The following is a 72,089-nucleotide window of genomic DNA, read 5'->3' as shown; positions in this document are numbered from 1 at the left end:
GGTTTATATCTTATCATCGAACAGGGAGAAAGTAGAGTCTTCAAGTATCTGCTATTAATAAAATTATTTGCAAAATACATCTCTAAAAAAGGATGTATATCCAGAATACATCAAGACCTTTCAAAACTCAATAACAAGAAAATAAAAAGCCCAATAAAAATTGGGCAAATGGTTTGAATAATTAAGTACATGAATGCATGCTCAGTATCACTAGGTATTAGAGAAATACAAATCAAAACCATAATGAGTTTCCACCATACATTTATTAGAATAGCTACATTTAAAAAGAAATTTTAAAGACAGTACCAAATGCTGGCAAGGATGTGGAGCATTAAAAGTTCTTACACATTGCTGGAAGGCATGCAAAATGGTATGGTCTCTTTGGAAAATTGGCAGTTTCTCACAAAGTTAAGCATACACTTACCATATGACCCACTAATCTCACTTTTAGATATTTAACTAAGAATAATGAAAACTTATGCTCACACAGAAGCTGTACACAAAAAAACACTGTATAACTGCCCAAAACTGAAACAATCCAATGTCCAATAATTCATGAATCGCTAAACAAACTTTGGTACATGCATACAATGGAATACCACTCACCAATACAAAAGAGACAAACTATTGATCACACAGCAACATGGATGAATTTCAACTGCATTATGTGAGTGAAAGAAGCCAGATTCAAATGTGACATTCCACATAATTTCATTTACAAGGCTATCTTGAATAGGAAAAATTGTAGGAACAAAAAAAAACTGATCCTGGTTCCAGAGGCTGGGGACAGCACACAGGGTTGACTACAAAGGAACAGTGGGAAGGGATAGTTGAGGTGATAGAATAGTTCTGTATCTTGATTATGAAGGTGGTTATGGAACTATATGCATTTGTCAAAGCACACATAACTGTATACCGCAAGGAGTTCATTTCACTATACGTAGAAAAAAAAATGAATAATATACAGCAAGCTTTAAAATTTGATCAAAATGATTTATAAAAGTCAAGACCAATAGGCAATTGTCACGTTGGAAACTTAAATGAGGACACATTTTATCCCATAGCCACATGATCTGGGAAGTGACTAAGGGTTAATTTCCTTTTTTTAATGCTCTACATAGAAGAATCTTTGTCCAAGTTATCAAAACCTCAAGGTGAGAAGTGGGTCTGATCTTCAGAAGAGCCTCCATGTTCTAGATGCAGTGGGATATCTCCAGTGGGCACTAGAGGTCCCTACCTCAATCTGCCTGAACTGGCCCAGTCTGATTTCCACTAACTGAAGACCAAATGCATTCAACTCCGGCATATGTTGAAGCTTATCAAGAGCTTCTAATCCCTTATTATGAGTAGCTTACAAATAAAAAATATGTCCTCTTCTGAAGTAAATAACGAAATAGGATTAGTCCCTGGTTCTTAAGACTTATTCTCAAAGTAGCATAAAAAAAAAGAAAAAGAAAAAGAAAGAAAAGAAAGAAAACTGTAAAGCCTGCAAAGACTCAAACAATTGGAAGAAATGAAAGAATTATGACATGATTTTTTAATGTATTCATTAAATAAGAACCAGAGAACAAAATAAACACCCAAATACATACTTCCTTCTAAGGTCCAAGTTTTCTCCAATACTCCTTTCAAAATCTCAAAGATTTTGAAATAACCCACCCTCCTATACACCTGCCTGCACTCAACCATCTTCACCTGTGAAAATCCTCCCCATTCTTCAAGATACAACTCAAAAGAAAGTTAGACATTCAACCTGAAATAACTTTGGAAATAGATTTCCTGGTATAGTTCTAGAAACTGGGCAACATCCAAAGTCAATAACTCATAGTCTTATGTGAAATCCTAAGAACATTATAAAATTAATAGAAGTCTACATCAGTGGTTCTCGCACTTTATCATTTGTTAAGCTCAGAGGGAGGACCTGTGAAATCACAGGCTTGCTGGATGGGTGTCAACCCCTCAGTTTCCGATTCAGTTGGTCTGAAATGGGGCCTGAGAATTTGCATTTCCAACAAGCTCCCAAGAGATGCTGAGGCTGCTGGCCTGGGAACATAATCTAAGAATCGCTGCCCTATGTATTGCAAGAGTCAAGTGAGATAATACATGTAAAGTTGTTTCCTAAGGTATAAATTGCTATATTAGTGTAAGGAATCTTGCTTTTATTATTATGCATACACTGAGTCCTTTAAAAAGGCTTCTTTGTTCCCCCCCCCAAGTATATTTTAGCAGTTTTTTTCTTTGAAAACCTATAATACTTTGTACTTCATTTCTTATGCTGCCAGTAGTCTAAGATTGAAGTCATTTTTATTCTGTTTTTATTATACCAACTAGACTTCATTGAGATCAGGATTGTTCAGGCCCCTGCAGTGCACAGCAGACTGTCTTATACACAATGGGGATTCAGGGTAATAACTTCTTAAACTGAGTTGAACATCCTTTATTATAAGAATATGCTTTGCTTTCTGGTGGTTGCAATGAAAATACAGCGGGAAGATATTACAAAGCACAACAATATATTTATTTGCCTGAAATGGATGTCTAAAATCACAATGAAACTGATACTCAATTATCTATTCAAACAAAATATGGACGTTGAAAAAACTGTGCACTGTACTTACGTAAGTGTTAGTTGCTAAGTATCGAGTTTATGGGCATGCATTTTAAAATTTGGATGTAAGTTTCATGATCAATAATGTAAATCTTCCATGTATGACCTTTATCCCATGAGTAAATCTGCAGAGTCGGCCACAGGTGTGAGAATGGTGACTTTGTTTCTCCTAAAAGAGCAAAATTCCTATACAAACACACACAAGGCTCCTGGCTGTGATAATGGCGGGCCAGTGCTACCCGCCTTAAAGAAACTGAACATACCCGCTCTAAGGGAAGAACAGAGCACTGATTTTAAGCTACGAGTGGCCTCTAAGCATTAAGATGGTAAATCAATCATTGTTCTTTGCATTTTAACAGTAAAGCTTCATTTGTTCAAGGCAAAGGAACTGAGCCATGATTATGGAAATGCAAGCATCCTTCACGGCATCAGATGTTAAGGGAAGGAAAGTCTTTTCCAACACCTTAAAATGATGTTCTTGTTGATGGTTACTTATTTTGCACCCACAGAAAGTCAAACTCTGTCTAAGGGAACTAGTAAAATTGAAAAATAAAATTCTGAAATGAACCTTTGCCCATTCATGTCTTATTTGTTTGCTACAGGAGTCCCCCTTTCAGGATGCCTGAAACCACAGATAGTACCAATCCCTATTTACACTGTTTTTTCCTATATGTACATATCTTTCACTTAAAGGAAGCACTTTACGACTTCTCTTTGACATATCCGAATTGCCATCATTGCTACTGTTGCACTTTGGGGCCATTATTAAGTAAAATAAGGGTGACTTGAACACAAGCATTTTACCAGGACAGTCGAAATCTGATCACCAAGAAGACTACTGAGTGCCTAACGGGCAGGGAGGGTCTACAGCACAGAGATTCCGGACAAAGGAATGATTCACATCCAGGGTGGGAGAGCCAAGAGATTTTATCACACAGCTCAGAATGGAGTGCAATTTAAAACGTATGAGTTGTTTATTTCTGGAATTTTCCACATATTATTTTTGGACTTCGGTTGACCAAGGATAACAGAAACCATGAAAAGTGAAACTGTAAGCAAGGGGGAACTACTGTATGTTCTTTAGATGCTGTAACACATACTCTGAAAGGGAAAGTCATAATCTATGCCTCATTTCTCTTGATAGAGTGCTGGGCCCTCATCAACTTATAGGCAAGTCAATTTGGGTTATCTATTGTAAAATAAACCATCCCAAAACAGTTTGAAACAACAATGTTATTTACTCTGGTTTTACAATTTGGGCTGGGCTCAGCAGGGCTGGCTTGATTCTGCTCCAGGTTGTGTAAACTGAGGCAACTCTACTTTCAGGATGGCTCACCCACGTAGCTGACAGGTGGCTTCAGCTCTTCTCTCTGTGGAGCTCTCAGCTTAGGCTAACCCATAACATGGCAGTGGGGCCCATGAGGAAGGAAGTAGAAGCCACCAGTCATGTTAAAATAAACATCACTTCCTCTGCATTCTATTGACTAAGGAATCACAGAACACGTCCAGATTAAAGGAAAGGAGAAATAACCCACTTCTCAATGGGGACAGTAACGAAGAATATGTAGACATCTTTAACCTGTTTCTGCAGGTTTTAGCTAAGACCAGACATTAAATTAGGGCAGAGAAAGCCAAAGTCTTCCTTTAATCTTAAAACAAAATAGTGCTTGACATTAGTGCTTCTCACTGTGTCATCCCCAGACCAGTGGCATCACCCAAAAACTTGTTAGAAATGCAAATTCTCAGGTCCCATCCCAGACGTACTGAATGCGAAAGTCTGCTTTACATTAAGGTTGAGGATATTTTTTTTTCCTAATACTGAATTTTGCTGAACCAATTGTATAAGATGAAAATGAACTGATTTGTAGTAAACAGCTATGTTTACTTAGAAGAGAAAATAACAAATAAAGCTGAAGATCTGGATTTACTTGAAGCAATACAAAATGTTTACATATAATTTCACAACCTAAAAATATTTATTTGGGTTTCTGCATAATAGATTTGTAGCTCTATAGTGCTTAATCTTTAGTAAATATGTTTTAGTATCACATGGTTTTTTTACTTATTATGCACTAAGTGTCTTATTAAATTCCAATTAAATCCATATGTTAGAACATTAATTTAAAGTGCTACCAGAAGGACTGATTACAAAATCAATTACTGGCATGAAGCCCTGGAGTTATTCAAAAAAAAGATGGCAGCCTCCACTTGTTGGTACCAAAAGAAAAGCAATTATAAAGTTGCAGTCACCAAGCTGTCAGCAAATAATCTTTCAGATTGTATCTATCATTGTATCTACTTAAAGAAAGGTAAGAAAAGGAGGCCATGAAGCTCATTACGATTTTGAGAAAAATCGTAATAATACACATAATAATAGCAATAATAATAATAATAATAATTTGCCATTAAAATTCATAGCAACATGGATTACATAGATTTCCCTATCTATGCGCACATACAGACATATTTACACACTACACAGAGCGTGACCGTGGGGAAGAGACAGAAAACTACAAAAAGCTAACACAGAGCCAAATAATACTGCATATCCCTGAGCCATTTAATGGAAGACTTAGCAGCCCTGAAACTGTAATACCACAGAGATCCTCCCAGCATCACAGCCCAGAGGGATTTTAATGGATATAAGGAGAATTTGGGTCCATAAGCAGACGAGGAAAATGTTCATTTATGTTTACTGTGCTCCTTTCAAGAGAAAGTATTCAATGCATTTTAGAAATATTTTATCCAAAATGGTTGTTTTTTGTTTTTTGTTTTATTAAGGCGGTTCTCAATAGATAAGTCATTAATCATCTGGAAACACTGTCTTCCTGGTAGCGTGAGGTATATTTGTTATAGTTTAGTATGATCTATTTAAATAAAACTCAGCTCTAAGTCTCTTTATAGATTCCCTTAGGGAAGCTGGCCTTTCCCCTCAGAGGGTATAATATTTAGTCCACCAAAGAGCAGAACCCAGACCTCCCAGCCAGGGCCTCCCTTCCACAAAGTATAGGAAGGAGCCCTCAAAACACGATCTTGCTCAAAACACTGGTCCAAGCTAAGGACAGATATCCAAATGAAATGAGACCTAAGAAGAGATACCCCATGAAACAGTGCCTCCAAATACTTAAAGAAAATAGAAGCCACGAGGCACTGAATTCCCTGATTTCTTTCCTCTCATTTCCCAACAAATTTTTCTGTATTCGTTCCATCTTGTTTTCCTCCCTCTTCTCTACGAGGAGGATAAGATTCTCTGTCCAAGATGGTTCTGGGCTCTGCATTCCTTCACCATGCAAGTCCTCTAAGACCTTATTGTTTATGGTATACTCATCACCGGTAATAAGACACCCCTACGGGGAAGCAGGAGTACTCTAAATTTCCAGTTCCTAAGGACAGCTCCCAGAGAGGAAGAAGAGGCAGTGCCACAGGTAAGTGGGATTTGTGGAATTCTAGGAGAGGCCAGGACAGCTGAAGAAACCTGGAGGTAACTGGGAAGATGAAAAAACATTATGGGACCTGGAAACACACTAGGCAACTTAGCACAGGCGCAGCAGCAAGTAGCCTGGAGTTCATAGGACTACAAGTCCAGTTTCTGCAGCTCAGTAGCAATGATCTTGAGGAAGTTACTCAACTTTCCTACAGCACTGCTTCTGCTGGAAGATGAAGCTAATAACACTTTTGTTGCCGATCGTGTGAAAATTGAATGGGATATGTCTGCACAGTGCCTTACAGAATGCCTGATGACTAGCTGGGCCCTTTGTGTCCCTGTATGTATGAAGGACCAAGAATACTGATGGAAGCTCCTCCAAGAGCAGCCCTTGGCCAGTACCAAGGTGGCTGCAAATATGTAAATCAGCCTGGCATCACCCACCTTCTTCCCTCTCATTTATCTTGGAGGTTTATGGGACACTGGTACAAATCACCTATCAATTCCACACTGGAAAAGGCAAGGGCTACACTCTTCAGTTGTTTTCTTTCTTTGTTTTAATTTCAGATTGTCTGCTTTCCATTGCACTTGAAAGGTGGAGCACCTTGAACGACAAACAACAAATTAAGAATTCTATGATGAGTGAGGGTGTATGTTTTCCATTCCGCCTCTTCCATTGGAGGCTACCCCCTTCAGGCCTCCAGCTTGCTCTCAAAGCCCACAGACATATGTTTTTTGTGTATAATATAGTGTAGGGAACAATAATGTCACATGATTCTTAACTAGCAGCTGCCTAACTGAGTGTCATTATAGTTATTTGGTGCATAAAACTAAGCACGTCTTTTCCAGGTGGGGAGACAGAGGTAAGAAAGCAGGTGGAAAAAAGCAGAATAAATAAAGCTTACGTTGACTTTCTGTTTGTAAACTGGGGTCACTATTTCGATCTCATTTACATACTTGCCTGTGTGAATGCTGAGATGCTCAAAGCAAGCCTTGGAGGCTCATTTGCATAATTGTTCTGAATTTCAGGCAGCAGGCCTGTGGAAGACACGGGGGTTTAGTCACAGTCCCTATGTTCAGGCTGAAATTCCCCTTTGGAATTCGTGTTTATGTGCCATATAAGTGTTTGCAACTAATAGTTTCTCCTTCAGTAGACGTTTCCATTTCACATGAAAAATTTACATTCTTCCTATGGCCTTATTACGTGAGAAAGACCAACTCACCTGACCTCAGCAGGCTATGGCAATGAATGGCATTGCCAAAGAGATATCCTGTAACCCAATGGGTCTTAGCCTTGGCTTTACATTAGAAACACTTAGGTGGGGAGCTTTTCAAAGTACTAATGCCAGGAACCCAGCCCCAGAGAAGCAAACTTAATTGGTTGGGGGCAGCCTAGGTATCAGGAGTATTAAAAGCTTCCCAAGTGGTTCTAATGCAAAACCAAAGTTGAGAAGTCTCCTCAGACCTCCATACATGGGGTGAAGTGGGGGTGGGGTTTGAAGATTAGAGTCATTCACCAAAAGAAACTGGGATGTTGGTAGCTGGTCCTTAGGGGGAAAAAAGTGTTTCAATGCTAAATACATTTTGGGAATCCTGGGTTAAATAACAGTGAATAATAGACCTTTGTTTGTGTGGGACAATTAAGGTTTTGGTATGTTAACGAATGTTGTCACTCTCTTTGAGGGGGGTGCATTCCACTGCTTCCAAAACTGATATAAGCACAGAACTTTCTGAGTATGGGCTATCTTGACAAAAATGACAATCTGAGGAACACACTTTGGAAAACACTAAATTGGTGGCAATACCAAGAGCGATGGTAGAGCCTAGGAGAGCCGGGAGGGTGTCCTGCGGCTGACTTCTCCTTGGCAGAGCCTTCTAGCCAAAGGTGTCTTCCACCCACAACACTCAGAAGGAGGAGAACACCCAAAGGGACACTGCACATCCCTGGCCAAGGGAAAAAAAGACTACATAACTCGTGGAATTACAGTAGATTCTGTCTCAGGCTGATATGGAAGCTTGAACAGGATAGAATTTCCATAAAATGGTGAGTTCTTGGTTTCCAGGAATAGGTATGACTCAGGAAGTATTTAGATGATAGCGTGGTTAAAAGCCCTGTACTTGGGGGTGGAGGGGGGGGCCCAGAAAGTGGAGTGTGACATTCAGAAAGCTACCTCAAGTCTCTGATTCAGCTTTCTTCTTATTAAAGCTAAAATACTGGGGCTAGAAATATGATACAATCTCTAATTTGCACAATTCGATAGTATGTGCTTTCCACTTCAACTTTGTCTTACTTCAGAATTGCAACAATAGTGCTTCATCATTTTCAAAACATTTCACACATATTATCTCATTGGATTCCCAGAGCAGAGCTGTCTTGTGGGTAGTGCAGGTTTGGGGAAACTGAAACCAAGAGAGATGAACCAATCTGCGTGGGATTACAGAAGTCAGTGACAATCCTGGCTGAAAGCAAAGGTCTTCATGCCATGTGTTCTTTCCACTGCCCTGTACCTGCTTTAGAATCGGAGACTCATAGAATTCCCTGGGGAGAACCTCCTGTCCCAGGGATGCATGTTCCCATGTGAAGAGAACCTCCCCCTCAAGAGTAGCACCCCTGCCTCAGTCTACACTAACTCACTGTCTCCAGCAGAGAGTGGGAAGGGTGTTTTAACTGATTGGAAAGTTTGGACGCAGAGGATGACGGTCCTAGGCTTAGTCCCTTCCGTGCTCCGCCGTGGGCATCTGCTGCGTCTACATGCAGCACACATTCTCTTTTGCTCTGGCTTGTGGAAAGAGTAGGCCCACAGTTTGGGGAGGAATGTTGGATTCATAGAAGGGTTCGCAGGTCGCTTAGCTCCAGGGTGGGTCATGTCATTCTGTAGCGCTTTTATCACAATAAAATCTGTTTTGATCTCCATCATTTATAATTCCAGAGTTTGGTTCTGTTACAAGTTCCAAACATGGATAGAAAAGTAGGGCATTTTTTTATTTGTTCTCCCAAGCTTTATACATTTTATAGCTGAACCAAACCTTAACTTATTTGGTCTAAGCTACTTCTTTTAAAGATGAAGCATCTGAGTAACAGGTCTTGTTACTTGCCAAAAATCACACAGAGCTGATTAATACGTAAGTCACTGGGTGCCCTGACTTCCCAGGCAGGGTACCTTTTGTCCACCTAAATGTAGTTTCAAGCCTACTCAAGAGGGAGACTGAGTTCATGCTTGGAATACCCATACAGGAAACCATAACAAAATGAGGAAACAAATTTGGAAGTAAATTGATGATTTCCAGTAAATGACCAAAGCAATCAATGTGGGGAATGGAAATCGTAATTTTTTGGATAACCCTAACGTTTAATATAGTTCTTATTTCGAGTTATACATGAAAGTGTCAGTTCAGTTTGACTGCAATAAGAACCCTAAAATTCCAGTGGCGTATTAAAACACGCATTTATTTCTTACTTGTATATATTGTTGGCAGCTATAGGCACTTGCTGTGGTTCCTGCTCCCATGTCTTCTCTTTCTGAGACTGAGGCTGAAGAAGCAGCCCCTATTTGGGGTATGCCAAGAAGGAAAAGATCAGGAGAACTAGTGGAATCTATGGTACCTCTTAGCACTTCTGTTTACACAGGCATATGGCACTCGGCCCACATTCCATTGGCCAAAGCATGTCACATGGCCAAGCAAGAAAGGGGAGTAAATAGCTCCCACAGGACAACTACCAGTCTTATGACCATGGATGGGCATATATCCTTTCATAGGGAAGGAGGGAGCAAATACTTGAGAATAATAATACAATCAACCATGGAGAATATTTTAAGGTACATGGTCTGAAAAAGTTTTAATCTGGCCCTGTCCTTGAAGCGAGACTCTGTCAGCTTTGCCACACCCTGAAGAGCCCTCCCCCTGGTGTTGGAAGAGAGTGAAGGCGGTTGAAGTGCAAAAGGAGGAGAGAGTAGAGTCACATGGATGAGGGTCACTTTATAAAATGTGCTTTGCTTAGGAGTTCACTAAAGCGGACGCCTCCACCTTGTGGGTTATTCATGCAGGGGAGGGGAATTGGGATGTGCAGTGGCACAGATAATCTAAACTAGGATAACCCAAAATTCATTTATGTTTCGCTACTTATTAATGCCTTTTGTAAGTTTTGCAGCCAGCAAATTTCCTTCCTCATTGCACTTCACTGAGATCAATATGAAGATTGGTTAATGTTCCCCAGGCACATAGCAGCTGATAGGATGAAGACAGTGCAAAGGACCACTGGGTAAAGAATAGCTAAATAAGATGAGGTGGGTCCACAATGTGAATAATTCACATATGGATAATTGAGTGACCTCTGACTTCTAAACCTCACCCGGGGACTGAGGGACAGCAAATCTCATGAGACCATTTACTTCCTCCTCCATTTATTGATTCTGCAGCAGTTTCATCTATGTCTCCCATGAAGCAGACTCAAGATTGGTCAGGAGAGTCCTCAGGCAAATTACAGCCTGCAGCAGGCAGCGGCCCCCCCTTCATGAATTCATTTTTCTTTTTTATTCACTCATGTATTAAAAAGTGATTGAGGACTGACTAGTTGCAAATGTGAAACTACTACAGGGGGAGCCAAAACTAATAAGGAAACACCCTCTGGCCTCCCCACCCCCAAATTATTGCTAGTGGTGATAAGGTTTCACAGTTTTAAAGCACTTTAAATGTTTTAAAGTGCTTCATAGCAGGTGGCCAGAACGGTAGTAGCAGAAGCCACTATGGCCAAGATGGTGTAAGAGGTCTCCTCCATGACCTCTGTCTGTCCTCAGGGAGGTTGGTCACACTTTTGAGCTTAGACTGTGTAGCACCCAGGCCTGGGGTGGTGCTGAGTCTGTGGGCTTACAACTTTGGGAGACAGGACTCAGCTGAAATAACTAATCTACCAGGAAGAAATGTAACAGAAAAAATAACAATTCTACTCTAAGACATTATTTTATATTACTTTACTTTCTAGAAAAAAGAGTTCTAGTGAGACCGGATTGCTGAGCTGTCAAAAGCTCAATTTCTTATAATAGACTCTGTGGGTACAAAACCTGGCTACTCTACTCAGTGGCTATGTGACCTAAGAAAAGTTATCTTACCTCTGTGTGCCTCTGTTTCCCCATCTAGATCTAGGGGTATTATAAGAATTAAAAACATTCTGTTTTTAAAAGCAACAATACTATTTACATTACCATCCCCAAAATAAAATACTTAGGTATAAATCTAACAAAATACATACAAGATCAAAACGAGGAAAACTACAAACTCTGATGAACAAAATCAAAGAATAACTAAATGAATGGCAAGATATTCCATGTTCATGGATAGGAAGATTTAATATTGTTAAGCTGTCACTTCTTTCCTACTTGATCTATATATTCAATGCAATCCCAATCAAAATCATAGTGAGTTATTTTGTGGATAATGACAAACTGATTCTAAAGTTTATATGCAGAGGCAATAGACCAAGAATAGCCAACACAGTAATTAAGAAGAAGAACAAAATTAGAGGACAGACTTTACAACTAATTATAAAGCTAGAGTGATTACGTTAGTGTTTACTACATTACTCTAGTGACAAATTGAGACAGAGTGGCATTGGTGAAAGAATGGACAAATAGATCAATGGAACAGAACAGAGAGCCCAGAAATAGACCCACAAAAATATAGTCAATTTATCTTTGACAAAAAAACAAAGGCAATACAGTGGAACAAAGAGAGTCTTTTTGACATATGGTGCTTGAGCAATTGGACATCCACCTGCCAAAAAACGAATCTAGACACATACCTTACACTCTTCCCAAAAGTTAACTCTAAACGGATCATAAATCTGAATGTAAAAAGCAAAACTATAAAACTCCTAGAAGATAAAATAGGAGAAAACCTTGGGTGTGGTGATGCCTTTTTGATACAACATCAAAGCACAGCTCATGAAAGAAATAATTGATAAGCTGGACTTCATTAAAATTAAAAGCTTCTGCTCTATGAAAGACAATTTCAAAAGAATGAGAACACAAGCATCAGACTGGAAGCAAATATTTGCAAAAAACACATCTGATAACGGACTGTTGTCCAAAAGATACAAAGAACTCTTAAAACTCAACATGAAGAAAACTAACAATCTAATTTTAAAACTGGGCAAAATACCTTAACAGATACCTCACCAAAGAAGATACAAAAATGGCAAATAAAATATGAAAAGGTGCTCCATATCATGTCATCAGGGAAATGCAAATTAAAACAACAATAAGATACCACCACACATCTATTAGAATGGCCCAAATCCAGGACATTGACAAGCCAAAAGCTGAGAAGGATGTGGAACAAACAGCAGGCACTCACATAAACTGCCCAAGGGAATGCAAAATGGTGAGCCACTTTGGAAAACAATTTGGTGGTTTCTTATAAAAGTAAACATACTCTTACCATACAATCTAGCAGTCATGCTCCTTCATATTTACCCAAAGGAGTGAAATTTTATGTCCACACAAAAACTTACACATGGATGTTGATAGCAGCTTATTCATAATTGCCAAAACATGGAAGCAACAAGATGTCCTTCAGCAGGTGAGTGGATGAATAAACTCTGGTCCAACCAGACAATGGAATATTATTCAGCACTAAAAAGAAATGAGCTGTTAAACCATGAAAAGACATGAAGGAACTTTAAATGCAGAATACTAAGTGAAAGAAGCCAATCTGAAAATGCTATATATTGTATGATTCCATCTATATGACATTCTGATAAAGGCAAAATTACGGAGATAGTAAAAAGATTAGTGATTTTCCGGGGTTGGAGTGGGAGAGGAGCAAATAAATGCAGCACAGGGGATTTTTTAGGGCAGTGAAAACACTCTGTATGACACCACAATGACAGATACATGTCATTAAACATTTATCCAAACCCATAGAATGTACCACACCAAGAATTAACTATAATGTAAACTATGACCTTTGGGTAATTATGATATATCGATGTGGGTTCATCAATTGTAAAAATTGTACCACTCTGGTGGAGATGTTGATATTGAGGGAAGCTAGGCCTGTGTGGGGGCAGGTTATATGAGAAATCTCTGTACCTTCCCCTTAATTTTTCTGTGGAACCTTAACCACTCTACAAACAGCAAAGTCTTAATTAAAAAAAAAAAAATTAGGTTTTATATTCTTGTTACTTGGCTGGTTACAAAAATAATTATAACTACTCCCCTTTGAATAGCACAAAGAATATGATGGCCCTACTACAATAAATACAAGGCTCAGCCTTCTGGTACACAAACATTCTGACATATGTTTTAAGTTCCTCTAATCAGACCCACCTGCAAGAGCCTTTGATTTGGAAACGGGGAAATGGCAAATATGAAACTTCTATTTTGCAGCCCAGGGTGGCAGCAGAAGCCACATGATTCTACGACTGGATCTAGGGGCGGCAGTTGCAGAGGCCACTTTCCAATCATGGCTGGGACAGTGTGCTCCTGAGATCAGCAGCAGCAGCTCCTTTATCGTGCCATTTCTGCAGAGTATTTCCAGGAATTGTCTGGATCAGCATACAGTTATTTCTCGGGCCCTTCCAATGATTCTGGGAGTGAGAGAAAGCAGCTTGGGCTCCAATCCCAGCTCTACCATTTGTTAATTGTGTGATCTTAGGCAAGTTATCTAACTGCTTTATGCATCAGTTTCCTATCTGAAAAATGGAGCCAATAGATACCTATCTTACAGGGTTGTTGTGAGGTATAAAGGAATTAATAGGTGTAAAACATTTAAAATGCAGCCTGACGCACGGTAACATACTAGTGTGAGTCATTACATTATGGTTGCTGCTGTTTTATATTATTATTACTGTAACTCTAACTACCTAGAGTGGATTCTCCTGTCTACAACTAAGACCACTGATTAATACAGAGCATATACTTTGCACTTGATTGTTCAGGTGAAGAAGTTTTAAAAGGTTTATATGTTTGTGAGAAAAGGCTAACAAACTCAGGATAAAAATGTGCAGGAAACTAGCAGTATTTTGATAGCCCATACAGTATTTAAAGTATTAAATTGAATAAGAACAGATTTTTTTAAAGTTATGAAGGGAACCCAGGGATCGCAGGAGGAAATGCAGAATGTGAAAAACTGCCTGTATTATAAGTATATGACTTAACCTCAGTGAAGGGGTGGAGGTAGGTTGCTGACCTAAGCAACTTTAGAAATAAGCAGACTTCATAAGCAGTAAGACTGAAGGCAAAACACACCTGTATATAAGCACTGTATTCCAGCTGATAAAGTTTCTCCCACAGGAATACGAGTTAATTCTGATACTGTTATACATCTGTACTGGAATTGAAAAATTAAGGCGATGAATGACTGACAGTAAAAGCCAGGTTTCTCTCACTGTTGGAATGGGAGACTACAGATAAGAAGGGGAGAAGTCTAGAATGATCCATGTGGTAATGGATTAGAGTTGGAGACATCAGTATAAACTCACGTTTAGCTTAATAAAGACACAGGGGTTAAATATGGAAATATTTATACATAGGTGTATATACACGGGTTATTATATAAAAATGTATTTCTTTGCTCTGTCACCTGAGATGGCCTAAAAGAAACAACACCCCACTGGTACACCTAGTGCCCAGATCTTTGGTTTCTAATGCCATTCTGCAATAAGACAAACCAAGTCTCCTTGAAAAAATGGCTGGTGCTAGGGCTGGTGAGGGAAATATAGGAGATGGGTTTGCAACACCTTATAGTATCAAAAAGTCAGAAAGTGCTTAAAAAAAAATCCCACAACGATGGGGTATGTCTATACACACGAACCAGCTACAAAAGCTCCCAATGGCCAGAGCTAGAATAATTTGAGCACCAAAACAGATAAAGTAGCATTGGATTATAACCTAAACTATAAAATAAATATCCATGAGTCCATACTAATATTAAATAAATGATTGAATAAATGCATAATTAAGGGAGAAGGGACACAGATCTGTTGTGTTGAAGGATTCCAAATAATTTATGTACACACTCCACCTCAAACAGAGGAAGGTAACTCTCTATTCCTTAAGCATGGGCTGTACATAGTGACTTCCTTCCAGAAAGTACAGCATGGAAAGGGGGGAGGAGGTGAAAGGGTCACTTCATAGTGGGAAAAGCTGACAAACGCTACCTCAGCCTTGATCAGGTAATCTAGGTCAATATCAACAATGATAAGTCAAATTGGTAGTATGTAACCTGATATGATGGACGAGAATGTCTGTTATCTCCGTGGTTGTCCTCCGGAAAACCCATAACCCCTTGCTGAACATGAGGAAAACATCAGACAAATCCAAATGAAGGGATATGCTACAAAATACTTGACCATTACTTCTCAAAACTGTCAAGATCATCAAACACAAGAAAAGTCTGACAAGTTCTCACAGTCTGTAAGAACCTCAGGAAACATGACAATTAAACGTAATGTATCCTGACTGGGATCCTGGATCAGAAAAAAAGGCCATTGGTTAGAAAGGAAAAAAAAAAAAATCACCTAAGCAAATCTAAATAAAGTGTGGGCTTTAGATAATTTAAATAAAAGTGGAAAAGAAATTTTGGAAGAGGAGACAATGACAAAAGCCTTACTGATATCAACATTTTAAAGACACGTACCCATAAAACTGGAATGGACAATCCTGCCAGACAGAAGGCTCTTATGGATTCTACAACAGACGCACAGAATTCTATCTGGTGGTACATCATGTTCTACCTCAGCTGAAAGTTATAATTTGGACCAGCACTAAGACCTAGAAAATCTATGTAGACTTAATTCTCCAGCAAAAACATGGAACTAAATCGGCTCTAAAGGAGACTCAGAAATTTTTTATATATATAATATTCATAATGAAATTAGCAGGACCCTGAAAAGCATTAGCAGTTAAGAAAATGCATCAAAAATCAACTTGAACACTTGGTTTAAGACTATAAAGCTGCCCAATCCCAACTGAGTAACGCAAGTGGTGATGCTGAGAAATACAGGAGCAACTAAAAGAACTAGAATTCTTTCTAAAATCACGGAAGAGTAAATTAGAAATGGAATAAAAAAGTTAGCGGCATTTCTAATGGCACGATTTTGGTAAATATTCAAAAAAGCTCAACTGAAACAACAATTTAGAAGATATTAGGATTTGTGACGTGGCTCTAATCAATATTTAAGGCAAAGTATAATATGACTAAGGGCATGCATGTAACAATTATTCTAGAATATGCAATAGATGCTTCATAAAATGTATTATTACTCTTGCTTCTAAAGAGTTGCTTTCTCATGTTAAAGTATTTCATTTTGCTTAGTCTTCAAAAACAGTTATATCACATAGAACTTACTCAAAAGATAGAAATACATACTTATCCAAATATACGTATATCTAAATATATGTGCACACATATTTATATACATATATTGTGTTATGATTAATATGATTTTAAGCTTTTGAGAATTAATATAGTGTTTAATCAGGTAAATTTAAGTGATCTTTAAAAAGCATAATAATCATTAACTCATTTGACTTTCTAAGGAATTCCATGAGGTATCAGGGCTCTCATTTTACAGAAGAGTAAATAGGCCCGGAGAGGTAAAGTCATTTGCTCAAGGTCACAGAGTGTGTTAGTTAAAAGAGCTTGCAATAGAGTTAGCCTAATAAAATACACCCAGGAACATAAAACCATCCTAAGAATAATTAGTAGCTTGTGATTTTCAGAATCAAATTCCCAAGCTCAAAAGATGTCCTTCTAACTAAAGAGGTCTACACAAACAAATTATCCTTGTCTGCCTAAGAAATACAGTTGGTTCTTCTTGAGGGTGAAAAACAAACTTGCCTTCTTCAAGCTTGCAGATGAAATAGAAATATTGGTGCAAGACTTTTACAGTTCATTAACTGTCATCCAGAGCAAGGAAGATTTGTGGCTTGCTTAAGGGACCGTTAAGCAGGGGTATAACAAACATGCCAATAGCTTTAACCCTTTAGTAACAGACCACGCCAATAGACCAGAAGTCACCAGCACCCAAAAATAGGCAATGAGGGTGTCAGTCACCCTCAGCGTAGATTTCTCTGAGTCCTCAAATTAAAAAAAAAGAAAATCTAGAGGATTGTATGGTTAGAAGATTTTTATATGCTTTCTGGTGGTTTCCATTTTAAAACCAACATTTATAAGCCACTTCTGAAAGACATATATTGTAAGTATTAAATACGATAAATTGAGTGTTACAGCCATAAGCTCCACATTTCTAGCTCTTTTGATTTCTAATCAGCATTTCACATGTGCCAGAGAAAAGGACAAAAGCTGAACTAAAATCTAGACAGAAAAGAAAAATTAACACAATTACTCAATGACTGAGCAAAGTGTTCTTTTGGTTTCAGCAGAATTGCTTGGTGTTCTGTCCGTGACAGGTTGATAAAAGTGAACTGGCATCTTAAGATGCTTAACCATAGAGCTGAGAGGACTATGGGTGGAGCTGGGCCCCTTGTTAACTCTCTAGTTCTAACTTCCTGTTAAACTTTGTTATAACTTCTGGGGAAGAGATGCTAATAAATGTAATAGAAGAGCCGTCTTGGAATTGTGGCTTTTCTTCTTCACGTGGGTGGCCGGTTGGCGCACCGGTGGGAAGTGTGCATTCGCACACTCCTTGGGTAACCTCGTTTCTTTTTCTTTTCCAGAATAAACCGTTCTTTTGGTAGATTTTCTGGAGAGCTATTTTTTGCCAGTCGACAAGGTTGTTTACTCCAAACTAAATTTCAAAAGAATTGATTGATTTGGACCCAATTTATAACCCCGAAGGGCATAAAAACAAACAAACAACAAAACTCTGGAATTTGAGTTGAGGGTCAAACAGTCATTGTGAAAAGAAATGGTGGCTGGAATTTTTCAAATAGGCTCATCATTTGTAATTATGAATGAAGTTCTAGGTGACAGAATCAATGGTTTGGGCCACGGATTTACCTCTATTGACAACGTTTACTGTTTATTTGGGTGAAATAAAGTCTTCTGTGTCCATTTAAATAATCAGTGCTTGATAGTAAGTGTTACTGTGTTAGATTTATTCAGAAATAAATCAGGAGAGCTTGCATTTCAATGAAGGAATAGAGACAGTTAATATTTCTCCATGCTGAAAACTGCAACCAAGGCATACGCTGTTACTTATGGGAACAATTATCTTTCAGTAGAACTAAAAACTGATTCATGAATATGCTTTTACTTATTCCTCCCTGCTGTGGACATTATTAGTCCTTTTCAGCCCTGGAACACATTGGGAAAGAGTGTTATGTACATACTCGTGTGAGTGTGTGTGCGTGTGTGTGTACGCGTGCACGTGTGTGCAAGTATAGTCGATAGAATGTAACGCCACTCATTCTCTTTTACTAAGCACCAAATAATAGCATCTAGTAAGTGTTTAGCAAATAAGTATGACAAATGTTCCAAAAATTTTAATCTGGAGCTAAGATTATTGCTAAGATTCCTGATGATATACTCTTTTTAGATAAGATTACTAATATAATTAATCTTTCAATGAGTGATACATGAATTATTATGGAAATCTTTTGAGACCATAAATATGTTGTCAATGATTAATTATTAGTTATTCATTTTGGATTCAAACGTATATAGGATGCTTGCATTACTTTCAATAATACAAGTATATACTGGGGATGCCAAAAAACTGTATACACGTTTTAAGAGATGTTATCTAAGCTTAAGCAGTAGTTCGCCGTAATCAGAAGTGTCTGGACGCTGATGGTAACCACTTTGAGCACCTCTTGTAATTGCAGAAGCCAAACGTGACTTGTATTCATCTTTTGTTATTGGTATATATTGATTATAACAACTAATACCGGTTTTTTTTCCTTTCTTAAAATGTATATACATTTTTTGGCACCCCCTGTATATTATATCATATGTTATTGATACTGACATTTGTTTTACATCTCTTTTCTTACAATCAATGGTAGAACTGTCAGATAGGTGGCAGTTAAAATGCAGCTGCCTTCGACTTCTTATTCATGAACTTGGTCATAAATGCTTTGTTATCATTACTTCAATTGAATTGAATAATTTGTTTAGGCCTAAAATGAAAGGCACTGTAGTGAAAGACAAAATATGCCCTGCACCCTGAAACTAATATAAAATAATACTGAATGTCAACTATAATTAAAATGTGTAGTGTTTAATTTTTATGTAGTCCAATTAACCATTTTTTAGTACTTCACAAGTATTGAATTGCAATGAGAAAGATCTTCCCCAAGCTAAGATTAAAAAGGTTCCTACATTTTATTTTTTAATTTTTATGGTTTGACTTCTTATCCTTATATCTTTGATCTGTTTGGAGTTTATCTTGATTTTCTATCATTTCCCCCAGTTGTATTATAAGTTTGCTCATCTTCATTTTAAGCTATTTCTGGGCTTTCAATTGTTTTCCTTTCGTCCATTCATAGATCATGAACTGCTATCCCACTGTTTTAATCTGTGGAACTAAATAATGTTTTAATACATGGCAAAACTATTTACACCTCATTTATCCTCTTTTATCAGAGTTTTTCTAGCTATCCTCATTTTTCAGTTTCCCGTATGAGCTTTAAAATACCTTTTCTGTTTCAAAAAATCACTTGTAATGCTGATTGTGTTCAATTTAAACATGGGAGAATTGATATTTCTATTATGTTGAGTCTGTCTGCACTGGGATAGGAGTGCATCAAAGATGGTTAGCTGTTCCCCCAAATCGTTCCAAAGTTGCTGCTAGAAAGTGGTTGCCTCGTTAGGGACGACATTTTCCACCCACCTTATCTGTAGTTTGTCATGTGAAGGTGAGTAGATCTGTCGCATTACTTCCTGGCCAACGTATTTATAAAGAGAGCATGTCTTTGCTAGGCTCTGTTTTCCCTTCTGCAAACTGGTAGGAAATCAACAAGATGGAAGGAACCTGGGTCCCTAAATCACTTGGCCACTCTCCAAATTACAGAGAGTGCCAAAAAAAATGCATACATATTTTAAGAAAGGAGAAAACTGTATTAAAATTATAATAATATATACCGATAACAAAAGATGTGAATACAAGTCATGTGTACACATTTTTTTGCACCCCTGATAGATATCCGCCTCAAACTGAGCAAGAAATCAGTTTTAATGTACTTAACTTATTACAGATTTATTTAAGTGTTACACCATGATCGTTTGACATGAAAATTTGCTATAGCAAAATTTGAGACCTGCTTAATTTTCTTCCTTTATATATGCTTTGATCTTTTTGCCTGGATGCCTAGAGAATGTTTTAAAATCTTTGCATCTAACAAATTTACTTGACTCTGTATCAGTATTGACCATTCTAGGTCAATGATTCTTAAGCCATGGTGTGAACTTCTGGCATAGGTATTTAAGTCTTTTTTTCAGTTAAGTAAAATTTCATTTAATTACGTGTTTTAAATATTTTTTCTTTTCCATTTTTTTACTTTCGTCTTTACAGACTCCAATTATGCAATGTCGAATCTCTTTTGTCATTCCTTTCTAATTAAAATGTTCTATCTAAGCCTGAATCTATTTTTTAGAGTTGCATTCATTTTTATGACTTCTCTCATTGTTATCCTCTGTGTCCATTATTGTATGTCCCATGGGGTATGTTACCCATTGTGCTTCTTACAATTTTGTCTTCATTTCTGTAATGGCTGTTTGCCTGTTTTCTAATTCTCTCCTGAGATCTAGCCCCTCATGTTTTATCTTCTCTTATTATCTGGCCATCTCTTTCCAGAGTTCTTATATGTTTTGTTGAATTCTTTATTTGCAGAGATGGTTGCTTTGTGTGGGTTTCTTTCTTTCTTTCTTCCTTTCTTTTTTTTTTTTTCAATTTGTAGTGAAATGTTTGATCACAATTTTTTCTACTTTGTGGAAATATTTTTCTGGTACATGTCCTTTATTTGTTAATAAACTTTGAAACTCTTTTGCTTCTTTTATTCTTAAATTACCTTTGTATTGATTTAGTACTGCTCATCTTTTTCTTAGGCATCACTGAATCCATGGGCCACCTATTTGCAGGAAGTTCCTGTAATGGAGGAAGTGTGTCCTTTATGGGAATAGGACAAGCGAGCAGTCATTTATGACACAGTCTATGATGCCACAGAGAAGACACATTCTACAAATGTGGTGCGTTGGTATGTTGTCACAATTCTTTATGAAGCCCCCATCCTCTGATTCTCTCTACCATATTTATTCTGTGCCACCTTCTGCTAACATCTCAGATTAACCCAATTCTCACATCCATTGCTTTAAACAAACGGTATAGTTTCTGCACTCGGGGTATATTCCCCGCTCCTTCAGGAAACATTGGTGCTTTCTGAAATAGCTGCCATCTCACCCTTCTCCGTGCCTCTTCTCTTTACCACTTTTTGCATCATTTCTCTCTGTTCTCAGCTTCTTTTGGTACCTTTAACACATATTTTGGGATCTGTGAATTATACACATCTTAATTCCACCAAAAATAATTTCCAGGACTTTGTTTCTCTAATCTTGCTTTTGAAATGTTGCTCCTTCCAGAATAATAAGAATAAATGCCAACGAATGAAGCCATCTTCCTTCCAGAACTGACAGGACAGCCTTTTAACCAGAACCATTTCCCTTCTCTTCCCTGGCCAATCCATCTTCTGTGTTGGTGTTAGGTGTGCTCATCTTTTGAAACACAAGTCTTTTTAAAGATCAATTTATCCATCTACTCAAAAGTATACAGTAAGTTCCTGATGAACTCATATTCCTTACCCTACCATGCAAAGCTGGCTGTCAGGCGGCCTTAGCCTAAACTTTCAACATGTTTTCTCACTATCCTGCTCCTATACCGCATTCAGTCCTTTCTTTACAACATCTTTATTTTGTGCATGCCCTTTTCTCCATGCAAAATACCCTCCCTCCCTTGTCATTACATGAACTTATCCCACCACTGAAGCCCCAGCTGAACATAATTTTTATCTTACTCTTAACTCCTCTTTTTTTCTATACTTACCTTCGAGACTTTGTCTTTCTCTTTGACCTTAGAGTTATTGTAGTCACATCTCTTGTCTTTCCTCCTAGCATGAAGGCTCCAGAGAAAACAATCCTGCCTGATCTACCTTGGTTTCCCACAAAACACCCAGCACAATAAAATGCTCCATAAATACATGTTGAACGAATGACGTCACTCGCAGTACTTAATAAGACTAGGAATAAATACTGCTTTAAAGATTAATAATTTTGCCGGGGTGCAGGGACATCATCATTCCATGTGGTAGGGTACTGGGAACTTACTGTGGTTTGGTCTTTTCGTAAAACAGAATTTTTAAAGGAACCGTTTATCCTTGAAGGTGCCAACTAATGGAGCCCCAGCTATCTGTGGGTTTACAGGTCCACATCTACGCTTCTCTTGCAAGACTCCTCCCTTTTTCCCTGCGTGTGCCCCCTCCTACCCTCTCTATTGCCTTAATCCTACCAGGCCTACCTTCCCTGAAAGCATCCCCAACCTCCTAGAACTCAGCGACAGACTTTCTTATGACGTCCAGCGCAAATTTGTTGGCATGAAGCTCTTCACAGAGATTACCTCACTCTAATAACACTATTGGAGTGACTAAATTTCTTATCTTCCCAAGTAGACTAGATTCTTGAGGACAGCGACTATCTTACAACTTTCGTCGCATACTCTAGTAGCAGAATCATGTCCAGTAATATTACCGTGAGGCTTCTAAGAACTTTTGTCGGCTCAGCCCTACAGACGCTTCCCCGGAGAGAATAGCCATAAAAAATTCAGTCACGACGTCTCAGACACATACAGTTCTGATGTCCCCCCTCAAAAACAAGTCTATAGTCACCTTTCTCCCTTTGGCCTTTGATCTTTAAGCCTCAAAGGCGAGCACTTTTTGAGGCTGGCCAATCTGAGCCGTGACCACTACATAATAAACATGAACGCTAAAAAGGTGACCCTGTGCTGGGTTCCAATAAGGCCAAGTGTGCCATCTGGTCACACCATACTGACCATGGAGAGGAACAGGGAAGAAGCAGAGAGACAGGAAAGAAGAAAAACTGGAAAAGAAAAAACGTCCCTAGAGCAGTTGTGGGGGTAGAGGGGCGGTGTATGTGATGAAAATGACACTTCCCAGTCAGATTATAATGGCTATCCCTTTACAGAGTCCCTTGCCAAGGCCCCAGAGGAAAAGAATAAATTGTAATTGTACAGAAGAAATAGAACCCCAAAACATGACAACACGCGAAATCGTACATGAATTGGGAAGTCCAAGTCATGTGTTCCTCCACAGTGAAGACCATAGGGTAAAATTGTCCATCAATAGAAAGAAAAATAAAGCTAAGCTATGAGTGCCACCTGGTGGACAGATATGCCACTGCAATAGCCTTCTCCAATGTGAGAGGCCCGGTGGAAAGTGGACTGGACATAACCACGGGCCGGTCCCCACCCCCCATCTCATCCACATGATACCGCTTTCCTAGAACATGGAGAATTGGGGGCAACTGCGCAAGTCCCTGCTCTCTGAGCATTCTTGCTATGAGTAGTGGGTCATGCTAGACAGTAACACAGGGAAGTGACACAGGGAGGATGGTGCGGGGAGGGGTAATGCCATTAGCTGACACGATAAAAACAATAGCTGTGATACTCATACATCTGCATATGTAATACATACACATCCACACATATACACATAAAGTCCTAATGACCTTCACCTTTCGCCGTCTCCTACAAATGGGGAGGCCTTACACTCTCCATTTTGCTGACTCCGTTGTCCTCCAGGATTTCCCTCTGTCTTTGAAGTTCATTTTTAATGACCTTTGTAAATCCTGGGGTGGGTGGCTCTGAATGCCGTGGTGGGGGATGTGGTCTGTCCTGGTGATCACTGGTGACTCCCTAAGGAGCTCCTTGGAAAAGTTGTGGTCCTCATTCATTTCGCTTTCTATCCTAGCCCATGACAGGGACTTAAATTTGTCATGCAAGTTTGAATTACTAGGCAAGACTGCAAGAAAGGCTGGAAGTGGACTCCTGGGTTCAGTCCTCAAAGTGTTTCAGTCCAGCAGCTGCCGTTTCGGACAAACTCCGCGGTGAGAGAATCAATGAGGCTACATTCATCCTCCTGACAGAATGGCCCCCCCGAAGAGACCGTCTGTTTTTGAGCTGGCTCTACAGCCAAGGAAGACAGGACGTAGGTCCTGGCCCCAGCACAGTGACTTTGCAAATGGACTGGTTTTCCTCACCATCTGGATCAAACGGAGGCCACGAACAGGGCAGGAGCAGTGGGCAGTTACAGATCCCGTGCCTGGACAGAGGCCCTGAGCAGAGGCCGGACTAGAGAGCTGCATGTGATCCAAGCTGGAGCCTCCTCGTTGCGAACTGCTGCTGTTGGCTGCTTTCCGTCTGCGCTGCTGGAAGGAGCCTGTGGCCGTGGAAAGGGCATCACCTGAGGCAGACAGACCTGGAGGGGCTCCCTGGCCCAGCCACTAACCAGCCCTGTAATCTTTGTTTAGCCACTCAACCTCTCTGGGTCTCAGAGTTTTCAGCTATACAATGGAGATCACACTGTTTTCTTTAGGGGATTCTTAGAAGAACTGATGGGTGCCAGCAGCATCTATAATACAAGCAGCCTCCCTGCGAATTCCCTTTACTGTTGTTCTCTATAGAAAATAAGATAATAGCTATTTAAGTTTGTGAAAGTGTGCGTTTCCAAACTTTATGTTTTCCTTTTTGCACACTCATTACAACAATGAAAGTGTATTCTTTTGGACCCCAGAACTTTTTCGTAAACAAAAATACAACAGCTGCTTTATTTTGTATTATTTTAAATAATGAGCACATAGTTGTAAAGTTTTCACAATTTTTTCTTTCGTTATTTTAAAGATAAAATATATTATCCCTATAAAGCATAAATACAGTGAGATATTTCACAAACCAGAAAATGATTTTCAACCACTCTTAGGTTTTGTCCAGATAATATTCCATAAGCAAATAAATTTCAACCTTGATATGTTTCTCATTTTCTACGAGGCAGGCATTTTTCTTAGTAGTAGAAATGTCTATTAAGCAATGAAATGCACTAATGTTCTGTTTTTTGTGTGTTTTCTAAATTTACTTTCAGCATCCAAGCAGTCAAATTCCCTGTTGTCGGTGTACAGGTCTATCAGTGTTGACAAGTGCATGAAGTCAGAGATCTCCCACCACAATTGATACAAAACAGTCCTATCACCCCCAAAATTCCTTCGTGCTGCCCCTTTGAGGTCAACCCCTTCCTCACTCTCAACCTTTGGCCCTGGAGGTTTGCGTTTTACAGAACACCACGCAAATGGAATCATATACTATGTATCCTTCAGGGTGTAGTTCTTTCACTTAACAGGATGCACTTGAGATCCAGCCATGTGTGTATTGGCAGTTCATTCCTCTTTATAGCTAAGGGTCATCAGAACTATTTTAAGACGCATATCCATCCATCAGTTCTCGTAGATCTGCTTCCCTGCCTTGATTTGGGGCAAATGCATACGGAATCGAAAAGATTCATTTACAGATATGCTATACGGTGGGTCTTTAAGAGATATTAGGTTGGTGCAAAAGTCATTGCGGTTTAAAAGGTTAAAAATTGTTAAAACCGCAATGACTTTTGCACTAACCTAATAGAAACAAATTAAATGCCCCGGGGAAGTTATCATCCCATTGGCCAGCTAGCAGCAAACCAGCTGTGTTGCTCACAAAAGAGTCCCAGGCTTTTTGATGAATGAGGAGATAAGCACAGTGGTGAAACACTAACATCAGGGTCCGGAGAAAAGGACAACCGTTGGAGTGTCAAGGACGTCTTCATGGAGGAAGTGACCTTGAGGTGAGACTTAAAGTAAGAGGAAGCTTTGAGCAGGTGGAAAGGACCCAGAAAACCACACCATGAGCCAAGATTGGAGAGCAGGGCTGGGAACTCCTGCTTGAGGCAAGACAGGTTATTGGAATGGAAGGCAAGAAGGAGCCAGTGAGGCTTGAACAGTGAGTGAGGTGCTCCCTGGCACTAAATAACATGAGGGCAGTGGCCAGGGACCAGGTGAAGAGGACTTTAGATTTACTGCAAGTGTGCTGGGAACGCAGGAGGGCTCTGGGCAGAGGAGGGATACAATCTAACATATATTTATAGGCTCACTCTGGCTATTCTGCTGTGAATGTTCTTTAGGGGGTCAAAGGTAGAAGCGGGGGACCTGGGAGGAGGCGTTTTTGACAACCCAGATGGTAAACGGATTAGATGGCAGGTAGTCAGAATCTGCATGGTAGAACCAACAGAATTTGCAGAAATACGCAACCAGAAGGATAAAATTGCCATTACTTGAGACGGGTAGATTGCAGGAAGAGCCAGTTTGGGGTGTCAAGTCAGTAATTTGGTTTTGGATACTTTAGGGTAAAGATGCCTCTTAGATGGCCCTATGGAGATGTTGTGTAGAGCATTGGATGTATAAATCCGGGGATGGTTAGGGCTGGAAATATAAATTAGGGTGTCCTTTGAGTATAGACGAGCAAGCAGAGGTACACATAGGCGGGGTCAGAGAGGACAGGGAGGGAAGGGGGAAAGGCCTTGAAGAAACCAGCACAACAGTCCAGATGCACAGAGATGGAGGCCTGGGTGTGGAGGAGAAGGAAAAGGGACGCTTCAAGATTGTTTAAGGTTTACTTTCTGGCATTGGGGATGAAGACAAACAGCATTTGTACCTTGGATGACTTCAAGACTTGTGTTACCAAACTGGAAATAACGATTAATAGGACTTGTTTAAATTTTATTGCAGAAATATGTTTTACTATTGATGAAAGCACATGTTTTATGTCACCCAAAAGGAATGAGTTCAACTTTTTACCTCAGGAGAAAGAACCCCAAATTTTGGTGACATTTTTATCAAATGGTAGTGTCTGTCCAACTCCTGTGCCTAAAAAGGTCCTACCCCGTCTGCTTTCCTCAAAAACATCTTATCCTGAACAATCCAAATCTGTAAACAGTCTCAAAGTGGGCAGCATGCAGAGTTGGAACAAATTCAAATTCAAATGCCCAAGTTCACTTTCCTGCTTTAATACAAATAATGGAATCTTTCAGCCTTGGTAACGATTCACAAGGCTGCAAGGTCAGCATCCTAAATGTCTGGTATTTGTCCCCCATGAAGAAAGACGATACCTGAAGCGTGCTACTCCATTGAGACTAGAATTTGCACTCACTGTTGTGGGCTATTTGTTTATATCTTTAAAAATTCCCTTTTCTTAATACAAGCTAATGCTGTGTTTTAACAGTCCCCCGAGGCGATATACATCCTTCCAATGGAGAACTCGTTCTCCTTACGGAGGTCCCTCCTAAAGTTCCTCGTCTCAGGGAATGGTCCCCTAACCAACCAGTCACTAGACTTAAAGCCTGAGACCATCGTCTGTCTCCCTCATTATGTCAGTCACCCACCAGTTCTACCAGTTTCCCCTCCTCGGTGACTCTCGGGGCCCTCCCCTCCTTTCCATCCCACTTTGCCACCGTCTTCGCTGAGACTTTCCCACCTGGACTGCTGTCACAGAATCATAATTGGTCCCCTGATTCTCATCTCCTGTCCTCTAACCCAGCCTCATTACCATCAGAGTGGTCTTACAAAAGTGTACTGTGTTTAAAACCTGCAGCAATGTCCCACTTTAAGAATAAGGTCCCCACTCCTCAACATGGCATACCCAGAACCTCCTGTTGTAACCCAATTTTCTTCTCCAACCTCTTCTGCCAGAATCCCTATATGCTTCTGACCTCTCAACTGCAGAACTGTTCCCAGTTTCTCTAAGCAGTCTCATTCCCGCTCTTGCTTCTGTGCCTTCACAGAAAGGCTGCTGCTTCTTTGCCCACCTTATTTTCTCTCCCTAGATCATCATCTTTCGAGACCCAACACAAGCATCAACTCCTTTGGCTTATCTCCCCAGCCATTCCCCACCAGCACGGGGTTGGGTATTTTTACTCTCCTCACTCCCACAGCACCCTTACCTTCCTTCCTTCCTAGCCCTCCCTCCACTGAATCACAACACATGTGTGCACCTGTGTGTGTGTACATGTATACACCGTAGGGACTCAGTCCTTCATTTTTATTATCCCCTACACCTAGCACAGTCTGGCACACAATAACACTCATAAATGTTTTATTTAATTAATGAATTAATTAAGCAGAAATTTTACATTTATTGGGCTCTGACAATTTGAGAGGTTATCATGAGGAGGTGAATGCATACAAAACTATATATCCCCTTTTTTAAATCTTTAAGGGAGCCATTCATTTCATTTCTCTTTCTATAAAAGCCCTTCATTTAAAACTTTTCACATAAGAACTTCATGTGAAAAGCCGGAAGCCACGGTAGAGGCGTGTGAATTCTGTCCATCACCCATCAGTGGCACACACGGCTGGATCTGATTATGCCACTTTGGGCTATTGGAACAAATCAACTTCAGTAGTCTTTAGAATCCAACCTGCTCCTAAGTAAAGGAATTTATCTAGTACATACCTGTACAGATGCCTCAAAGGGTGAGTACTTTCCAAAACCCCTAATTGACCCCTGGGGACGACTGAAGCACGACGTAGAATTCTAGTGCAGAAAAAATGGACCCAGAGGATCCAGTTGACTTTGGCACAGAGCCTGGCCTACCCACAGGTTGAGAAGGGATTGCTTTCTGAAAGTTCAGAAGGGATCTACACCATACATGCAAGATGATTTAGAGAGACTCTTGGAAAGCCATCCTGTCCCCCAAATGTCTCCTCACACAAGAGTCACAATCCTTCATCTCCATCAACAGAAATATCTCAATGGGGGTTCCACGTTAGTCTTTCCAACAGCAAGTATTTCTGGGAAGGGCAGCTTCTACAGCCTAGTGCTGGATCACTTTCTCCATAACAAGAGGGCCTTAGAGCGTGAAGGGATTTTTGAACGGAGAGGACAGGCTTAGAAAGGAAGCAGTGTGCCAAAACTACACTTGCCTGACCTTCACAACCAAGCCTGTCCCTTTTACTATTCATGGGTGGTCCTTAGATTGGGGAAGTTCTCTATAATAGCCTTTCCATCCCCTGCTAAGCAAAAAGGACTGAAGTTTTTTGAGAGCCACAACTCTCCTGTGACTTCTGCAGAGTCCTGGGCCAAAGTCTGCGTCTGAATAAGATTTCAAAGCCCTGTGAACCATACCTGGCTGAGGAGTTCCCCAGCCTGGCTGAAGTGTGTGCATCAAATGGTAAATGAAATAGCCGCGTGATCTCGTTCAAAGGCATGATTGTTCTCGGTAGTTCCATGAAACTGTCATTTTCCCCAGAAAGCAGAGCAAGCTGCTTTTCATGAAATGATACTAAGCAATTTCGAAGTGCATAGGACTCTGCTGCAGTCTCTGGGGTGCCCCATAAAGCTGATTTGCACACTGATCTCCAATAATGCCCATGAATAATACATGAATAACGCACATTGCAAACATATCCTGAATAACAGTTTAAATAGAAATAGATGGTGTTATGTCATGTCTTCCAGAGAAGGGTTCAAAGTGCACAGCAAACAAATTAAACAGATGAAGAAAGCAGGGTAGGGCGGGGGGAGCTCATCAGGGAAATGAGGCATTAATGAGGGGATGTGCTCAGAAAGGACAGACTCCTGGTAGCTGAGGCAGTGGTTTTGTGAAAGGTTTTGACCAGAATAAGGAACTAAATGCATCACTGTGAGGTTTGATCAAGCCACAGTTGAAGTAGGCAGTTCTTGACAAGGCAGGGTCTAGGGGAGAGCAGGTCAAAGGGGGAGAGTGGCAGGCATAGAGTATATCAGAAAGAATGAGACATGAGATGACCCCCAGGTGACTTGAATCTTGGGAAAAACCTGCCCATGTAGGGAAAAACCTAACATGGAGGGATTTCTGCAGACTGCTTGTATAATCCAGGGAAGCCTGCTGGGTAGCATGGATTCTCAAAATTGGCCCATTTGCTCTCTCTGGATGCACAATCACTGCTTCTGGAGCAAGAAAAATCTGTAGAATCATCAAAAATCACTAAAGCAGCATACGGTTCCTTAAGTGCATGCATTTGCCCTGTCAGTCATTGCCATGGCTTCCCTCAAGCCCGTCAGTCCCCAGGAGAGCGTGGCCACCTTGACCTCAGCATGGATTTGTGAAATGCCACCCAGGTGCTGTCTTCAGGAAAGGCATATGGGCTAAGCAAAAGAAAAATAACAATAAAAAAAATAGTAAAGCAGAGAGCCAAAAGAGATTGACTTTCCCTTTCTATTTTTATATTGGAGGGTCCAACTTTGAATAGTCACCTGTGGCCAGACCAAGGAGACCTGGCTGGATATCAGGCAGTTACCAAGTATCTGCATGTCAGCAAGCGGCCTCAGCCAGGCACTAGGATAGAGCCAGGCAGGGAAGGATCCTCACTTGCTCCAGCTAGGTTCCCTCCGCAGGAGTTCAGCAAAGCCCAAAGGGAGGAGGGAGGACACGGTGGGCAAGCACATGGGCCAGCTGTTCATTTCATAGATGGTAGTAGATTCTAAAACAAGCCTCCAGGAGTTGTGTCCCCAAACAAAGAACTAGGATCCCTTGACATAAACCAGAGATTTGACACAGAACCAGAGAGAGGCTGACCACTCTCTTTTCTACTTGAGCTCCCTGCTCAGGGCTCCTCAAGGTCCCTGGAGAGAAGCAGACCCCTCAGGGCTCAGAGCGGGGGTCAGGGCCAGGCAGAGAGGACCTCCTCTGGAGACCTCCGACTGCGGGCCACCCCTCTGCTCAGAGCTCGAGACAAGGCTTAAAAGTAAGTGAAGGAGACAAGAACAAAATGACACCCAGGAATGCCTCCTATTAGCTGGGCTATGTGGACGAGCACCTCAGGCAGCCAAGACCAAAGATTCTTTTTGCACAACTACCAGCAAGAACTTCAGTATTCACAGAAACCCCTTGATTATGGGTCCTGGGAAACTGTCCCTGTGACAACAGGTATTTAAACATCTCACATAATGGTTGGCTCCCCTGCTGTGCCAGCCCCCCCCCCCCGTCCCCCCCCTTCTCAAACAAGGGTGGGTTGACTTCGTAACTTCTGGCGGGGAGAGGCAGTGATGAAGTGACTAATTTGTGACCATGTAGTCTTTCCCCATTCAGCTCCTTGGGCCAGTACAGACCAACTGAAAAACACTGGTTTTCCTACCTTTGAATGATGTGACCCACATTTTATATGAAGGAATTTTTAGAGCCCACTTATCATGTTATGGCAAAGTTTTAGTCAATTTTGCCTGAGGAGGTATATATCACTACTCGTAAGTAAGAGAAGAGCAGGAGAAATTTAATATGAGTCAAATGACATATATTGAATGTGGATGTTATTGGGCGCAGGGCTAAGGACAGTCGTGAGCAAGACGGGTGGTTAGTTCCTGGTGGCTGGAAATCAGTCCGGAGGCGAAGACAAACACAAAACCAGTAATATGAACACAAGTGGTATGACAGGAAAGCACAAGATATTTTAAAGGATAAATTATATTAATTTACTTTTCTACTAAAAGGAAAACAAAGAAGGAAAAGTAGTAAGAGGAGAGAGGGAGGGAGGAAAAGGGAAAAGATTTAAAACAAGCATAAGGATAAGAGGCCGCTAGCACCTGGCCTTAGGCACAGGTGAGGACTGCGGTACACTCAGAGATCATTCCAGACCTAAAGGAAACGCCTCCAGCTAATTGCTTCCAAGTGTAATTGCTGGGCCATCATTTCCGAGTCTTTCACTTCGGAAGAAAAACAAAAACAAAAAAAGTCTGATTTGTTTTAGATGAACTCTCCCGATTTTTAAATGTTAACTCATCTAAAAAATGAACACCTTCTATACAGGCCAAACCGAAGACCTCGGCCGGTGGGAGAGAACCCTGAAGGAACCAATTTGCAGCCTCTACTTTCAACGGTCTCCTGAAAGGTTCTGGATCTCAGAGCGCCAGGCTGTTACCGCCAACCCTGGGCTTTCTCCACAGAATGCCCAATGCCTCACCTCGAATTCACACCCCTCATACGCTTCTGCCTTACAAACGGATTTAGCATTTTACCTTGGCTTTTGCTAAGGTAATGTCCTTCAAGTAGGGCATTGAACTGGTTGACCTCAAAGGTCACTGCTGAATCTAATTGACAACCCACATCTTGAAATTATGAGAATACCGATTGCATAACAATGATAAAGCCAGTGGTGCATTAAGTACTTCATTCCCAGGGAGTTAATTTGTGGTATCTGGTTTACACAACGCAAAGTATTCAATCATCACATTTATGTAGGAAACATTTATCACTGAATTTGGCACTACAGATGAAATATAAGCCGGACCTGCTTATCTCTCCATCCATTTTTTTGACGCTTCTACTAGAGATTGCAGACATGCCTAATAACTTGTGGTATTTTACTTTACTGACCATAAATGTTACCGGGAAGGTGAGCATGTGCAGAACAAGACAGGTTCTATGAAGAGATGGCCATTTCCATTACATGTTTCACAGAGTTAAATCAGCATGGCTCTGTAGTTTCTCCAGAAACTGACAATGGAGCCAGAGAAAGGATCTTCCCATATTAGCAGAAAAGCAAGTGCTAACTTAGGGACAAGTTCAGCAGGAAGACAGATGAGAGGTGTTGGGGGAGTTAGAATGTTTTCACAGCAGAGGAGGATTGAATCGGGAGCCCTGGGGAAGTGAGTCATATTTTAAAATGCGGGGAGGAGGCAAGAGGGTGAAATACAAGTCACTCCCCTCTTTTGATTTCCAGGTTTTATCTCCATCTGGCAGCCTGGGAAATTGCAGCAGGGCAGTGTGTGGGGGAGGGGCACCAGGACACCCTGCGTCCCAGTCCTGTTTTCTATCCCTCCGTGGGCCCTGGCACCTTTTGCCTCAGGCCCGAACCACTGTGGCCAGCGTGTGAACCAGGCGACAACAGGGTAGCAAGCGGCAGCGCTGGGCACACAGCACACGGGCCTCTGCTGTCTGTGTGGGTACAGCAGGTCTAGAGCAGGGCCTTGAACACCTCCCTCAGAGATACCGTCTGCAGTGGGGTTGCTGGGTGTACTTGGTACGGGGCCTGGGCTGGTGTCAGAGAGGGCGGGCAGTGAGCTGAGAAACCAGAGGATGCCCGGAAGCCCCCTCCTTCCATTTGCCTGAAGGAGCTCTCCTTCCTGAACCAGTTCAGACAAGACAATTAAGCTCGTCTGCAGGCAAGGAGGCACTGTGGGGCACAGGGAGAGTCAGGGTGGGGAGGCAGAAAGGGGAAGAAGGGCGACACGGCGCGAGGTGATCCCATTTGGAAAGAAGGAGAAGGCTTTGAACTTACAGATCTCTCCAGCTGAGGCAAAACCCATAGCACACCAGCCCCAGCTGGGTGCCCAGGAGTCTGTGAATAAATGCTAGGGGGTGCGTGAGATGACAGCTCCCATCCTTCATGCATTCACCCCAAGGTGCTGCCGGGCATCTGTCCCGTAATTAACCAGGCTCTCCCCTCTATAGTCCCCCTCCTCCCCTTTCCCTTCCCCCTGGGGTCGCTGAACATTTGCCATAATTACTCCCCTTGTCTCTAAGGAGCCCTCTGGACAGAGCCTGCCGTTTGGCTCTTTCCCTTTCTCCATCTCTTCTATTCTGGGTTGAGGGACAGCCATCCCTGACTAGTGGAGGCTTGGGGACACCCCATTTCCTGGGGGCCATTGCAGTAGCCCATGCTGTCCACCATGACTCATCAACACACCTCTGTTCTCCCCTCAGGGAGACTCACTGGGGCAGCGAGGGAGAAGGGGCAGCAGGGGATCCAAGAGAGACACTTTCCATTAACCTATCAATAAACTACACCATGATGTCTGATACGCCCATGGGCTGAAAATCACTGCAGCAATGAAAACTAACGGGATCACATGGCACACGGAAAATGCTGAGAACTTCTTTCCAATGACTACATCATTAATGTTAATAACAGCGATAATAATATCATTTATTCCAGCTAGAAGAGTAAGGGACGGTATCTGTCTGGTTTATTATTTATTCCCTGTATCTTTCACCATGTGTTGTACATGTTGTTGTGCATTCAATATATATTTTTTGAAGAGACGGATCACATACTTTATAAACGTTTTCTCCATTTTAAAATGAAGACAATTGTGGCCCAGAGAGGTTAAGCAACTTGCCTAAAGACACACAGCTAGTAAGAGACAAGGTCAGAATTGGAGCACAGGCCTGTTATGCCATACTGCCAGGTCACTTCCCATCATGAAGCATTTTAGTAGGTCCTCGAAAGTACATTTGCTGTTTCTTCTATCTATAATGTCTTTATCTGATAAACTCTTACTCATCGCTTAAGCTTAAAGACTCAGTGAAGATGCCCATCAGTGTATTAATACTTTATTAGTGTAAACCATATTTTCTTTCACTTTGTAGAAATACTACATTTCACAAATACCTAGTACATGGTGAGCATTAAATAAATATTTGTTGAATTTCTATTTTACAGATAACACTCCTGAGATTGAGAGATGGAACTAACTTACTCTAGGCCACACAGTTAGGAAACATAAGAACCACAACTTGAATTTGAGCTTTGACTTTGAGTTCAGGGACCTTTCCACCAAGTCATCACCCACTGAGCTCTGTTTCATATTATACAACATCACCATTTCATATTATACAACAACCAAAGTTCTGGAATTGTGGTTATTTCTTCTGACAGCTGCTTAATATATGCTACCACCTCATAATCATAAACTTGATTAATTTCAGTTTTTATTATAATGAAAGCAATGCAAGCTTATTACAGAATATTAGAAGGGAACCAAGAGAAAATACATTAATTCAATAATCTCAAAACATTTAAAATGAATATTTTCATCCAATATGTTTATGCCTTTTTACATAATGGATATTATAGTCTTTATATAACTTGGGATCCTGTTTTTATAAATTAACATTATAACATAAACATCTCCCTACTTACTTCAATAATTTCCCTATTTACTATTTAAAAGACTTAAAATTGTGATTTTTCATGCTCCATAACCATTTTTTAGGGACTAACGAATAATCCATTGTATTGACTGTCAATAAAACATCCCCTGCATTGCTGGATAATTTTTCACTATTAAAAATAACAGCACAGTAAACATCACTTTTTTTCTTTCTGAGTAGTTTTCTAGGAGAGAAATTATTGAGTCAGTGGGTATGAACATTTTCAAGGCTCTTGACATAGATTGCCAAATTACTTTCCAAATGAGTTGTGCTAAATTTTTTCTCCACTAAATGTTGATTTGGATGTTCCCATCATTTTAAATTTGATAATTTCTTTAAAACACACACACATAATGTTTTGAGCTACAATATGAGAGGAATGTTAGAGATGATGAAGTTAGGCCCCCTTCCTCTCTCTTTTATACGTTAGGAAACTGAGGTCCAACCAGTCCAACAGCTGGCCCAAGGTCACAGCAATTTGCAGGGATGAGCTGTGCTAGAGCCCTGTCTGCTGAACCCTACTTTCCCACACTGTCTCTGACCTAAAAACAATGTGACAATCTATGTATCTGCTCAATGGCAGTGTTACACAGTTGTCATCTCTTGACATCTTAATTTTAATTATACCTCAAAGGGAAGCAGCTTTTAAAATATCTGGACCTGGCAAGTATCGAATTCCCTTCTATGGTTAAAACAGAGTATTTCCTGATAATACCCTTCCACATGCCAGGGTTCTGCAGGGAACCTTGTATCTACTTATCACTTCCTCCCGCTGGCTCAGGCTTCTGGAATTGTTAGTCCTCCTTGACATGCACCTTGGCAGCTCTCACTGCCTCCTCCCTGTGGGCCTCGGCTTCCCCCTCCCGGCTCAACATGATGGCCGCCTACCTCCTTTTCAACCTGAGGCCAAGCACAAGTGTTGCTCTTGCCCATCTGCCACGTTGGCCAAATTTCCCGGATTGCTAAGTCATCCCAGGCTCTTCCCAGAAGGGCTGAGTGAGCTGCAAGTTAAGCCTCTTCTCCAAGGCTCTGCCTCATTCTCAGTTACTCTCAGAGCTGCCGTGGCATACGCAGACACACTTTTCCCTCCAGGGCCCAGACGGCCCATCACTAACTCAAAGCATGGCCTGCACTGTGCTGCAGGAGGCAAAAAGTACGTCTCCAACAGTCTCCTAGGTGCCATTCCAGCACCAAGCCTCTGCCCTCCAATTTAGGTTATATGCATGGTGATGCAAATCATTCTATAGCATTCAATGCTAACATCAACTCACTTCTCCGCTCGGAAACCTATCTGTGACCACAAGTTGAAAACGGTTGGCTTGGCTTTCAAACCCCTCCCTATATTTAACACAGTTGTCGTCCATCAGTCATTCAAGTTCATCAAATGTCAGCCTACAGAGGAAAGGTTTACAAAGGAAGGCAAGCAGCCAAATAAGGAAAGTGAGTTACCGGTGAAGTAAGAATATGACTGAGCTTAGGTGTAGGGAAAAAGCATGTCAGGGCATAGTAAGGACTTGTGATGTCTACTCTGTCTAGAACGCTCGTTCCCATTTTCCCCTTTCCTTCCCAGCCCAGTTCATAAGCCACGTTTGAAGTTTTCCGTACCCTGCCTTGCCTCCAAACTCCCTCTTTCCTCAGTAGTCCTCCAGTACTTGGTCCATAGGTCTGCTGTGCCATTTCTCACACTAAATTGGCGTGTTTTGTAAATGCCTGACTCCTCCGCAAGTAATTTTGTGCATACTAATTTTTTAAAAAGGGTTACGTCCCTTGTATTTGGTGGATGATCAAAACATTTGTTGAAAGAATGAATACAATGTGTAAACAGAATTAAGGCTAGACAGAATGAATGAAGGAATGAATGAATCAATCAATCAATCATGGAGGTGTGACCGAAAAAGAGTTGCCTGAGAAGCTCTCCAGGTAGTTGTAGTAACTATAATACCCGAGACATGCACACATACCCATTTGTAACACAAATTGGCACCTTTAATATGAGGGTGTGGAGTTTTGCAGGACACTGAACCTGGGAAATTACCAACAAATATTGAATGACAAGTGAGCTTGACAGTTTGTCTCAGAATAGCCCCAACACTGAAATTGCAAAGCTCAACCACTATCGTCAGAATAATCCGTCTGCCCTTGGCCATCAGAAGCTCTTTTCCCATGAGAAACTGTACATCGTGACTCCCTGTGTACAAAGCGGTCACTGCTGGGCGCCTATGACAACCTACAACCCATCTCATATCCATGAAGCAGAGAAGTGCTTGAGGGCAGAGCTCACCACTCAGTAGCCAAGAGGAAATTCAGAACTTAAGATTCTGTACATCTTTTGATCACCAAATAACTTGCCAGCATTTAAATCATCCATGGAAGAATTGTGTATGGTTGCGCATTTGAGGGAGCTTTTGTGCACACTAATTTAAGTCTATTTGGGAAAATACGATGGTGCAATTTACCCACAGTTCTTAAATAGGACGGAGTCATTCTTGCCAGGTGACCAATAGGCTGCTGAGGGAACATCAGTCACCTTTTACCTGTCTCTTCCACAATCATGTCTGTGCTTTGTAATTGAACCTAAATAAGGCCTTGGGGGTATTTTTGAAATCTAGACATAGGAAATACTTATTGGAAAAGGCTGGTTCTCAGGTCAGGGGCTTGGCTTTGGCAGCAGCTACGGAGCTTGGAGAATATGGCGGGATTAAGGCTGGCCAAAAGCAAGGGGAGGTGAAAAAAGCCAGGTTTGCTTTAAGATCCTTAGTGTCAGCTGCTATAACCTGGCAAATGGATAAGTAATTTTTTCACAGCCAGCAGTAAAATGAAACTTATGGAAACAATAAAGTAAATGTTCTGTCTAGCCAGTGAGTCAAATTAGAGAAGAATAGATTTTTCCAACCAGGCCTGAAAAATCAATGTAGTTTGGTGGTGTAAGGGTAGCCAGGAAGTTAATGGCATTTCGGGCTCTGAGTTAACGATATATATCAGAGGTTGGCAAAATGGTCCATGGGCCAAATGCAACCCACTGGATTGTTTTGTAGGCTCACCAGAGAAAAATGGTTTTTACATTTTTAAATGGATGAGGAAAAAGAATCAAAAGAAGAACAATATTGCATAACACATGAAAATCATATGAAATTCAGAACCCGTAAATAACGTTTTATTGAAACATCACAGACATAGTGTATAAGGCTGTTTTCCTGCTACAACGACAGAGTGGAGTAGTTGCAAAAGAGACCACACAGCCTGAAAAGCCTAAAATACTTATTAAGTATTATCTTCTGGCCCTTTTCTGAAGTGTGCTGACCTCTAATATACACGGTCAGAGAATATTAGCTCTGGGACCATTCCTAATGAGGCAAAGGCTACGTGTTACACCACACAAGGCACAAAGCTTGCAGGTGGAAGAGAGTTTGGGAGGCCCCTGCTTCAGCCCCCACTCCGTAGCACGTCCTGCAGGAGACATCCAGGACAAATGAGTCTCAGTTTCCAAGAAGCCCAGCCTGTTATGGAAGCCCTCAACCTGCCTGTTATGTTTCTAATGTTGAACTAAACAATACCACCCCCACCCCTGTATAGCCTTCCTCATCTATATACTTTTTGTACACCGAGAGGGCATTAACCACAGTCCTTCTGGATCAAAGAGGGGACTCTTTCCACCTTCCCTGGCTTAGCACTTTGTGTGTCTAAAGGGGCTTTCACTTACACTGGCCCATTTTGCCTTCATAACATCTTCTAGGGAATAGGCCTGTATAATTATTCCTGTTACACATGAGGAATCCAAGGCTTAAGTTTATGAACTGAATCTCTGTCTATATATATAGACATATCTATATATAGGTATATATATATAGATATAGATATAGATATAGATATAGATATAGATATAGATATAGATATAGATATATATAGATATAGATATATATAGAGAGCCAAAAAAAAAATGTATACACATTTTAAGAAAGGAAAACTATTAAAATTGTAATACTCAGTATATACCAATAACAAAAGATGAATACAAGTCACATTTGACTTCTGCAATTACAAGAGGTGCTCAAAGTGGTTACCATCAGTGTCCAGACACTTCTGATGACGGAGAACTACTGCTTGAGCAACGGTGACCTAAGTGTCCACTTGTATCTATTTTTTTGACACATATATATGTTCATAAAGGAAAGGCCATGTGAGGACACAGTGAAAAGGTAGCCATTTACAAGCCAAGAAGAGGACCTCACCAGACTAATTCTGACAGCACCTTGATCTTGGACTTGCAGACTCTAGAACTGTAAGAAAAAAAATGTCTATTGTTTAAGCCACCCAGTCTGTGGTACTTTGTTATGGCAGCCTGAGCAGACTAAGATAGCTTATAAGGTTAAATGACATGTTCAAACTGAGGCAGCTAACCAGTGACAGAGAAGGGAGTTATCACTCATTGCCCAATATCTATTAAGCACCTACTAAGTGTAAGGAGTCTTATAGAAGAGACAGGTATCAAACAAAGAATCACACCGATACAAAAAAATTACAAGTATGATAAGTGGTACCCCAGAGAAACATATGTTAAAAGATATAAATAAGATGAGCCTACTTATCCAGGGTGGTCAAAGGAAGACACAATTGAACTGAGATTTGTACATAAAGATGAATTTACTAAGTGAAGGAAGAAGGGAGTGAACTTCCAGAGAGACAATATGTGCAAAGACCCTGTGGTAGCAGGAGGCATGTAGTGTTCCAGAAAATGAGAGGAGGCCAGTGTGACTGGATCAGAAAGAGGTGGGAAGTAACCGGAGGCTGAAGAGGCAAGACTTGGTCAGACTTCTTGTGGCCTCGTAAGCCATTTTAAGTAACTGTGTCTTTATTTTAAGAAAGCATTAAAGTGCTTTCAACATGAAAATGGCTTTTAAGGTTTCTAATTAGAAAGGATTACTCGGGCTGCAATGTGGAAAACAGATTGGAGAAAATCAATGGCGCTACAGGCAGGCTAGTTTAGAGACTGTTGCCCTACACAAAATGAGAGAACCACTGTCACTTGGACCACACAGGTTGCTTTGAAGACATAGAGAAGGAAATGGATATGAGAGCTATTTACGAGGTAAAATCATCGGCATTTATGACTGAGGGAGTACAGGGTTGAGAGGAGAATGTCAGGTATGACTTGGTGACCCCTAAACACTTAGTAGGATAAATGAGATGAGGGTGACATTTTTTAAGAGGGTATCAGTGCCCTACCGCCAAAGGCCACCAGGAAGGAACGCACCTGTGACTGAGAACTGCGTGCATGGACTTGTTGCATCGAGAGAGAATCACACAATGGGCAGTGGTAGGGCACCTCAGTAAGAGGGTGCTAGAAGGTACATGTCATAGAATTGGGGCTCCTCCTAGATGACATGGGGATCATACATTGAAAGGTAGCTTTGTGTACTTGGATGCTGTCAAAAAGTGGGAGTAAGTCTATGACTGGGCAACTTCCTAATTCTTACCTAGAAGGCCATAAGGATGGAGTGAGGCTCCAGCCAGGAGTGGTAAACACAGATCAGGCTTATATTATCCAGGACAGGTGATGCTTGGTCATTTTTGTGGAAGGGTCAGTGTTTACATTTTCGTCTGTGTTCAGACAGGATGACAGAATGATCTTGCTCGTGTCCTGTCTGAGTGTCCTTGCCTGATCTTACTGTTCTCTGAAATTGTTTACGTCCAACAGAGAAACCGCACAGCCTAGCTCTAAATGATCGCAAGCACCTAGAAACACCCGACCCAAATGACAGGGCCTGGTGAGTTCATGGTTTCAGGGCTGCTTTCCTCTTTCTCAGTCCCCGCTTTTGGCCAACTACCGATAAAGCTGGGCTGCGGGACATTTATCTAGGGTATTCAGATTGTCACCATTGCTGAGCTTTCGTTGCTTACGAGATAGAAGAGATTACAGAATGTGGTCTGTGGTGGGACTAGGTTTTGTCACTGCTGTTCTCTTTGTTGCACGACAAGTTGCTTAACATCTGACAAAATAATGGCTACACGGTAACATTTATAACTCTGGACAGGATACATCAGGCAACTGCAACACAGGTAATTACCAGAAACATAAACACAAATGGTTACTAGTTCTTAATAGACCCTTAATAGACCCTTCTAAGACAATAAGGATCTAGATTACCAAACCCAGGCCTTGACAATATGTCTCAAATTCTACTTGTCTTCTTGAGATCTAAATGGTCCTTTTTTTTTTTTTAAATGCATTATAGACTTTTATTAGGTGCCGCAAAAGTATTTGTTACAGCATAAATTTCCCCTTGGCTAGCTAAGAAGAAATGAAGGGCTATGTGATTATCCAGGAAAATATTAGCTAACGAAGTTAAATTTAAACTGATCTGTTTTGTTTCCAGGGCAGACGCTGTATCATTTTCTGATAGCTGATAGGGTCAGAGATAAGTCCCAGACCACCTTTTCTCCTTGTATCATCCCTACTCTGGAAATTAGAGCTTGCATAGCAATGCAAGAGGAGAGAGTCAGTTCTCCCTCTTGGGAGTTCCCCCAAGTAGCCTGTACTTGCCTCTTTGGGGAAGTCTCTGGGGCTTCTTTTCTGGGAGTCTCATGAACCCACGGCCTGGCACGGTCTTTCCTCTGGCTGAGGAGGGTGAGAACAGGAAGGGAACTGTCAGTGACATGAACAGTGGGCAGCGACCCTCTCATTAGAGAAGAGCTGCCTGAAGCTCTTTCAGTTCGGGGTGAATTCTGCTAAAATTATCCCCTTTGAAATTAAATATTCGAGTTTAATGTTTCAAACCCGTGATTGATTGCTCAAGCTCGGGCTGTGATGACAGTTGGTGTTGTTCAAGAGGCTGAAAATGCCAGCTCTTGGGAAAATGACAGTTCTCGGAGAAATAATCAGGTTCTCTGCACATCTCTCTTCAACAGGAAGATTATCACTGCGTTCCCAAAATTACCTATGATGGTCTTTTCCCTCAGTCCTGAAGGTCCTTCAGACTAAGTCGAGATCCTGTGACAAAGCGGGGAAAGCATTTCCCTTTAACTTCCTGTTATTGTCCATTATCCTTTCACCAGCCATCTCATCACACAGGCGATTTTGCTTGAAAATAAATTTCTTCTGTGTGGTTTGAATATTTCTTTTCTGAAAAGCAGAGGGTTGGGTTTGATGACCTTCCAATGTCCCTTTGTACCCTTGGAATCCTGTGATTCTAGAATTCCTGCTCTGGAAATAGTCAAAAATAAATAATAATATGGCATTTCTGCCACCTATGAATTTAATCAATTCTATGGTAATAACACAGCAAGAAGGTGATGGTGAAAATGTAAATGCTGCTGCTGATAATAGTAATGGTGAAGAATTCTACTTTGATGGGAGGACTATAGGTATAAAAAATCATTTAAACTCCATTTCCAAAGAACCTGATGAACTTTGATTCCTCTTACTGAAAGCTGGAAATGAAAAATCACAAATTCACAGAGGAAACAGAGATGGCTATGTGTCAATAGCTGTAAAATAGGGATTATATTCAGTATCGAAGATAATGTATTTGAAACCAATTAAAGGACCAATAATTTTTGACCCCAGAAAAGGCTCTTTTTATCCTCACCAACCTAGAAACTGTTGGTAGGAACCTAAGTGTTCAGAAACATAAATGGTTCAGAATCCATTTCCTTTAGGATAAGGTGAGCATGTATCCCTCCAAATACAAAGGCTACATCCACGTAACTAAGTTGCTAATTACACATGGGACCATATGGATGTATTTATAATTGGTATAATGAACAGCTCCTGTTACCGATATTAAAAGCGAGATGATTTCAGCACACGATAAGCAAGTGCAAGGATAGACCTATGTAGCTAAATGATGGAAATAAATTTAATAATAAAAATCCACCAGCAGAAGCAACTGCTCATCTGAATTTCAAGGAAACTCCTCCTGACATCTGCTGTTGTTAGCATTTTTTATCGACATAGTTGCCTGCTTTCTTCCAAAGCCCAGTGTTGCTAAGCTCTTCATACAGAATAAGCTACTAGGCAGGAGAACAGAGTAGTAGGAGAGATGGGAGTGAATACAAAAGGCTCTTCACAATCCCCAGACCCAGTGAGCCACCTTTACCAGCAGGGCCGACACCAGCAGTATAAGAATCCAGCTGGGCTTCTCCAGGTAAACTTTCATTATGGAAGTGAAGGACACAAAGGGACCAAAGAGATGGTAACTTGGGTGGGCTCAGAGATCACAAGGGCCATTGGGCAGAGCTGCTTGGCCATGCCAGTATCCCACTGTCTCCCTATCCACCCCCCAGGACCACGCAACATGAAACCCAGAAGCAATCAGCTTTAAAGACTGGGACAGAGAGAATCGGCCCCGAATAAGAACACATGCATGAAGGCATTTGTCAGCACATATCCTTGAACCATTTATAGTTGTCCCAAAGCCTGGGACAGTGTTAAATGTCATTAGAGAGGAAACAGAACTCTCATAAATGGAGAATCAGACATTGATGGTAGTGGTGGTGGTAGAGGCTTATTTTGGCATTTCTCTATCCATAAAAGAGGTTAAGAGACAGGACACTTAAATGATTATGAATCCAGGTGGGTCCCACCCAAAAAGCTTAAGGCAGAGAAAGTAGAATTAAGGGGAATATGAGCAAGTTCCCTACCATTCCTCAGAGAGCTGATATGTTTGGATCATATTCCCTGGTAAAGAGAAAAGGAAATCTTACCTTGGGTTAAGCGCAGTGCCCAAGGGAGCGGCAGTGTGGCCAGATTCCCCAGAGAAAGAATAAGCAGGCCAACAGAGGGGCTTGGACCTGTGTCAGGGTGGATGATTTGGACCTCTGTGGAGACACTCCAAGAGCTCCCTGTGAAAAACAGGACTCCTAATAGTGGACCTCAACAGACAACTTTCAAACTAGAGAAGACCCAGTGGACCACCTACTGTCCTCATTCTAGAACTTTTAAGAGCCAAAGAAAGGAGGAAGCATTGGCTATAATTAGACATAAATTCTAGGCTTTAGGGAAGACAGGTGGATTCCAAAACTTCAGAGAAATAGTAGGTATGACTCCTTGGCAACATCAAAAAGTTAAAACGGTGAAAAGAGAAAAGAAGTTTCACAGAAAAGAATTCTACCTGAATAATCACAAATGTCTTAGTCCTTTTGGGCTGCTATAACAAAGTACCAGAGACTGGGTGGCTTAAACACAACAGAAATTTGTTTTTCACAATTCTGGAGGCTGGAAGTTAGCGATCGGGGTGCCAGCAGGGTCTGGTTCTGGTGAGAACCCTCTTCCAATTTGCAGATGGCCAACTTCTTGTTGTACCCTCATACATCAGAGAAAGTGTGAGCTGGCTCTCTGGCCTCTTGTTATAAGGGTACTAATCCCATTCATGAGGACTCCTCCCCTGGGATCTAATCACCTCTCAAAGGCTCCATCTCCAAATCACATCAGGGGTTAGATTTCAGCATACAGATTCTAGGGGGACACAAACATTCAAAACATTCAGTCAACAACAAGTGACATTGATCAAAAAGCAAAAAGGGAAATGTCTTAAAAACAAGCAAACAAAAAGCTATGCAGAGAGCCCTCGAACGAACTCAGATTTCAAAAGAAATGCCAGAAATATGAAAGGAAGCACATGTAACCAAGGCATCCAAAGCAGTCATAAGGATCCTAGGGAAAACAGCCCAGACTGCGTGGAGGCTTAAGAAGACAGTGCAAGAGCACAGCAAGGGGGCTTTGAACTGGGTTCAGGGCAGGAAGAATGAGGAATGGAAGAGCCAACTGCCTGGGGGCAAATGGTGTCATGTTGAAAGCTAATAGAGAAAATCAGAACAGGTCGACATTGCGTTCTCTATCGAAGAAAGTGATCATCAAACTGGGAAAGCGAGAACAAACATGGTTGGTAGGAAACTGAAACCCAAGGCAGACAAGCAGACGATAAGAAAACACGAAGCCATTCAAATGAGTTCAAGTCCACAGGTCCAGGTGAATGACATCCTACTCCACAGAGGTACATGTGGGGTACGGAGCAGCTGCAAGAGTGCTGGAGATTTGGGGGGAGGGGTTAGAGAACAAGAGTAGGTTCTGATTTTTAAAAACAGGACATGGGAGCATTAGAGAAAGGTGACAAGAATCAAGACCTGGCAATATGTTTTAATAAATATGTTGTCTTTTACTGGAACCAGCATTTCCATATCATAAAGATCTCTGTAAAACAAATGCATATCCCAAATATCTTTAAGTAGTGATCTAAAATGAAGTAAAAATTAGTAAAATTAATTATAAATGAACATATTTCAGCATCTAAACCAAGTCTTCTAAACTTTTTTAAACACTGAGAACTATTCACCTTATTGTCCAAGTTAGAATGACTAATAATTAACATGAAAACCGTAATTAACACAGATAATACTGTACTTTTCCAAAGTAAAGAAATATGTTTGATCTAATATTTTTATGGATCCCTTTTATGGAAGTCACAAAATAAACTTTACTGGGCAAAAATTTTATTTAAAAATCTCAGGAAAAAAACAGACACGATGAAAAGATAGACATTATATATAAATAATGTTAAAATAGTGTCACTGGTATAAAAATATAACACCATCATTTGAATGTACCAAAATATTAAAAAGCAAAAGGGTTCTCAAAATACAGAAGTTCTTTTTCAAACGAAAAATCAAGGTCATGAGATAGCGGCAACTATGTCTAATGTGTAACAGACAGTAAAATGCCATGAAGGAAATGAACAGAACTATCTCCTAAAGTGGTGCCGACAAAGGACATAGGTGGCTTTCAAAAATGCAAGGGACATAACTAATTAACTTACCACTTCCTTCAAATAAAAGTGACAATCGCTTGGGAGAATCTAAGCCCCTTAGCAGACACATCTTAGAGCAGTTAATGAAGTGCTTTGTATTTCGTAGAGAACTATTTCAACAGTGAAAATGGTGGGGGAATCAGAAGCATATTCCACTGTGACACTTGGTAGTAGACATTTTCCCAAATAGCCGCTACAAGTCTGAGACCCTCAAGACGCTGATGTCGCCCAGCTGCAAGGCTATCTGAACTCCCATTTCACCAAACATGAACTCTGCTGGGTGCTCCACATCCTGGGTGGAGAACTTCAATTAGTTTCGAAGAGCCTAATTCAACATGGGTATCAACTGCCCTTGGAAAGGCATCACCCCACAGAGCTGGCCCACTAGGTTTCATCTGGAAACTAGCCAGTTCATAGACTCCCTTTGGAGGTTTTCCTATTTTGCACCATGGTACCACATACCTAATCTCAAACTCTTGTTTATCAATGAGAGCCAAATTTGGAAGAAGTTATTCTTGGCGTTCCTTATTTTTAGCCAAGCCTTTCTGAATTTCAGTTCGATAAGCAAAACTATCCTATTTCCAAACAGGAAACCCTTGATTCATTCTGCCTTCAGATTCTGCACTCCAGAATCCAACCAATTTGGAGTGAGCTGTCCAAAGATAAATGTCTTTCTTAGTGTTTTCTAGAAACACATTTATCTTTGAGTAAATATGAAATTGATAGAATATTTCATCATATTGTCCATAGCAAAAGAGGAACACATCTGAAGGGAGAAGCGGCTGCTTGGCCAGACCCCTCCAAAGACGAGCACGGCTGGGCTTCAAGTGCCAACAAGGACAACCAGTGGATGGATGGTCTTTCTGGGACTCCAGTTTTTATGGCTGCCCTACTGGAAACCAAGATCTGGCCAATTTCTACAAGAGTAAATATCTTTTAATATTTAAAAGATAATTGCTACTAAGATAATTATCAAACATAATTAATAACATAATTACTGGTGCCAACATGATCTTCTAAAACAAGCTTTACCAAACTAATCTTGTTTTCTGTCTTGAGAAGTTATCAAGAAAAGTCAACATTTTCTTGGGTCGAGACTCCAAAAAGTCACCGTTGTGGAGTCTCTATGGATAATATGGATAAACATGGAGTGAATGACAGTTAAATAAAGAAGACGTTTCTTAATTAGTTGCATGAGTGGATATATATGCTGTTGATGAACTCCACTCTGTCTACCTGGAAAGTAGTGTACGGAGATGGGAAGGTGCTCTTTTTGTGAAAACCGTGTATTTGCACATTTTTTATGACTCATGGACACACAAGAATTGGAGACATGATATTTTGATACAACTTCTTTGAAGATATTTTGACAGCCCTGTAAAACAATTTTATTTTAAGGAATCTTTCTAAAGTGTCAATTAACATAACTACATACACACTTCCTTCCAGATCTTCATCCCATTTGTCAGTGAATTTTAGAGGTGCAGGCAGGTCAAACTCAGGGATGGGAGGAGGCCTTGAGACGCTCATTGTTGGTGTTGCTAGGAAATGAAAAAAGATGTTTCCACATTTTGATGCACCCACTTCGATTTGACCAAATCGAAGCAGTCACATCAAAATCTTTTTCCAGACCCAATTTGCATACGTTCATCTGCATTGCAGATTTTTGGAACTCTATAGCAGTAAGGATAGATCTCTTCAGCACACCAGGCGTTTACTTTCCAGGGTGGCAGTAATTCCTTGTGCTTCTAACACTTGTGAGGACACAAAAATGGAGGGATAGCTGGTATGCTGGCTTTAGAGTCAATATTTGATAGATCTCCACCAAGTCAAATAGTGTCTTCTTGCTTACAGGGAATACAGGTAAAGATTGCATATGATTCCAGGTTCTTTAGTTGTAAGCAATAGAAACAGACCCTGGCTAACCGAAGTAGGAAAGGACTTGAAAGGAAGGATCCTGGGTAGTGCTTGCAATAGCGGAAAAGACAACCAGGTCTTAGGAAGGCCCAAAATCAGGGTAGCTCCAGGGATGCTAGCAGAGAATCCACACGCTGCTTCTGTAGGGTGGTGCCATCAACAGTCTCAGCTGCACTGCCATTTGTCCCTCAGCATCTCTGCCCAGGTTTCAAAGCTTGTCTCCTGTGCCCCGCCTCCATGATCAGGGATATTGGGGTCATGTAACTGACAGCCCAGCCATATGAATGGAAGAGGATAATTTCCCCAAGGGAAAAAGAAGGGACTGTTACCAGAAGAAAGGGACAATATACTGGGAAAGAAAGAAAGAAAAAAAAACCAGATCCACTAAAGACTTGAACTTCAGTCAAATGCTCCTTTTTAAAATTATACGTTTGGCCTCACCCGCTTCACATAAATAAGGGGTTTAGTTGACTGCAAACTCAACAGGAGTGCCAACACAGCTTACTGGGCCCATACCAGTAAGACTGCGCCCCTTCAGAGGTTCCAGCACCAGCCGCTCAACACTCCTTTGCAGTACTGACACTGCCGTGGGACCTTCGCCGTGGTCCCTATTCTGCCCTGGGTGGCCCTCCCCTGTGAATCTGGGCTCTGGGACACTTCCTTTCATTCATTCTCCAGCCCTAGGAATGCTAGCTGCGTCCTGTAGTTTCTAACGTCTGGGTTATCTCACATTTGCCTCTTTGCTCCCTCTGTCCTGCAGCTACATAAAAAGTGCCTATATTAATTTCCCTCTGTTGGAAATGTTGAGAGTGTTTCTGTCTTCCTTTCTGGATCCTGAATGATGCAAATGCTAAAAATCCAGGTGAGGTCCATAGTAAGATGGTGAGGGAGTTTGATGCCATGTCATACTTGGAATGTATGTCTTACATAAAGGAAGACCTAGGGAATGTGATAACCAGCTTCAACTCTCTGAAGAGCTTTCATCTGAAAAGGGGATTATACTTCTCCTGTGTAGTTCCAGGGGGCAGAACTAGGATTAGTGAGCAGAAGTTTCAAGGAAGCAAATTTCAGCTCAAAATAAGGGACGGTCCCCTAAGCATTTGAACTGCCCTTAATGGAATGCGCTGGACAACCTTTGTTGGGGGTCAGTCAAGCAGAGGATTGGTTTCCATCCATCAGAGACGCTGGTGAGGTGCCCACCAGGGTGGGCCTCCTGAGGCCCCAAAATCCCCCTACAGACTCTACAGGCTTTAATTGAAGATTTGGTCATTCTCTATTGGACCTCAAGGGTAAATCAAAGGTGCTTAGTGACTTGTAGAAAAACAGTAACAATTATTCTGTAGGGTTTATCTTAGACCCCAGAGTAATTTAAAACAATGACCCTTACTCTAAGGCTGAAGAAATCCAACTTCCCACCATTCTACACCCCGCTGAAAGCTGACACCCATTAGTAAGTAGGAAGATTTTATTTATTTGCTCCCCTCTCTGCTTCCACTGGGTCCACTATGCGCCCCTGGGATTTATGATCAGAGGCTCTTTGGAGAGGCCAAAGATGACCATGGCCCACAACTAATGGAACCAAAGGATTCCCGGGCTCTGAAGAGAGTTGCTCATCCTTCTGAATCTATTCTGATGGATCTGAATTTCTGAGTCCTTCTATCACAGGCTGAGGCTTCCCATGTCAGCCCTGAATTCCCAAGGGATGGGCAGACAGTTATGAAGGAACCAGATATCAAAATCTTAATGAGATCACCTTCCTGTCACATTGAAACTCCCACTACCCTTCCAATTCTTGCTACAGCTGAATTGCGCACATCTGTACAGCCCACCCTTCTGATGTTTGGGGCACATATGACGAGTCTCGAAACAACTATTCTCCATCCCCCAGTTTCCCTTTCCTGGAACAAACCTCCTTCGATTGCACTGTGGCAGTTTTGGGATAGGTGGGGAGAACACCATTTTCTCTTGAGCACTGTGAAACCAAATATAGAAACCTCAAATTCTAACCGCTAATAAGCTCAGAAAAGAACAACTTCTGGCACACCGAAAGAAGCATTCTCTTACATTTTGCGGTGGGAACATTGGAGGAGACAGGAAACACAATGATTTACCTAGGGTTACACACCCCAGCTTTCAGCGATCCTACATGACAAGAGGGACACCATGGAAGTAAGTGTTTCAGTGCCTCAGCCCAGCTTTCTAGCAAGTGAGGTTTTCAAAGTAAGACATCAGAGACCTGGAGGTCGCATCTTTTGCCAACACAACTGCTTACAGATGATTTTACTTTCCATTCGGCTTCCTCTTAGTTTGTCCCATTATTCTTGCCGTTGCCTCATGTCATGGGGTGATTGCCCAGACAAAGGGCAAATGCCCGAGAAGTGGTGGGCAGAGCCGGGCTTGCATATCAGCAACTGCACAACTCTCTGGATACCTGCCACGGTTTAGGGCCATGAGGGTGCAAAACACCTTAAAACACATACACACCTGCACGCCTAAAAGTCCAACAAGGGCAAAGAATAATTTTGGGTGAACAGCGTCCTCTTCCTAACGCCTCCCTACCACCCCCACCCAAATGACGGCTCTGTGGCCATGTTCCCTTAATGAAAACCTGTTGGTTTGTCCCTGGACTGAAGGAGCAAGGCTGGGTCAAGGACAGCTACAAGGGAAGCATAGGGCAGGGGTATAGAACACCATGCATGGTGTGGTGGGACGTGGGGCGTGGGGGCAGGGGTTCTCCCAGGGAGAGGCGCACCTATGGGATCTACTCTCCTGCTACAGGAAACGCCTCCTTCCAGCTCAGGAGATCTGACTGGCGATGTTCATCCAATTCTTCTCGCTTTCCTCTCCCTTCACCCTCTCTGACCACCCCTCATATTGTTCCCCTCCCTGTCCCTTTATGTTCCTCAGCCCTCTCTCTGCCCCTGCCCCCCACCCCCGCACTCTGAGGCAGCCACCTGGGGACCCTGCTACCCAATAATTAGCTAGGGCAGCTGCTCAGCCAAACAAGCTCCAGAGGTCCGCAGCTGGGAGAGCGGAGTCCTGCCTAGAGGAAGGGGAAGCCGGGGAAGCCCACTGAGCCTTCTCAGGTGGCCAGATGACGCCTAATTAGGTCCCCTGCTCTGGAGGCCTCACCAGATGGGCAAATGCCTGGAAGCCTTAGGGAGCCAGCAAGACGCTGTGGGAACTCCCAGCATGCGTGTTCCTTTCCAGCTGCCTCTGGGGCTGTGGGGGAGGACAGTTAAAATAGTAATTGGCGCCCAGGGTCAAGGTTGCCTGGCTTTTCCCTGCCAGGAGGGGAGACACTCTGCATCCCAGCAGTGCAGCCCCCAAGTCACCCTCTCCACCAGCTGGAGTCTGAGTTGGTGATGCTGTTGATGGAAAATAAATTTTTTTTAGATACACACCAGAGGAGTTGGCACTAAGAACATTTTTCTAAATCTGAATAATGCACTCCACGAATACACAAAAAGCAGAATGAAACTAGAAGGGAAGCATGAAGAAAATGCATGGGTTTCCTTCTTTCCATCTCTCCAGCTTGCAAAACTGAGCCCCAGACGGTGTCGCAGAGGGAGGGTGGGGCAGTTAATGATTTAATTTTGACAGACTGCTGTTTCTGGGCAAGGGAGAAGTCAGGAGTCAGACAGTGGGGAGGGGAAAGCGGCTACCTTGGGGGTCTTCTAATCCGCCCAGCCATTACACCGCTCACTGCCCCTCAATATGGCCATATCTACAAAGAAAAGGGCCATAAAAGGACAGGCAGGGAAGCAGGACCTTCTGGCTCTCTCCTCCCCCAACGTTCTGCTCTCCGTGAGGAGTTTGCTTTTCAGTTACCCCACAAGGTATCAGTGCAAATGATGGTAATGAAGGTTACAAACATTAAGGGGGAAAAATATACAAGGAGCAGAGCTAAGAATCACCCAGATGACCTCTTGCCCTTTCCTCTTCCTGACTTCCCTGATCCTCTCCTTGTGTGACAAAGAACGTCTTTGCCTTTTGATGAAACGAGTAATATCTGCAGTATTTCAATCCTTGATTCAAATGGCCTCATTATAGAAAAGTAAAGGTAAGGAAAACACAAGGAATCCTTTCTTCCTGTCATCACAGTCCTTGCACCCCCACTTGTGAGGCACTGTAAGTGTCCATATGGATTCAGAGAAGCAGCCTACGTGTCTCATCTGATTTCCTTGTTCAAGCTGCTGGAAAGTGAACTCACATCAGAATTGGTTTTACCTTATAATCTTCCTCCAGCCCAGTGGCAATTGTTTTCTAACTGTTATATGCAGAAAAACTTCCAGAATAAAATGTAATAAGGATGAGGAAACAAACATACAAATCATTTATTATAATATTCCTTATTTACCCTTGTTATTTGTGGGTCCGATTTGTGCATGGGAAGGGCTGTGTATGATTACATTTCTGGCCAGCAGAGGACCAGGCTGGCAGCTGAATGTCTGAGCAATCTCAGCTCTGTGTAGTTTCTGGAGTATAACATATTTTCTGCGGACTTTGGCTGATAGAGTGGACATTAATTGTTAATTCTCCTCCAAAGCCATCTGCTACAACGCAGACTCCCTAGAAATCTGGGGAAACAGCGCCATCTAGCAGCTCTCGCTCTAAGTGCATCAAAACTGGGTTTACTGTTGACAGCCCGGTGCAAAAGGGTCCATCATTCCTTTGAGATGGACCACATTGAAAAGATGCTGTCTACAAATTTACCTCAGCTATCAATGAACACAATCGCTTTGCAACAGTTTGGGATCCATTTTGCTTCAGAAAAGCAGCTCAGCTTAATATTCTGGATAGATAAACAAGGTTTCGTAAAATTGTGTTAGCATAAAGCATGTCATCCATAAGACACTTGGGAGCGATAGAGTTAAAAGATGAGGAAATAGAAGCCCAGCAGGGAAAAGGTATCTATTCAAGGACACACAGCTAGTTTGTGGTTGGGTCAGGCTTAGAAACCAGAACCAATCCCACTGTTCACAGAATGGGAGTGATCCTTTTTCAAAGGCTAGCCAGAGAGGAAGGTAGGAGGAAGACAAGAAGTGAGAACAGCCATCAGTAAGCAAAGGTATAGGTCCCTTTCTGAATCTATATAATGATAATGGGGATATGACCAGGTGTCTACTAAACAAAGGGACAGATTCTGGCCTGTGTCTAGAACATAGGTAGACATAGTGGACAAATCTTTGCCCAGCCCTCCAAAATAACATTGAAATGGCTAGAGCAAATATTTGAGCTATTCCCCAACCTGACGTCTCTGTGGTCTGGCCAGTCAAATTTCTCCCTTAAAGGAGAAATATTGCAGATTTTAATTGTAGAAACAGGGGTTTGAGGGTTTTTTCTCCTCCGAAGGTCCTCTGGAGCTTGACTTCAAATGTGCCAGACTCTTCCTCTTTCTCAGTGAGGAACATTGTAAAGACTGGGCCTATCAGAGCTGGAAGGGAACCCAGCGATGCGTTCGTTCATCCAATGGAGCTCATCTTGAATGCACGTGGGGGAGGTGTTAGAAATAGTCGATAGATCCCCATCCCAGGCCAATTAAAGCAAAGTCGCTAATGTAGCGGCTAGACATCAGTACCTCAGTTCCCTAAGAGATTCCAATATGCAGCCAAGGTTCAGAATCTCTGTCTTCTAGCCTGAGCTTTCCTCTTAAACATGAGAAAACCAAGGCTCGGAAAGGCAGACTGGCCCAGAGACACACAGGGAGGTAATGCAGAACTGGGATTAGTTTTCCCTTCCCTGCCCTTCGCTTCCTGCTGCAGTCCACTACATCACGCTCGCTAGGTCACATGCTAGAGCTCACAAGCAACCCGCCAGGTAACCACAGTGGTCAGTCCCTGCAGACACAGCCTCCACAGACACCACCTGTGAGTGGCCCTCTGGGTATGGGAATTGCTCTTAGCACTGAGCAAACTCGGCTAGTAGGAACCTGAAAGAAGAAATGCTAACGGATTCCAACCAATGTGGGGGAACTCCCGCTTGGTGATATGTCTTTTCCAACTATGATTTTTGGAACCAGAGAAATGATCACAGAGTGGGTTTGGGAAGCCCCTGTGGCCACGGTGAGATGGACCCACGCCAAACTCCACTGATCTTCTGATTCGTGGACTATAATAGATCTCTGAGACTCAGTGTCCACTCGTCCCTAAAAGTCTGGTTATATTCCTCCCCCCACCCCTGCACAATCACCCTAATAACCAGCCACAGGTCCCTTTAGGGAAAGTTAGGAGGAAGATTTCCTGTGAACTGTTGGCTACGCAGCAGGGTTTTCATAAGCAGGTTTGTCTTGTCCTCCCCTTTATTCAAGGGGCTCTGGATCTACGAACTGGCTCAAGTCTGGAAATTTGAGGGGCTGTGCCTTTTCACTAGATCTGGTGAATAAAATCAGCACTGATCCAGTAAACCTTTAGTAGCTTGCCCATCTCCTTCTGCCCAAGGAATATCCTGACAGTTAGCCAATGCGATGCTCTCTGCAGGTCATATTGTGACAATTACTTCAGCTCTGCGAGCCTGTACAGAAACCATAGCCATCTTGTCTTGAGCAATCAAATACCACCTCTTGGTTTCAGGTTCCATCATCCCCGCTGGAGTCAGGGAGGACAGCGGGCCCACTGTCACTCCTGGCCCCCAGGGAACAGCTCCCACCAAGTTCTTCAAGCATTCTGGGCTCCTCCCCTCCACAAATGCATCTCCCCCCGCCTTGGTGGGGGGGTACTCTGGACCCTCTGGGGGGACCTAGTTCGGAGGTGGGTGAGCCGGTCTCGCACGATAAATCCGTTCTAGCATTCTCATCTCCCAAAACCTTTAGACACCTTCCTCTTCCTCACTGAGGACACACCAGATAGATCATCCTGTCTCATCTCACTTGTCCTAAGAGTCTGGTCCAGGACTCATTACGTTATTGTCTTCACGACAAAGCAAAAACCCTAGCGATTTCCACATCAAAAATGTACATCCAAACCACATTTTACAGGCTGTTTCAAACTTTAAAATAGCTCAAAACTGTTAGAACACCCCAGGTTTTACAGAAATCACTGATCATGAGCCATGAAATGAATAACTGCATCAATACCAAAAGTTTAGAAGAGAAGAAGGATTTGGACAATCTTAGGATAGGCTTCTCTAGGGTGAGGTCTGCTGTGACCAGGAATATGCCAGGAGGGCATCAGCATGAATAACCCAGGCTGAGTTTCCCTGTCCCAATTCCCAGGAACACCGTTCAATCAGGGATGCAAAAATAAGGGGTGAAGAATCTTGACCTTGTGGAGCAGAGCTGGTTCCAGGGCTCATACCCTTTTGCCTCTGGTTTGGCAGTGCTGAGAGTAAAACACGGAGGCTTTAGAGGGCGGGGGGTGTTAGCAGCATATATAGGGATTAGCATCAGTGCCCCCACTATACTCAGGGATAACTTTGTCTGCAAGCTTTTTTTTTTTTTTTTTCGATTTGGATGTTTTGACCAAAATAACACAGCTGTCAAAGAATTCAATTCAGGAGTGCTTTTATGCTCTGAGCATATCATGTGACTCCTCTGTGAAACTCCAGATTGGCATCATGTTTCACTCAGAATAGTGCACAAGGTCCTTCCAATGGGCACAAGCCCTAAGTGACTGGAATCCCCTTCCTTTTCTGGCTCATCCCTATTCTGCTCCTTTGCTCACTGGGGTCCAGACCCATTGGTTTCCCAGCTCCTCTTCAGACATGCTTGGACCCACCCACTGGCCGTTCCCTCTGCTTAGCGTGCCCTTCCACCAGCTGGCCCCCTGACCTTTACTCTTCAACCAAAGGTCACCTGAGAGCTACCCTGACAATTCCATTTTATACTGCAGCTCCCTTCCCCTTTCTCTGCCTTTTTTGTATACCACATGTCCCCTTCTAACATACTGCACACTTCCTTTATTTTAGTACTGTCTGCCTCTCCCACTAGAATGAAAGCTTCATGAGGGCAGATGTGCATGTTGCTTTTGTTCCTGCTGAAACTCCAACTTCTACAAAAATGCTTGGCAGGTGGAAGGTGATCAATAGTTTGTGAGGGAATGAATGAGACTGCTTTGTGCTTGGCTCTGTGGTTGAGCCAATCACAGCTTAATAAATGGGATCCATGAAAGAGCTAGATTTGGCCAGTTTGCCTGCTTTTCTTCTCTATCAAAGTGGAACAATCTCACAGCGATCAATTGGATTAGTTGGAAATTGCCAGAGCCTGAAGCCTGATAAGGCATACAGACACAGCAATTAACATTTCTACAGCATTTCTTTTTTAAAATTTTAAATTAAAAAATACACATGGATGATTAAAGTAAATGTTTCCACTCTACCTAAGCTTACCATGTCTATAGTTGAAAAAGGAAATCTTGTCCCACTGATAATGGATTTCATCATTTTGTTTGAATAAAGAGATTTTGGGTCAAAGGGAAATCATAATTGTGATTCCTTTTACACTAGATTAATAAGGACTTTACAAAAACAGCCTGTGTTTAACTCCCCATATGTGCCTTGAGAGGGGAATCCTAAAATACCCGAAGACAAACCAGCGTCAGTTCATGACAAGAGGCGGCCACACCGGTCGGACCCCATCTGAATATCACTCCTATTGGCCAAATGAACTTTGGCCAGTGAATTGCTTAGTTATTACAGTTAATTCTGAATCCAGAAAGCTATCTTATATTCCGGAAACTGATTACCAGGTAGATACATTCATCAACTGGGGAATTCCTGGTATAAAACTCATTCTTTTATTTGCCAAAGACTGACTTAGAACCTCATAGGTGTGTCGAATATACCAAGTAAAACACTCAGAGACACTCTGGGGGATAGTGGGGGGGGGGCATTAGCTATTGGGAGAAAGGAGTTCCAAGAAGGCATCACAAATAATGTGTTCTTTGGGCAAGCCCTGAACGAAGTGAGGAGGAGGCCGTGCAGATTTCGGAGGGAGAACATTCCACGGAGAGCTCACTCAAAGGCCCGAGGTGGAAATGAGCTAGACATGTCAGGATACACAGAAGACTCCTTTGGGCTTCTCTCCTTTCTCCTCTTGACTAAAATCCCAACCCTCATCCTAGCCCAGGAGCCAGACACCTATTCTCTGGTAGATCCAGGGCCTTCGCAGCCCTCGGGATGAATTAGACATCTCAGAGTAACCCTGCCCCCAAAACTTTTGTTGCCAAGGGCTCTAAGACTAGTTCTGTGGACTAAAGAAAACCCCTTTGTCCACCCACAGACAGGAAGCTGCTGATTGCTGGCTTTTTAACCCAGCTTTTCCATTGCATAATCAAGTACAGGTGTTGGCAAGATGCCACCTATCTCCAGGGGGACCCCCTTCCCAACCCACCCCCCCACTCCCACAAAGGAGTTAGAAATGTGAAAGGTGAGGAAGAGCTGAGCTGCATGCAGGATAGGCTGGCAGGGCGCTCATTCTGGCCCATTTCTCACAGACCTGACACACGTCACCATCAATGAATGAGCTGGACCCCCCACCCCAACCCTCACCCTCTGGGGAGGGCGAGGAGTCAGCAGTGAGGAGGAGGAGGGCTAGCACCCCCCCACACACACTAAGAGCTAGGCTGGGAATACAGATTAGGAACACATAGTCCAGGCCAGACCGCACTCCCACAGGCTCACCCCATGCTGGAGCAGGTCACCTTACCCTGGAGGGAAATCACAGTGGGTAGGTAGTTGGCCATGGGATCCAACAGCTGCTGCAGCCTGAGAGTATTGGAGCTGCAGACAGTACCCAGGCTATAATTTCTGCTGAAATGGGTCCAGGTATATGAATATATTAATGTATTTTCACTATTGTTTTCCATTTGTCTCTGCCCCATTTTCAACAGTTCCCAGTTTCATGCTTATAAGCAAGACTGGCTATTATTTTAACAGAAATGGCACACAGAGTGAATTTAAAGGATGCGAGAAAGACAGAGTGGGCCAAAACATCGCTGAATTACCCATCGCCTCCTCGCTACAACCTTTTTTATACTATGATGTCATTGTGCCACGCACGTCTATCCATCATCTCCTTTCACTGCTATGTCAACAACAGGAGGGGTGTCTTAGTGTTCCCATGTTGCGGATGAAAGAACTGAGGCTCAGAAAGGTAGAGACACCTGCCCGAGCTCACACAGCTCATAAAGAGCCAGAGTTGGACACCGGTGTGGTTCTAGAGTCCAAAAAGACTGCTCTTCTTGCAACCCTAGGCAAAGACACCTGGAAGAGGAATAACTATATGCTGAATACTTGTGGGTGGGTTAAATTTTCTAATTCTCCCTCTTAGAATGAGAAACTAGGTCATTCAGAATCCCATTAAGTTTCTCATGGAAGGAGCAGCAACAGGGGCGGAAGGAACAGAAAAGATGCAAACCCAGAAGAGAGGCTGTTGACGTCCCGTATTTGTTTGCCCCAGGCAGCCTGAGCTGACTTTTCTTCATAGGGTTAAGTGGAGAGACGCATGCATTAGTCAGCGTCTTCTGTAGTTCAGTTTCCTATCTTGCCTGGCAACAGACTAGTCTGATTATAAACAAAGTAGCAAGCCACCCAAGCTGTGGGAAAGGAAGGGAACCAACAGGCCTGCCCTTGAAAATCTCCCCACCCTCAGGCCAGAAATTTCCCCTCAATTCATAAATGCAAACAGAGAGGCACAGAGAGTGGCCTAACATGGCCCAGAAGACATCACCACTCAGGCCAGAATCAGAATTGGAAAGAACTGAGCAACTCACCCAGTTTGTTCATCCATCCAGCCATCCATTCACTCATTCATTAGGACGCAAAAGTCCTTGCCCTCTTGGAGCTCATGTTCCAGTGAGGAAGACAGACTATAAACTAATAACATACAATACAATGTAAGGGGATAAAGGAGAATACAAAGGAGTTGGTGGAAGGCCTCCGTGGGTAACTGAGCAGAGACCTGAATAAAGTAGAATGTTACTGAAAATGGAGCACATTTGGATGTGCAACAATAGAAAGGAGGCCAGAACGCCCAGATCAGACTGACTGAGGAACAGCAGGGCAGAAATTATGTTGAGAGACAACTGGTGCTAGATCATAAAGCCTAATATGCTAGGGACAGGACTTTGGAAAAAATTTTTGATAGTGACGCAATGCGATGGAGTAGCTGAAAAGAAAGGAACGCCATGATCTCCTGTATGTTTAAAAAAAAAATCACTCTTTTACCATATGGACAAGAAACTGCAGGGAGGGACAAGTGGAAGATGATGATGGTTTGAGCGTGGGAAGGCATTGGAGCCAGAAAGTGATCTAAAGGTGGAGGGAACGTGATTTGCTGATGGATTACATATGGGATGTTCGAGAAAGATGTGATTCAAGAAATACTGTATGGTATTCATCCTGAGCATGTGGCCGAATCGCGGCACCATTAATCAGCTTGGAGTCTTGCAGCTGTCAGAATCTGGGTCAAACTTAGCTTTGGCTGTCTCGCCCCCAGAACAGTGGATCCCACATAGAAGGGGTTTAATAAATGTAAACGGTCGGGTGAATTCCGTGATTAAATACATGCACATATATACAAACATAAACATTCAACTATCCTGTTTCTCTTTAGCTTTTGTTGTGTATTTTTTTTTAGCTTTTTCATGTTCAAATGAAATCTTAATTGGATACCAATATGTAAAACAGACAAATTACAAAATTTTATTAATGAATATTTGTAATTTGAGTTCAGTTATGATATCTGCTTATGGTAAAAATTAATCAGTGAGGCCAAATAATTCTGATAAATACAGACATTTGAAATCAGATGTTGTAATGAAAATTGCATTTTTTTAATATGCTCTAACTCCCTATTATTTCTGTTTTATTTGGTTTACCTTATGAAAAAATGGTTATAAATGGCAAAAGTTTTAAATGTGTTGTGTACCAGTTGGTAATGTAAAAAAGAGTTAAATGTCAGAAGCTTAACCATAAGGATACTTAGTGTTCATTAACAAAATCCTGGAATATAGAGAGGTATACCCGTTAGAAATAGTATCTTAGGGGACTTGAACACATACCCCTAAGGCAGGCAATACCGAACTAGTTCAACCGCCTGACAGTGTCATAAAGGACTCAGATGTGCCATTCTTCCATTCTGTCATCTCTTGGCTGTCCTTTTATCCCTAGGAAGACACTTCAAGGTCATGAGCCATCAAAAAACTAGAGCAAAGGGTGGCCAGGACAGAAAGAGACCATCTCTTTGTGGACTACCGTCTCTCTGTATCTGGTAAACATCTTTTCCAGAAGCTTCCAACAGATTTTTCTTATGGCTAATTGACCACATCTGGGCCACATGCCCACTCAGACCTTCACTAAGCTACAGGACATTCTGCCTAGTAACTGAACAAGACCAAGGAATAATTTCAAGAAATGTTCAATAACCGATCTGAAAGCTTAAAAGACAAGTGGCAGAAACTTTTTGTATGAAGTGACATAAACAATTGTACATACACAAAACTGGGCCATCTCCTGCAGTTCTCAGTAGCAAAAGGCAATATCGATCAGATCTTTTCTAAAGATTTCAGCAAGTGGAAAAAAATTGACACAAATAAAAACATACTAAAGATTACGTTTTTATATTTATCTCCTCAGAGTCCCATTTACTGTGGCTGCTGCTCTCCCAGAATCTCTCTTCTCTTTCCTACAAACTGTCTTTAAGAACTTCATCCTCTCCTGACTCCTCCCCTCCCATCTTTCCTCATCCTCACTCCCTGTAATCACTGGTCCAATCTCTTGATTTCTCCCTTTGCACATCCCCTCATTACCCTGATGAGTACAAAGAATCATGAAGAATCATGCAGACAAGGCAGTTGCCTAGAAAGTGAAGAGGGAAAAGGTAATAACTCCCATTTCAATATGTTTACCTCTGTCACACGATAATATTGAACAACAGTTCCTATTTCCTTCCATATATAGTAGTCAGATCAGAGGTGCTTCAGATTTACAGTTTGGAGGGCAAAAATTACTTATCATTCAACAATAGCCATATGCAGCAATAATAAGTTAACTTGTTATTCCATTAATGACTCAGCAACATGACGTGAATAGGCTCTGAGCGTCTACTTCAGTATGAGCCACATATACTTTAGGGGTTGAATTGTTTTGTGCAACTTTCTGTGATTCGTTAAATGCAGTCCTGAATTTTTTTGTAAAGCTGAGAGTATTCTTTTTGAAAATATGCTTTAAAAATATGCTCAAAGATGACAGAAAAATCTTTATCCTGAAGGCTACACACCCTACACACACACACACACACACACACACACACACACACACACACACAGTAAACCTGACAACACAATCTCTAGTTTTAATTTTAAAATGGAAACTATTTGATGTGGGTCTTTTTTCTTAGTCTATAGTTTTCAGATATACTAAAAATACATTACTTTAAAAAAAAAAAAGCAACAAAAAATACTTAATTTTTCCCATGCTAGGGTAAACATGAATTGTGAACAAATAATTTTTGACATTGTTTTTCCAGGGAACCCTGCAAATATGTAAATGTGTTAACCAAGAAAAGCATCAGTTAATACTTAGCAAGAATGACAGGTCTCCCAATAGGCTCCCAACCTTATCTACATACAATGGTTAGAAGGAATCCAGGCAACTCAGGCTGTGAACTCCACACACCCATCCCCTCAACGACAGGTAGTTGGCTTCTTCCCACTGTGAGAATTTTTTAAATGTAGAATTTCAGCAAGAAAAGACCCTTTGCTTGAAAAGGAAAAGACCATGACGTCAGCCAATGGAAGATCCCACTCCCCATTATGCACAGGCTATTTTGAAGAAGGTATTTCCTGGGATTGTGGCCGGAAACCTCAAGGGCAAGGACTGAGTCTCTCCTCCAACATGGCTGGGATAATCTAGTAATAATAATCATGATGAGAACGTGACCATGGTTAACTACATAAGAGTCTCATTTTCAGTTCAATTTTCAGCATCAAAAGTTCAAAATTATGGATCATCACCTCCGATGAAATTGAAAACTGAAAGACTACCTATAATTTCAAACCAACCAGAATTGAATTTCTCTGCCTCGGAAACTCTCCAGAAATTCTTTATGTACTTTTGATGTGAAATAATGACTTCATTTCAAAATAAAACAGCTATAGAATTTGAGGTCGGCTTGCTTTTAATGACTGTGGGTTTTCTCAACCCAAGGCAGGAAAATTAGTCCAGCCTTAGTCACTGCACCAAAGGAGGTAATTAACAGCGTAACCACCTCATTCTCTGATATGGACAACAGAAAGGAAAAGTTCTTTGCAAAAGCAACTACAAGTGCCAACCTGCCTGTAACCCTGAAGTCCCTCCCATCCAGAAATTCTGAAGCTCTACTGTCCTGTCTTGCTCTCAGCCTTTTTAACTGAGCCATTTGACCTCCCTTAAAACCTTAGGCCTTAACCAAGTTTCTATAGTCCAATGATTTTTCAGGTAGGGGGAATGTATGAGTACAGATGTTCTCTCAAAATCTACGGTTGGTTTTCTTTTTCCCACTCCCAATATCCTACTGAATTCATCTATAGTTACCTCGTGAGTAGCTATTATAGCTGTATCCCAAGACACAGCATATCAAGTTCATCCAATTTTTTTCATACTTTATAAAGGTCTAGTGTTTCTCCCTCTTTTTAGGATCACATATTCTGATGATTAAAGTTCATCAATAAATTACTCCTACTCATACTTTGGTTCTTAATTGAATGCCTCATTTAATTTTCTCAGTATGAGTTCTTACCACATCAAAGACCCATTAAAATGCAATATAGTTTTAACAGACAGCATGCTTCAGGAAGCAAGCAACAGAAAACCTAACTCACATGGTTGGAACAGTGAACCAAATGTATTAAATCCCATAAGCGAAAGACTGGGGATCGACAAGGACATTATTTTTAACTCCCTCATTTCTTTGAGGACTCAGATTTCTTCCTTTACTCTGCTTCTTTCAGTAGGTCAGCTTGTAGCTTTCCTCGTGGTCATACAACGGCTGCACCAGTCCCCCACATCACAGCACCCAGCAGCAACAGCAGCAGGAGAGAAACTGTTATCTTGCCGCCATTCCCCAGATTCTTTCAATCAGCCAGAAAAATCTTTCACAGAAATTCCAAAGTCCGTCCCCCATTACCTCTCACCATCTAAAACTGTGCACACTCCCACATGTTAACCAATCACTGGCAAAAGGGAAAGGAGACCACCTAGTTACTATAAAGTCAATCTTTATTTGTGTCATACTTTAAAAACAGAAGAAGAAAGTGAAGCATTAAAAATAGCGAAGAAGAAAAGTGAAAAAGAGGGGATATTTGGGGCAACCAAGTGTGCCGAAAGTGATATTGGGGACCAAAATGCCAATAAAAGCACATTCATCCATTACTATATCCCTAAAGCCTCTATTTAATGTGGTCACAGGTACAACTCAGAACCACCTTCACAGTAAAGCAGAAATGTCAGAGTCATAAGAAATTTACTTACTACTGTTGGTAAACAGTAGTAAAATTTTAGTGTGGACACGTCTCTATTCTAGGTACATCACCTGAAAGCTTTCTGAAATCAGAGTGATGATTCTCATCTAGCATAAAATCAAGTTATCATCTAAAACACTAGATGCAGTTTATTTCTATCATAAAGAGGTCCATAAATGCAGTAGTATCACCTAAAGATAAAAAAATATATACTCATTACATGACTTCAATACTTACTCTACAGCTCCAGTCATTAAGACAGTATGCTATTGGCATAACAGTAACTATGGAGATTAATCAAAATAAATAGAAAGTGCTAAAATAGATCTACACATATAGGCTAGTTTATTTTCAACAGATGATGCAAAGCATCAAATTGAGGGGTTAAAACAAGGGGGAAGTTTCAAAAATGGGACCAGAACCATTAGATAACCGCAGGAAAAAAAGGTAACTTTGATCCCTCCCTCACACTGTACATAAATATTGATATAAGATGTATCAGAGACACAAAAAACATAAAAAACACTAAGGCTTTTAAAAGAAAATATAGGAAATAATCTTTATGACCTGGGGATGAGCAAAGATTTCTCAGACGGGACACGAATTTCAAGAAAAACTTGTGCAAGAATGTTGATAGCAGTTTTATTCATAAATAACTCCAAACTGGGAAGTTTTATTCATAATAACTCCAAACAACCCAAATGTCCAACAACAGAGAAATAAAAACATAAATTGTGGCATATTAAGAAAAAACAATTAACTACTGGTGCATTCGACAATTTGGATGAATATCAAAAACAATGCTAAGGGAAGAAGCCAGGTACAAGAGTGTATATACTGCAATATTCTACTTGTAAGATGTTCAAGAACAAGCACAAGTAACCTAATGTAATATAATTAAGAACAGTTGGGTTCCTCTGGGGATAGGAAGTGGACGAGTGACTGGAAAGAAGCACACGGAAAGGTGAAGCGGTGATGGAAATGTTCTAATTCATAATTGGGGTTGTAATTACATAAATGTATACATATATCAAAACTCATTAATGTCTGTGAATTTTGCTCGTAAATTATACCTCAAGAAAAACAATATAAAAATGCATGAATACATGAGCACTGGTTACGCATTGGACTGGGAAGTCTTTATCCTTATCATGAGTAATTAGTTCAATGAGAATCTCAGCTCTAAACGGAGATGCCCTTCCAGTGCAAGGTAGTCCCTACTGGGCTGCTGGACATTTTCATCTCGAGGCCTAACCAACAGCCTGGCTTGCTGGTGTGTACCCCTAGAAGACAATCACCTCTAAGATATTTCTAAAGTTCCTCGTTAAGTAGAATTTGATATCTTTGGTGACTCTCTTTTGGAGGGTCGATGGGTAAACAGTGCCCTTCTATAACTTCACAAATTCAGGGGAGGAGTAACCAATAAAAATACCAAATTCTGAGAGTGAATGTTCTATTCCAGTAAGTACATTTTTTGTTTGTCTGTGTTTTAGGATTTCTGAACTTGTGATGCACATTTTAATCATGGCTGAAACTTTCTAGCCATCTGGCCTTGAATTTCTTTTAAAAGATATCAATATTTATTTATTTGTTTGTTTGTTTGTTTGTTTGTTTAATAAACTATTGACTGAAGTATAAAATACTGTATTTCCCCGAAAATAAGACCAGATCTTATATTAATTTTTTGCTCCAAAAGATGCATTAGGGCTTATTTTCAGGGGTTGATGTGTTTTTTCATGTCACTATTTATATGTTACAGATAAAAATAACTGAGTAATCAGCAAAATTTGAATTCGAACTATACGTGTGCTCTTGCCATATACTTGCAAGTCAAAAAGAATGTGAAAGAAGCAAAGAACAAAACCATGTCCCTCACCCACCTTTACCATGATAATGTGTAATTTTCAACCCCATTATCTCAGTAGAATGCCCCTCCAACATTTTATGTATCCAAGCAAGGCGGGGATAGACCCCCACTTTACCATGAGAAAACTGAGAAGCTGACTGCTCCCTGTGATCACAGATCTGGGGGGAGCAGCAGAGACATGGCCAGGACCGGAAGCCCCTGCTCCCTAGGGCAGGTCATTATGCTTCACTGTCATAGGAGACATCAGTCAAACACACCCATCTTCCATCATCTATGCCTCCCCTCCACCCTGGGCTACAGAGGGTGGGATGCAAGGAAGTCTTGGACTCCTTCCCACCCCTTAACACATACGACATTCTCTTTTTTTCAAACAGCTAGCATATGATGATCTGGAAAAGAATATTCACTCTCAGGATTTGGTATTTTCATTGGTTACTCCTCTCCTGAATTTATGAAGTTATAAAAAGGCACTGTTTGTCCACACACCCTCCAAAAGAGAGTCACCAAAAATGTCAAATTCTACTAAATGAGGAACTGTAGAACTAGCTTAGAGGTGAGAGTCTTCTCAGGGAACATACCGGTAAGCCAGGTTGTTGGTTAGGTCTAGAGAAGAAAATGTCCAGCAGCCCAGTAGGAACTACCTTGCACTGAAAGGGCATCTCCACTTAGAGTTGAGATTCTCTTTGAACTAATTATTAGGTTAGTGCAAAAGTAACTGTGGTTTTTGCAATTATCTTTAACCTGCTAAATCGCAATTACTTTTGCACCAACCTAATACTCACGATAAGGATAAAGACTTCCCCAGTCCATTGACTGGCAAAGATCAGTGTTTAAGTGGCCTAATTAGGCCTGAAGTGGCAAATCACCCTTACCAGAAAAAGCTAATGCTTTTCGCCAACATATCACAGATCCAACTGTTCCTTTGTCTTCATAACGATTGGGTTAACAAACCAGAAAACACCTTTAAAATCAAGTTTGTGTATATCTTGATTCATTGTAGCCATCTGAAGTGGAAACTGGTTTCCAACCAGGGTGAAAAAGTCTTAGCAACTTGGACAGCTGGTAAAATAGAACATATGTTTCAGATGCAAGATAAAAAAAAAAGAAAAAAGTAGTATCCAAATATTTGTTTCCATTGGAGAATGATAATCTCTGCAAATAAGTAAATGGTCAAGATGCAAGCACCCCAGGGGAAATGAATAACGAGGTTCTAGCTAGGAGCTTGTCTGCCATTCCATGGTGGTTCCCAGGTGGTGGGAAAGCCTTCCCTGACCAGCAAGCAGTGTGAGACCAGTAGCAGTGTGAGAGAGGAAGCGTGCCATTTCTAAGGCTAGATATGCTACATGCTCAGTAGGGTGAGGAAAGGGAATGGAGGTCTCAGTCACAATGTGAGGGTGAACAGAGGCATCTAAGAAAGTGCTTTTAAAAGTTAAGGTTACTAAAAGGCTAATAAATGGTGCAGAACTTAGAAGAGATTGTGAGACCATTGAATCAATGTCTCCAGCTTTCTCTTTAAAAATAGACTCCGAGAGGAATCATTTTGTAAAATGAAGAAATATTCAGTTACACAAATAGCTTTCCTGTCACTTCTTATGCTTTAGATGTTTGGATTTTCATGTATTGACTTTTACATAGGGCTGTATTTCAAAAATGGGGGAGGGGGATCGTTATACGGGGGTGGGAGGGGTCAGTAAAAGTCAAGGAACTTGCACCCAATTATTCAGAAGCACTCTCTTTAATAATTCTCTTTTTGGTGAGTCATAGATAATATTCTCTCCATTGAATGAAGCAAAAGGTTACTGCTGGAAAACAGTGAAATCCAGAATGGCTTCCAGAGAATGTAGATCTTTATTGGAGCCCTGAAGGATATTGGATTTGATGGATGTTCCAACCCTTCCACTAAAATGATTAGTGCACTCTTTTCCAGTGGGATTCATAAGGCTGAAGGAACTTTGGGAAACACCAACGTTACAAGGTGTTCCTCAAAAAAAGAAAAATTATTTTAAAATAAATTTGGGGAAAGCTTCATTTTAACTCCCTTATCAGAGAGTCAAAAGCACAACTGCATAGTAGAGACTAGAAGCTCCGTAGTGAAGAAAACTGTCAACATTATTTCATGCACTATTTCACAAACACTTAACCATAGAACCCTTTTTGTCTTATAACACCTAACAACCCTTCAAAGATAACAATCTTTGGAAAATGTTGAGCTAGTTGGGAAAATGTTGAAATAGTCCACTTCCTCATTTAGTGGGGAAAAAGAACAAGCAAACACCACCTTGGCCCAGACAAGGAAAGGAAGTAGGACTGGGGACCTGATATAACTTCCAGCCTCTCTCCTATAACTGAGCCTGAGGCCCACACTCATAAAGAAAACAAGGAAGCATACAGGACAGTGTTTTCTCCTCTGGGAGGGGTGCATGTCAGTCACAAAGAGAATCTGTTGATTTATCTTCCATCCTGGTGCATCTTGGGGTCTGTGTTCTGATGTGTCTGAGCTTCTGTCACGATTGGCATCTCTTCCTGCACATCCAATGGAAGGCCAGGCTGTGGTCTCCTCGAGCAGACTCAACCTCAAATATTTACGGGAAATTCTCTGCATAAAAACTGTGTTCTATCAAAATCCACAAGACTCGCAAAATATTTGGAGCTGCTGGAATCTGAGCAAAAGCAATACGTTGCTAGAAATCTTATGCCCAGGCTGATACACTAGAGAAGAAAATGAATTCACGTTTTCATCACTCTCTGTCATGAATTAGTAGGGGAAAAGCTGCTTTCTGAACCCGCTCCGGGAGAGAGAGGTGTTAAAATTACATCAATAATATTTTGGAGGGCACATGAAATTTTACATCTGTGATATGATTGCAGATTAAGGATATCATGATAACCTCTGAAGATACTACCAAGAAGGCAGCAGTCAAACTTAATGCCCCTCAGTCCTTCAGATGTCGCTGTCCTCTCCCTCTCCCTTCAAACCCGCTATAAACAAAGGATAAACTACATTAATTGACACTGGGGAGTAAATGATTGTTAAGATAATACCATGTTTCCCCAAAAATAAGACGTAGCCAGACAATCAGCTCTAATGCATCTGTTGGAGCAAAAATTAATATAAGACCCAGTCTTATTTTACTATAATATAAAACCAGGTCTTTATAATATTATATCATATCATGTAATACCAGGTCTTATATAATTTTTGCTCCAAAAGACGCATTAGAGCTGATTGTCCATGTAGGTCTTATTTTCGGGGAAACATGGTATATTAACTTTCCCAAAAGATTCTGGGATATTTGTTAATTATTACTGCTAGTAGCATTTTTTTAATTTAACTAAACTTTAAACCAAACTGGGAGGCAAACATAACTGAGATCCAGTCCGGTTTTATATTTCACTTTCTGTGTAGAATTAAGGAATAAGAAGCATAACTTATATTGTCACAATTATTATTCAAAACGAGAATTTCCCTGCCAAAACATCTGTCAAATTGAACAACTGTGGAGTCTGGCTGATCAAACACAGCCTGGGGGAAGTAAGCTATAACATGCACCCTGAATTATGATAATGGTGTGATTTAAAATAGAGAAAATCAGCTTTACATTTTTTTAGAGTAATTTTACTACTTAGAGATTGTCATGTTTGGGAATCCCAGATAAAGTCTCTTGAATCGTAGCTCTTGCTGTTTGGGTAATATTTTTATGTTTATTTTAGCATAATATTGTTGGGTCTCTTTGAGATTTCCTCTGCACAGGAAGTGTGTTGAGTCCCTCTGCACAGGAAGTGTGGCTTAGAAATGGGGGACATTCACTGCTGCAATCTCAACAGATTTGCCAGTAAATGGTGCAAAGGGAGAGCTCCTTAGAGAGACAACTTCCTGGTGGGCCACAGAACCCTAGACAAACAACATCAGAGTGGGCGACTCTCGGCTTCCTGGACTGTGAGGCATCGAGGGTCCAGGCAGTGGGGCCTGCACTGTTTAGACCTGTGGACCATTCAGTGGAAGAGGCAAGCAGGCGCTGAGGAGAAACTCTGCAAACTCTGTTTCCTAGGACACGACTGGGGAGGGGAAACAGCCTGGGAGCCTGACAGGGAACCAGAAAAGGTCATTTCAGAAATCTGCATTTTGCAAACCTGTTTTCCTGTTCCTGAGATTTTCCCTGTATGTCCCTGCTTGTTTCTTGTTTCACTCATGAGTGAATGGCCCATTTTGAAAACTGACGTGCCTCAGTTGTGATAAAAAGAAGAGGAGGAATGAGATCCATCTCTATTCTGACTACAACTCTAAAGAGATGCTGCCCCCTTCCTAGAAGCCGGGAGAGAAGGGAAACAGTAATGGACAGAAGACCATCCCAAAGGGAAGTTGAAACTCAGGACAAACAGAGCTAGGAGAAAGAGCCCCCATGTCTGAAATGCCCTCAGCAGGATGCCCTGGCTCAGAGTCACCAGGTGTATGAGGCCTGGCCCCTGGAGAATGGTGCACGTGGGCTGTACCACCCTCTGGGTGTAAAATGAAGATGCTGCTGGGGAGGACCCCTGTCAATCTCCCTTAGGGACCTCATCCATTCTGGGCCAGGGAGGCTGCTCTAACCAGGAAACCAAGGACCTGGGGAGCTACCCTTGAGGCCCCAGAGCTCTCTTGCCTATTGTTTGCCTGTATCCTGGATATGCATTAGGAAAACTGGCTACTGGTAAGATCTCTGATTGGTGTGAGTCTGATTTGACATTTCCATCCTGTGTGTCAGTGTATAGGCGATGGGCATCCTTAGGGTCCTGCAATGTGGAAAGTTGTGGATTAGTTTTGCCTAGATACTGAGGGTAGAGGCCCAGGCTGGCAGCTGGGCTATTCTATTAGAGATGTATTGTAGGTTCTAGAACGAAGTATGAACACGATGAAGGGTATGTTTTAGGAAGATGAGTCTAAGAATGTTTCGCCAATGAAGCATTGCTTCTTCCTGGAATCCTACCATGTCTTCTTTCAAAGGAAGCTAGAAAAGCACAACCACTCTTTCTCAGACCCAAAGTCAGTCCATGCCATGACCTGTGTAGGGGACATTTTCAGTCCCCAGAAACAGGAACACACTATGTGTCATCACCAGATACAATTGGAGCTTAGGAAATATGCACTGGAATGGGGATACTAAAGTGAGGAAAATAAGGGCAAGTTTGACCATTTTTTCCCTCAGAGACCTCTCTGTGCTCATGGACTCTTAAATTCCAAATTGCGTGGCTGCACCTCACTAAGTTGAGTTTTAAAGTACCTCCCACAGCAGCAAAAGCCTACAAATATATTCTCTCAATCTTTGCAGCTCATCTTATTGCTTCTTCAGCCTAATGACATCTCTGAATGAAAATGAAAATCTGAGATTTCTCGTGTTGAATCAAATATCCCTTACAAGGAACTTAGAGGGTGAATCTCTCCACACCTGAGTTTATCATCCCTGCCCCACCAACCCATATGAATTCTAGTCGTGACAGGATTTTTTTTCTCCTTTTTTTCAAATAATTCAAATCAGATCATGACCGCCAGTGACATTTTTTAGGACCAAAGGAGAAAGAAGAACACTAGAAGGGGACCAATGTTTGGCAAAGAAGTCGACGCCTTCCTGAGGCAATAGGAAAGAAAACAGAGATGGAAAACTGCACAGGCTTACGTTCCCAAAGAAACCGAGGGAGGGTGGATAAATACATTCTGTTTAGAAGCTTTTCCCCAATAAAGTGAAAAATCCATTCTCTTTAACTCCATCCCAACAGGGAGACATCCCAGAGGCCACTTTCAACAGATGGAAACACTCCACCTGCCTCAAAGATATACTGCAGCATAAATAGCTACTGTTTTTCAGGTGCCTTGTTAATGTTTCCTGTACACTAAAGTCCTGTGCAATTACACAGTGTATTTCCTTCTAGGGGTTTACGTCCCTTTATAAAGAGCTTAATGCTTTGGAGAGTGGTTTCCTGGCTTCCTCCATGAAGTTCGGTATTGCAGCAGCTGTCATGATCAAAACTGGCCTCGTCCTCGTTCTCCTCTTATGTGTCAGACACCTCTTGTGCCACATTCTTTGGCCCTCCTTCTACTCCAGCCGTTTTGGGAAACCAGCATTCTGTGAATAGTCGAGGACAGGCCTTGCCTGAGCTGCACGGAAAACCTCTTGCTCTCTACCATGGGCTCCTGTGACAGGTGGTGTTGGACACTCTAGTGCACGAGCAACCTGAGAGTCAAAGGAAGTCAGCCCCACATGGTTTGACCCCTGGGGGATGTGGGCCGACGGTAAGTGCTCTCTGTTCTCAAATGTGAACATGCATAAGACTCACCTGAAGAATATGTTAAAATACAAATACCGGTCCCCTCCCCACCAGCCATTCTGATTCCGGAGATCAGGTTGTGGGTCTTGAATGTGCATGTATAACACAGTCAAGGCGATGCCAGTGCAGCTGCTTCAGGGCCACACTTAGAGAATCATTCTGCCATGCGTTCTATACAGCAGCTCAGAGGCTCCCACCGTCAAGGGCCAGCAGCCCCCAGCATGACCAACTCAACATGCTTCTGCATGGCCTTCCTCCCCGCTCCGTTTCACTCTCCCCAGCTCCTCAGTGCTGTGTCCTAGGATCGCTCCTTAAATATCCTTCCTAAAATGTCCTTATCTCAGGCTCTACTCTCAGAGAAGACCCCCACAAAGGCCTGGACCCTCAACCCCAACTGCCTTCAGTACTCCTGTTGGGCCTCCTCTGGCCTGGCTCCCTTGGACGGTGCAGCTAGGAATCCTGCCTTCCTATCGCAGCAATAAAATGTGATCAGAACTGACAAATTGATTCAGTTCTTCAAACCAGTCGGGATTCTCTAGGATACAATATTTAATAGAACTTTGTGTTATTATTGCTGTAGGCATTTTGGTCAAAGGACTTGATTTTCTAACTTTTTTTTTCCCTGATACATCTGTTTTCCACAAGCTTACCAAGGCCTCTCAACATTTTCCAAAGGATCCCTAACTGCAGCAAAGAGAAAGATACGGCTTGTGGGGTTTCGTTATTGACGTGTTAGGTGCGTACCCAGAAGCCATTCCTCTCCTCTAACTAATAGC

At 41.7% G+C, this 72,089-nt stretch overlaps 1 pseudogene; it reads right to left on the bottom strand.

Annotated features, from left to right (window-relative positions):
* Positions 1-45,902: 45,902 nt before the first annotated feature.
* LOC117011683 (protein NipSnap homolog 3A-like) lies at positions 45,903-47,322 on the bottom strand (annotated as a pseudogene).
* Between the last annotated feature and the right edge of the window lie 24,767 nt (positions 47,323-72,089).

Source organism: Rhinolophus ferrumequinum, chromosome 19 (assembly GCF_004115265.2).
Source record: "Rhinolophus ferrumequinum isolate MPI-CBG mRhiFer1 chromosome 19, mRhiFer1_v1.p, whole genome shotgun sequence".
In the NCBI taxonomy this organism is placed as follows: domain Eukaryota; kingdom Metazoa; phylum Chordata; class Mammalia; order Chiroptera; family Rhinolophidae; genus Rhinolophus; species Rhinolophus ferrumequinum.
The sequence above is the reverse complement of the archived record's forward strand: the minus strand, read 5'-3'. Positions and strand labels throughout refer to the sequence as shown.